Source organism: Ursus maritimus, unplaced genomic scaffold (genome assembly GCF_017311325.1).
Source record: "Ursus maritimus isolate PB19 unplaced genomic scaffold, ASM1731132v1 scaffold_3, whole genome shotgun sequence".
NCBI lineage: Eukaryota > Metazoa > Chordata > Mammalia > Carnivora > Ursidae > Ursus > Ursus maritimus.
In genome coordinates this window covers 72,103,588-72,175,676 of record NW_024425563.1, presented here as the reverse complement: position 1 = coordinate 72,175,676, position 72,089 = coordinate 72,103,588, and the positions used below count along the sequence as shown (strand labels likewise).

Genomic DNA, 72,089 nt, shown 5'->3' with positions numbered 1-72,089 from the left:
CGCATGAAAGTTTATTTGAATATGTAGTAAATGCCCATGCACACAGTCACCGTGTCTTCTAATGAATCAGATCCTTTCCATTGTCCATGTTTAAAAAAAAAAAAAAAAAAAAAAGGCACGTCTCCCTTTTCACTACCTCCATCTTCCCCAAGTCATGGTCAGAATATTTTGTGAAGAATGGGCTGATGTCTCAATGAGGAAGAAAACTCAAAGCTTACAGCATCAAAAGGTATCTCACAATCATGCAGTGTGAATATTTTGGGTCACAATCAAAAGAAATGAATACATTTTCTTTCCAGCAAGGTCTGACTGGTGTTGGTATAGCCAATTAGGAGTATGTTAAAAATCTTCTCTTAATATACCATCTCACTTATTTTTCTCATATCTTTTTAATTGTGGAAATATGTTGTTAAACAATGGGCACAAACTGGAAAAAGGATTGAATGCTAATATTTAAGGTACATTTGTCAATAATTCATACACAGTTAACACTTCAAATGAAAGAGAAAATGGTGCTAGTGACTAAAATTAATGAAAACTGACCAGAATAATTTGTTCCCTTTGTTCCTCTTACTGAAGCTTATTGGTACCTACTGTCTCCTAGAGATTGGGATGATTGTTGATGACTGTCTTCAGATGTAATCTGATAAGCATTTGATTCCTCTATCCAAACTGTACGGCCAACATGGAAAGCAGCATTTTAACAGAGACATTGGGTGAACAAGTTGTCTTGGTTTGGTTTGATTTGGTTTGAATCACGTATTAGGAAATCTTAAGGACTTACAGGTATTGGCACAATTTAAGAAGTCAGAGTTTTCTGTAAAATCGTAATTCATTTGCATTTATGTTTTCTTAAAGCAATAGGACTGCCTGCTTACGTAAACACGAATCGTGTAAATAAAGGAAGGTACCCAACAGAGAGAGGTCTGAAATGACTCTGTGCATTTTATGAGGTTTAGTGATTTGATCTGGAAATCTTTTACTTGCTGAATATACTGAGGAATAATTCAAGAAAGAGAAAGAGTGGGAAAGAAAAAATCAAGAATCAAACCCTTTTCCTCAGATATAAAATTTGCCTTTCTCCAAATTTTAAATTCTGTCCTTAAACAATTTTCCAAAATCAATTAATTCATGACCAGATGGTAAGTTGTTCACAGGTAGTTGGATGCAGTGTAAATATGTTTTTGAGGAATAATATTTGTTTATATTGTCATTTATTATAATTGTACTTTTTTAGGAATATTGTCTTCAAGAATGTCTGAATGTAACCCAAAACATCATTTTATAGACAACTAAACCATATGATGCTCCCATTTTTTAAACATGTTCTCAGTCAGAAATGACATTTTCAAATGGTTCAATCCAGTTTCTGTTTAACAAAAAAGACTTCTAAATACAACCCGTGAAATTAAATTACATTAAGTAGTGGCAGATTGGATTTAAGATGTCTAAAGAAATCCTCTAGTTTTCATAAAGTTTATATCAAATACATGTTTAAAAGTAGCGGCAGAGACCGAGTACATTAGCGTGGGAGTTTGGTCTGGAGTCTACACTACAATATTATTGTGAAATCTATTTAGTACAAGTCAGGCATGTGCTAAAAATGTAATTTTTAAGAAAAAATTAGACAATACATGTATGAAATATAAGCATTTCATACTCACCCCCAAATGTCACAATCCTCTCCAATTAGAGAGTCCTTCATTTTTAACTATACCTTAATATATAGTGTCTATATAAGGAATAATAGAATAAGGCAATGTTACACCTGACCTTTAATAGGCACAGCTTTGGTTTTTTGGCCCAAATGCTTTCCCCACAAAGTGGTTTTATAAAGATTTATTTATTTGAGAGAGAGAGAGCGCGCACGAGCGGGAGGTGCAAAGAGAGCATCTCAAACAGAATCCACGCTGAGCACCCAGAGCCCAATGTGGGGCCGGATCTCACGACCCTGAGATCATGACCTGCACCTAAATGAAGAGTCAGATGCTTAACAGACTACGCCAGCCAGACACCAACACAAAGTGGTTTTAAACCAAAGATATAATCAAATCTATGAGAGGAAAATATTTGTTCATTGTGCTTCAAAGATCCTGGGCAATAATAAATTAATTTTTTCCCTTTTACAATCCATAATGTCCCTTCTATGCACCACTCCTTTTATGATGAAAAAAAAAAGAAGAAAGAAAGAAAGAAAGAAAGAAAGAAAGAAAGAAAGAAAGAAAAGAAAAGAAAAAAAAACCCCTAAATTTCAGTAAGTGAAAGAGAAACATGCAAAATGAGAGCAGGGGCATGAGGTTCTAGTCTGGAGGTCTGACCCGGCATCATTATGCTGGAATTGATGTGGTCACACCCAGAGGTCATTAAAAAACATTTCACCAGGGGAACTCCTTGAGCTAAAGAGCAAATGAAATCTTAGAGTGTTTAACAGGAGTAACAGATAAGAAGAATTAATGACACCCTGAAGTCACAGCCTCAGGGAAACAGTTGACAAGACTAATTTACCTAACACTTTGGAACCTCTGGAGTCTATCTAATAATTATCTCTCTGCCTTCCCTTCCCCTCATTTATCCACCCTCTCTCCATTCATTCTCTTTAATTCTGGGAATGTGCCTCCACAGTTTTGTTCCCTGACTTCTTAATTTGTCTGAGTCTGTCTCTGCAATTTGAGTCCCTCTCTCACATTAATGCCAAATTTGTATTTTCTTTCTTACTAAATCCATAACCTCCTTAAGGAACTTTAAATATTTATTGTACTTTTCAGAATAACACTTCACTTTCTTTTTATTATAAAATTCAGATCAATAAAATGTCACCTCTGGTTTCTTTGTAGGAATTCTAATTAAATTAATTTGCCTTTCCCTTTCATTACAATACCACAATATAGTGAGTGACCTACGATAGAAAAAAGTTTCCCCACTTTAATGTACACGTAGCAAAATATACTTTTGGCATAATTAAATCTTATGGCAAGAATGAGGACTTGGACTTTTGTCAGTTTTAAACATTTTCTGTGTAATTTGTGGAATTTTTATCTAATATTTGGAGTCAGAAATAAACTAAGTAGAAAAAATAACTCTAACTGTATTGTGTTAAATCTCTCAAGTCTATTTTTCTTTTTTCACTAATGGGACTTTCCCCTCCTTTGCTCTTAATACAAACACTTCAAACAGGATGCACTAAAAAGTCATTCAAGCATTTTGCACATTTATACTATCAGCAAACCAACACCTAAAGTTAGGGCAATATTCTATACAGTCAGAATTTAACTGCACATTCCCTCCTTTGGCACAATCAGAAGCTCTTTTTAGGGGGCGCCTGGGTGGCACAGCGGTTGAGCATCTGCCTTCGGCTCAGGGCGTGATCTCGGCGTTGTGGGATCGAGCCCCACATCAGGCTCCTCCGCTATGAGCCTGCTTCTTCCTCTCCCACTCCCCCTGCTTGTGTTCCCTCTCTCGCTGGCTGACTCTGTCTCTGTCAAATAAATAAATAATCTTAAAAAAAAAAAAAAAAAGAAGCAGCTCTTTTTAGAGGTAAATTACAAAGTTCCCCTTGCACAACTGACATCGCGTGATTGGATTACCACATTAAGCTACAAAATAACCTTATGAATTGAAAGACATTGCAAGCAGCAGCAGCAGGGATTTACCACGGCAAAGACTGGACTCTTAATGAATCAAAAGGCTCAATGAATCCAGGAAAAATGCCCCTGAGAGTTGCATAATGGTGATGTGTGATGACTAATGATACAGTATTTCTGTCCTGTTCTCATAGGCATACGTATCTGAAGGGTGAACCGGGATCAGTTATTGAGTGTTGAAAATTAGTTAAGATTCCAAGTATAAATTCTTCTAGAAAACTGGATTCTCCCTCCATCTCAAGACACCTCAGAAAGTCAACTTTGTCATTATGATCTGAGCAAAGAGTGCCCAAAGAAAAGCATATTCAGCTTTTCTATCTGACCAAACTGCCCCTGGCACATAGAGTAAGTGTGCATGTGTGCAAGCATGTCTGCGTGTAGAATCCTGCACTTTGGTTCTGTCCCTCAACCATTTGTGTCCGGACCTGGGAGCTCCTTCCTTTGCGTTCATGAAGAGCTGTTTCGTTCTTTGTAATGGCCCTGTAGTAATCCAAGGCATGGACTTTACATAATTTATTCTGCTATTGTGGGCATCATTATGTCCCTCATTATGAGATTATAGACACCACCACAACAAATAGTCCTGTGTGTAAATCAACTCAGACATATGGGAGTTCATTGGCAACAACAGTCCCAGATGTACAATGTCTAACTCAAAGATTCTGGCTCTTTTGATCAAATTTGTCAAAATGCCATCCAATGAAAAATATATAAAAAAATATTTCCCTAAATTTTACCGACAGTATAATCAAATGTCTTGATGTCCAATAATTATGTAGGTAAACAGGTTTCCTCCTTGTCATTTACATTTTCATTAAGGGTGTACTGAACATCTCCTTATATATTATCTTTCTTATGCGTATTTTTTGTCTGTTTTTCTATGGGGTATAAGAATTTAAATTTTTTTTTTTTTTAAAGATTTTATTTATTTATTCGACAGAGATAGAGACAGCCAGCGAGAGAGGGAACACAAGCAGGGGGAGTGGGAGAGGAAGAAGCAGGCTCATAGCAGAAGAGCCTGATGTGGGGCTCGATCCCAGATCGCCGGGATCACGCCCTGAGCCGAAGATAGACGCTTAACCGCTGTGCCACCCAGGCGCCCCAAGAATTTAAATTTTTTATTAATCATCTTTATCCTATAAACAATTCAGCATTTGGCTGAGACACCGTGGTTGCCTTTTGACTCTGTTTACGGTCATTTCAGCTGTACTGCAGCATTATTTACAAAAAATAAATGTACCCATTTTAAGTGTACAATTTAAGTATTGTACCACGTGATATAGAATGTTTCTGTCACCCAGTGTTCTAATTTCCCTTGTAAATCTTTTCTATTTATATTCTCAAACACAGATCTGATTTAACTGTAGATTGGTTTTCTTGTTCTAAAATTCTATAAATGCGTAATATGTACTCTTTTCATCTGTTGTAGAATTTGTCTACACTTAGTACATAGAGCATTCCTTTTTATTCTGAGTAGTTTTATATTGTGTGAATATACAAAAGTGCTTATCAGTTCACCTGTTGACTGACATTTCTTTTGGGTTGTTTCTGGTTTGGAGCTGTTTTTATTTATTATTTTTTTCATATGATTACATTTAACTTTTTAAAACTGTGTTTGTTTTTAATTGACATATAGTTGACATGCAATACTTTATTAGTTTCAGGTCTTCAATGCAATGATCTGACAATACACATGACAAAATGCTCACATGGTAAGTGTAGTTGTCCCCACACAAAGTTATATAAGAAAATACCAAACTCATACTAAAAATAGTTGGAAAACTTTACTCTCCTGCCAGCAATATATGAGAGTTCCAGTTGCCTGCCATTCTGTCAGTCTTTTACTTTAGCCATTCAAGTTGATGGGTGGTGGTATCTTGTTTTACTTTGAAATGCCTGATAATAATGTTGAATATCTTTTAACATGCATATTTGCCAGTAGTATTTTTATGAGGATTTTACTCAAAAATTTTTATTGGGTTGTCTTTATTTTATTGGTTGTCTTTATTTCAGTAAGAATTCTTCATATATTAAAAAATAAATTATTTATGTTATGAATGCAAGCGTTTTGTCAGCACACACACACAATTTTCACCCAGTCTGACTTGTGCTTTTATTTCCCTAATACTTTTTTAAAGGCCAAATATTAAGTTCTCAATATTGATGAAATTGGATTAATCAGCATTTTTCTTTTTCTTTTCATCATCAGGGAAATGCAAATGAAACCCACAATGAGATAACTCCTTACACCTGTTAGAAAGAGTAGACTCAAAAAGAAATGACAAGTGTTGGCAGAGATATGGAGAAAAAGAAACCCTCCTTCACTGGGAATCTAAATTGGTACAGCCACTGTGGAAAAAAATAGGAACACCACACAATTCAGTAATTCCACTACTGGGTATTTACCCAAAGAAAACAAAACCACTAATTCAAAAAGCTATATGCACCCCTATCTTTACTGCAGCATTAAATAAAATAGCCAACATATAGAAGCAACCTAAAATGTCCACCAAAGATCACGCACGTGCGCCTGGACACACACACACACACACACACACACACACACACACACAGAGCATTATTACTCAGCATAAAAAGGAATGAGATCTTGTCATTTGCAACAACATAGATGGACCTAAAGGGTATTAGGCCAAGTGAAATAAATCAGACAGAAAAAGACAAACACCATATGATTTCACTTATATTTGGAATCTAACAAAAGAAACAAACCAAAAGCACACCCATAACTATGGAAAACAAACTGACAGTTGACAGAGGGGAGGACGCTGGGGACATGGGCAAAATGGGTGAAGGGCAGTGGGAGATACAGGCTTCCAGATATGGAATGAATAAGTCATGGAAATAAAAGGCACATGACGGGGAATACATTTAGTGATATTATAACAGTCTTGTCTAGTACGGACGGGCAGCTACACTTGTGAGCGTAGCATAATGTATAGAGATGTTGAATTGCTATTTTAGACACCTGAAACTAATGTAACATTGTATATCAACTACACTCAAGTTAAAAAAAAAAAATCAGGACAAGTTGTTAGTTATTTCAGTGTTAAAATTTGTTTGCTGATGGTCTGAAACTCATGAGCAAAAAAGAGAGAATGTTAGAAACTGAGCAATTTAAGTTACAGCTACCTATCACTCTTATCTGATGATTGGGTGATTGTAGGTAGCACTGGATAAACCAGAGTATCAAAGATTTAGAGGGGGGAAAAGCCTATTTAGATGCTTCTAAGGAGCGATAAATGGGAGTTTGAGAGATTTAAAAACAGTAATTTTTATAAATACCATCACCTGTTAGTCTTTCTAGCTAAGTAAGGGTTTCAAATGCCTTGACTTTTAAGCATATGCATATGTATGCATAATTAACTTTGAACTCATCCTTTCAGACCTGACTTGAAACACAAAATTTTCTTTCTCTTTCACTTTTCCCACACATTTCCCTGCTTTCTTGATGGTTTCCACCAAAGAGAGCAGCAATCTTTGCTGACATTTCTACATTTTATAATAATTTTTTATTATGTTATGTTAGTCACCATACTCTACATTTTAAAGCCACTAACATTAGGGGCGCCTGGGTGGCTCAGCCATTAAGCGTCTGGCTTCAGCTCAGGTCATATCACAGGGCCCTGGGATCAAGCCCCGCAGCGGGTTCCCTGTGCAGCAGGAAGCCTGTTTCTCCCTCTCACAGTCCCCTTGCTTGTGTTCTCTGTCAAATAAATAAATAAAATCTTAAAAAAAAAAAATAAAGCCACAAATATTAGATGTGAAGTAATAAATTTATAGTAATGGAAATCCTCAAAATTGGTCCAAATTTTTATTCCTTGGAATAAATCTGGAAAATGAGTATTTGGAGTAAATCACATNNNNTTTCTCTTCATATATATATATATATATATATATAGTTGAATTTCTCTTTATATACATAGATATAGATATATAGATAGTTGAATTTCTCAGGTGAATTGATGGGCACACACACAGGTTTTGTTACCATAACTCTAGACACACAGGTATTTCATCTGGGAATTTCCTTGAAATCAGAATCAGGTTTTATTTATATTTGTACATCTGCATCTTAATAATGTAATACTTGGTACACAGGAATAAAACTTTTGTGACTAAATTCTATGATAAACACAATAAATCAATTTGGTTTTTATACAGTTAACTACCTTAAGTGTATTTCAAGATATGACCATCAAAGGGTAGAGTTTTTGATTTATCATCATTTTCAATTAAGAAAGTATTTTCCAACTGGTCTAACATTTTAAGAGGTTTTAGAGGAATATCACTTTCTCAACATAGGTAGTCTGTCCATTTCAGACTCTGACACGCTTTTCCTTTGCTGACGAATTTTTCAAAGGGGTAGTTTACAGTGACCCCCTCTCCATTTCCCTTCCACTTCTCAATTTATTACAATTTGTATTTGCCTCCATTATCCAGAAACTGATATTCTTATTTAATTCCAAATGACTAAACAAGTCACTTTCAATCCTGATTTGAACTCTGCATAGGATGAGATAATATTTCTTTATCCTACTCACTGAAGTTCCCCTTCTTTGACTTCAGAGGCTCTATTTTCCTAATTTTATTCCATCCCTTATTTTCATTCTTGGGGTTATTCCCTACACATTAGTGTTTCTGAGTGTGCTATCATCATCTTCTCTAACTTTACCCCTCTCACTGAGTGATGCCATCCAATGCTATTAACCCGAACACTATATACGGGAGATTGTATTTTTGTTTAGAATGCTCCCTACTTTTTCCATAGTGTCCTCTGGCTCCTTTGAGGACTGGCTGGGCCCTGTGATTTGTTTTGCTCAGTAGAGGATGAACACAAGGTAATTTGCTAAGTGTACAGTGAGGCTTTAAGACACATCATGGGCTTTCACTAGCTCTTTTCGCATCTTTGCCATCCATCGTGAGAGGAGCATTCCTTGGGAAATGTGTAGTCCCAGGATAGGGAGACACATGAAGTAGTACGGAGATGTTACAGCCCAAAGACGAGTGTTAACTTACTCCAACAGAGACACATCTAATCCACCGGTCCAGGAACAAAAAGTAAGTACTTGTTCTAGATCACTAAGCTTTGGGAGAGTTTTCATTGGGAGGTTTTGATGCCCGTAAGTGGTACTACACCATGTGTTTGTTAATGTCACTCAAACCATCCTCCTAAATTTTCAGCAAAAATATCCAACTGTCATTTTAACATTCTCATCCGGGTGATTCATCCACACCTCAAATTCAATATATACACAAATGAACTTGTTTTCCCCAGGTAAGCCAATTTCCCCATGTTGCCACTTATTTCAGTAAAGAAGATTTGGTTTTGTCTGTTTTCCAAGCAAAAAACCAAGACACTGTCATCCTTTCTTCATCCCTCTTCCTTAGCCAAATTGCTAATTCCTTTTAGTCCCATTTTAGCTATAATCTCATCTGGTGATCCTTTTTAACCACTCCATACCATTTACCCCACAACTAGGCTGAGTTAACTCCCCCTTGGGAACTTATACATAAGCGTATAACGTCTTATAGCATTGACTTATGTCCCTGCCTCTGCTTTAGATATTTCATAGGAAACATGATTAGTATTTTTTTTAATATCTAGTTTCTAGGGGAGTCATTTCATTTATCTATCTCAAGCACCGGAACATAAATAGTAAAAAAAAAAAAAAATTGGGGGCACGAATGAATGGATATAAATTTGGATAAATAGTTAAGGGGTAGGCAATGATTTAACTCTCTATCTAATAAAATTTAAATCTACCAGAAACTCATCAAACTTATTTTCATTTAAGACACAGACATTCAAGAAGAGCCTCACTGGGAAGTCTTTTCAACCTGCCAAGGCAGGAGTTGCACATCCCATACTGGCAGAGTACTTAGTACAAACTTTAATTATCACACCATATTGTTATAATTTGTTTCGAAGCCTGACTTTCCCAGAAGACTGTGAAATCCCTGAGGCCTGAATGACAATATTATTAAGTAGCGAAATCCTAAAACTGAGCAGTTAAATCCCCAAACTGAATGCTGTTACTTTATGTAGTACTGATCAATGTTTGTTGAACTAGATCGTTCATTCCTTTAGTAGTAACAGAGCTTCATTATGCGCCTTCTACAAATCCCAAAGCTGGGAACAGAGCAGAGGTGTAACAGGACGATCACCTACACATATTTACTATGAAAACTTAGAGTATGGAGCTCAAAAGCAGAAAAGATTGTTTTTTTTCTTTCTACAGTTATAGGATGTTTGCAGATTATCTACAGAATTGCATCTTTAACAATGGCTTCAAGAGACCGAGAAGAGTTGTGTTGTCCCCCCCAAATAAGCCAATAGCCCCTGCTATTCTATTACCATTTGGAGTAATGCATAATTGCACTTAAGGTTTATACTGGTCTCAATTCAATATGGTCTATCACATTCAGGTACCAGCAACTCTCATCTTATAAGATCATTACTAATCCAACTGAGTTCTATTATCATATTTTATTAGTTTAGCGGGTCTTTTCCTGAGCTCTGCAGTGTTGTGTTTAATGTGCATGCATATTTTGTCTATCTGTGTTCAAATTCCTCTTATGAAAGCTATTACTCTTGGTAGATGGCCTGATTTTAAGAATTGTATTTTCCTTTTTCCCTACTGTATATCACCATCATATTAAGTCACTTTAATGACTGCTTAAAATGTGTAAGTGCTGCTGGGTGACATTCTCATTACATGCTTTATTTCACAAATTCAGAGTATTTTATTATTAACTTTTGAAGAGCTCTGAAAATCAGTAAACAAGTCATATAAGAATCTCTTTTAATTCTTTATGGATTTATCACCAAAACTGCATTTCAAATACACAAACATTATTACAAATATTTAATAAGAAAACTGTTTTGAGGATATATTATAAATTAATAATATTAATAATATTCTTCTACAACTTAATAGGATACTATGATATGTAACATATATAATGTTATGCATTTTACTTTCTTCTATAATTAAAGTGGCTAAACATTAATAGATACCACTCTGAATGAAAGTAGTGATTTTGTTTCTATCAGTCAGAGAGACAAAGAATTCTTTGAGTTACAGCATGTGGCTATTGATACAATTAGACTATCCATTATATATTCTTGCTTTGTACTTTGTGAATCCAAAATCATTTGGGGAAAATTAAAATTCTAGGTTGGTTTTTATAAATGACCTATTCTCACTTTTGATTTTCCTTTGGGCTAATAGTAAAAAGCACTTAAGGTACTGGCCAAAGTGAATTCTGAGGTCATTTAAAGTCCTCAAAATCAATGATTCTAAAACAGAGTCCTTTCCTTACACTGCCTCCCACGGCATCAGAGCGAGGCCCACTGCAATGACTGAATTACCCTTCTCGTACTGTCGTCTAGGCTAAGTGGCATCCGCGTACTGTACACCGCACAGGCTAAAGCAGCCTACTTAACCGCAGGCTCGGCGACTGCGTATGTCTGGGGTGCGTTTAACTTTAATGAACTTCAATCTGCCCGGTTCCTGATGATCTCTCCAATTTATAAAGATAACTTTGGAATTAGGTCCTACTTCCCTGCCCACTCTGAGATAATCTATAAATTTAATGATCAAAGCCTTTATTCCAGCATTTAGTCACTGATGAAAGATTGCTCTATGCCAAACTCGACTGCTGTATCCTTAATGCTGACACTGGTGCGTTGTTAAATATACTCATCTTGAAGGGAGCGTCAGAGCTCTGTAAAATAGCTAGGTTATGACTATATATAAAGGCTATTATTCATTGAAAAGAGACAAAAGTTAAGAAAGGAACTTGTTCTTTATGAAGACACTGGTTGATATCAAATTCTTGCTTTCACTGAGGAATACTGAACACCGTACTAAAACATTACAATTAGGCAGACTGCTTAAAATATTTTTGATTTCTTAGCTTTTCTTTTAAATTATTCAGCATTTTTTTGTTGACTTAGAATATTACTAATCAGAAAATTGCTTGTTAATTGGTCTAGAAGTCAGGGGTCTTAAAACTGCAGATGGTAATTACTTTCAAGAAATTTCTATTCAAGTCAAAATTATGGCAATAATGCCAAAACTCTGGGTAAGCCTAATAGGTGCTTCCATATCTTATGGCCAGTCTGAGATGTATTAGAAGATTACTGGGATGCACTTTTGAATGAAACAACAATATCATTGAAAAAAAAAAGAAAAGAAAAAAAAATCCTCATACATCCATGGCATTCTGGTTCCTGCTTCCAAATTACAAAGTTACTCCTCAACTTCTGTAGCAATTGTGAACATGTTGTGGACCACCTCACTATCAAAAAGAAAAAAAAAATGTTACAGGTAGCACGGCTGTTATAAATCAACTACTTCAAATTGATTAACATGCAAGGAAACCGAAGTCCCAAATGACAACACACTAATTGCAAATGGGGAAGTTTTGTTCCAACAGAGCAGGAACCAGAATCCAGACCTTCTAATTTTCAGTCCAGTATTCTTTCCAATCATTTGATGAGACATCACATGAGGTAAAGAGAGGATGCAGTTTAAGGTAAGTGGAAAAAAAGAGCCTACGGGAAGATTTTGGCAAGATCCAATACAGACAAGTGCTCTTTTAGGGCTCCCAGCACCGGCCATGGGAAGGGGTGGGGATGAGCGATCTGATGAAAAACTGATTCTTGCATTCGTTGTGTGTGTGGGGAGGTGTGTGCTGTTTTCTCTTCGTATGATTGCATGATTCTCTCTTCATCATGGAAATTAACAGAATTTACCAAAATACATCCAACTGTGGGTCTATTTTTTTTTTTTTTTATCCTTCCTAGCTTTCAGAGTCCCTTGCCTTTTCATAGGTGGTTTTCTCATCACTAAGTTTTTACTGTTGCTCCTCCCTCACTCCCCCATTTTGAAATTGCTTTTAACACTCCTGCAACTGCTAGTTCCCATTTTCAGCAAATCTATGATGCCATACGCAATAAGATTTAACTTAATTTCACGGGTACTATAGCATAAAACAAATCAGACAACAGGAATTATAATAGGGCATGGACTGTTAGACACATCCTATTTCCAGAGTATATGTGGAAAAAAATGCTTCTAGGAATCAATAATATCTTAGTTTTTTTTTAAGTTATTGTTCTAGTGCTCCCTTATAATTTCAAACTCAATCATTCAGAATTTTATGAACCTCTCCAAGCTCATCTCTTTTTTTGAGAGAGAGAGACAGAGAGAGAGACAGAAAGAGCAGAAGCAGTGGGGGGGCAGGGGGAGGGCAGAGGGAGGGGAAGAGGGAGAGAGAATCTTAAGCATGGAGCCCCACACAGGGCTTGATCTCACAACCCTGAGATCATGACCTGAGCTGAAATCAAGAGTCCTAAGCTTAACCAACCGAGCCACCCAGGTGCCCCACTCAAGCTCATCTTCTAATCATCAAATTCATCAATCATCTCCTACCATACATGCTACATTTTACATGGAATGAATCTTTCCAATTACCATTGTTTTAATTTCCAAACTCTTTAGTTTTCTATTTGGAACATGCTAGTATTGTATTATGCTCTGTAAATGTCACTCTCACCATTTAATGAAATATTTAAATATTTAAAGTAATATTTAATTTAAACCTTCTCATTCAAAGTTCTTTCAGTGCTCAGATGCCCACAATGTTGAACTCCAGGGTAGACTGTGACTCATTCTAACTAATTTAATACTGGTAATCATTAGCTCTGTCAGCAATTGTCATCACATCTCAGTTTTCTCAGGCCCAGGTAAAATAAAAACAAACTATAAAAGAAATAAAAAATAAAAATTTTTAAAATTTAAGCTTACTTTATAATTTTTTTTTTTTTGAAAGTTGAAGATCCAGCGTGAATGCCATGGGAAATGGGATAGAGTTTTAGGCAAAGACAACTACAATTTCAGAGAAATTTATTTACGTGAGTCAGATGCCAAGCAAAGTTTATGTGACTTCCTTGGGATTCTTCACTTTGAAGCTTCTGGCACTTAGCTAGAAGCCTGGAATCCTCTCCCCAACTCCCTGCCACAGCTTCAAAGTCCAACTTTTTGTTCACAGTTCACTTTGAATTAAAAGATGTTACTGGGGTTCTAGAGAAGGTGGATGGGGGAAATCAAGGCATCGCTTTACCCACTCCCCTGGGGACTTTCTTCCACCTGAAATATCAACTGTAGCATTTACTGACAATAAGCTTGGAAATACCATGTATGTGAGCGGAGCATCTGTTTTCTAGCTATTAAAGAATGCCTTAACTCTTGATACGTTCATTGACGCATTTAGTAGAAAATAAAGAGAAATATAATACAAAGTATCATGGCTTCCGTATACCATCTTGAGCGGTGGATTCCAATGCCAAGTTTTACTTTCTACAGTGGCAACTTCCTAATTTTTTTTATGTAAACATATTCCACGCCGCTCATGAAAAGGGCCAGACTCATTCGAACTGCAAGCTGCTTGACAGCTCTCTTTTCCAAGTCATTTTCGAGAACACTACAAATACTCGTGGAACTTTACTTTCAGCAGTTAGTCATAGTGTCCTGAACCTACCACGCTCTTCCGTGCCCCCGCATTTTGCCCACTAAGCCTGAAGCACGTTCTTCCGCTTTTGCCTTAGAAGTACACTCCGGCTCACCTTTCTAGACGCAGTTCCAGTATCATCTATTTTATGAAAATTTTTCTGGCCCATCTACCATAGTTGGATTCCCATAATGCTTCTTTATTCGATAGTCTTCTAATGATTTATTTACATGTATTTGTGTCATGTGACTTTTTTCTACTCTATGTAGGAAGTCATAGGCTCATGATACATGAGGGTCAAAAATCCTAATACTTCCTCCATCCTAATCCCTCAATGGCCTATTTTATAGACTGCATAGAACCCAAGTGGTATTCTACGAGTTCTATTTAAGGCACTTCTCTTTGCCATTAGGCAATTAACTAACACAAATATTGAATACTAAAAACAGGATGTGCTCGTTTTAAATAATAAAAAAAGTTTTAAAGACAGTGCTAACCCAAAACAATATTTGCCACGAGGGTTATATCAAAACATTTTTTGACAATCTCATGTCTTCCAGAGTCTCCTTTGCATATCCATGTATATCCTTTTTCCCAAATTTCAGACCAATTACCCAGAGGCCTTAGTTCATTTTGGCTGTTATTGTCATTATTACTAACTGTACTATAGGCCTAACTCTTTCTGAGTATTTTATACACATCAGCTAATCTCATTAAATCCTGAAAACAATCCTAGGATGTGGGTGCTATCATCATTCCCATTTGAAAGATAAGGAAACAGAGGACAAAGGAGAGGATTATTTTTGATTCTGTAAGTCTTCCCAGATTCCCTCAAATCCTATCATTATGTTATCACAGTTATTACATTATTAATCCAGCAAAATATTACTCATATTGTATTGGACTATAATAGACTGATATTAAAATATTTACACTGCTTTCTATTTGTATAGCACCTTATCACCTAGGCAACACTTTCACAAACATGATTTCACTCGCTTTTCACAATGATAGTCATGCAAATCACACCATATTCGGTGAAGGATGACCTTCATCAGGGCCTAAAGAGGCTAAGAAAAAGGAAATTTACATCAAAGTCCTACTTTGTTGCCAAGACACCATCTTACGTTCAAAGTCGGCATTGTCATAGGCTAAATAATGGTTTCGGGTGATACCAGGTCCTACTCTTCTTGAACATGTGAATGTTACCTTATTTGGATAAAGGGACTTTGCAGGTGTGATTAAGTCAAGGATCTCGAGATGGGGAGATTATCACGGACCATACAGGTGGGCTCTAAATGCTACCACACGTATGCTTGAGAGAGAGAGATACAGAGGCAGAGGCAGAGAGAGAAATTTTATGCACACAAAAGAAAAGCAATGTGACAGAGGAGCAAACAGGGATTGGAAGGTGTTGGCATGGAAATTGGAAGTTTTTTTCAGCCACGAGCCAAGGAATGCTGGAAGCCACCAAAACCTGGAAAAGCCAAGAAACAGATTTTCTCTTAGAGCCTTAAGACAGAGTGTGGCCCAGCCAACACCTTGATTTTGGCTCAGGAAAACTGGAGTTTTGGCTTCCAGAACTCTGAGAAAATAAATTTCTGCTCTTTTAGCCATGGCATTTATGACAATTTCTAACTGCAGCCACAGTAAAGTAATGCAAGCCTGAACTGAATGTCTATTACATCTGGGCCCATTAGCCTCATGACGGTGATTAAATGAACATCGGTGTCCCCTAGTGTCTTGCTATCTAATGTCCAGAGTTAAAAGAAATCTAGTACATTACAATTTCTGTGTCCCTTATAGAAGAGCCTCTTATCTTCCCCTTGATTTCACAAGAAAGAACATTAACTACAGGTGACATTGCTATTGTTCCAACTCAGTTTCCTGCTGCATCACTGTTCGTCTTACGATATATGTCAAATGCATGTATGAATGCTGCCTCTTAGTGTCTCCTTGACTATTTTGCTTGCTTCTTCCTTACCCATATGATTTGTGTGCCACTCCCATTCACCTCTCATTGTGCTTCTCTCCTCAAAGCTTTCTAGGACATTAACCTCTTCTCAACTCTCATCTTTTCCATGTTTTTGTATTATTTGATCCTTTAACCACTTTGTAACCCACCTCCTTCTAGTTTCCTTAAATTTTTATGGGGGACCGACATTTTCCAACTAACCTTGTTTGCTGATGATCACTCATGAGGCTGTTTTTGTGTTTAGCTATTGCTTGAGCTCTTCCAAACAGCTTAGCATGACAACAAATCCCTGCATCCTATCTGCAGCAGAGTTGTATCGCATCATTTTTCTAATATAGTTTACATTTCTGAAAATGTGAGAGGTGTGAGCTTTTATTTGTAACAATCGTCACTTTGCTGATGTACCACTTTCTGTGAGTCTGTGCCAGCATACTTTTATCTAAATTGAGCTGACATAGCTTTTGAAGTAATTGTGGAAGGACTTTAATTTCTTACAACGCCCATTTTACATCCTTTGAATGAAATTACTGTCTAAGTTAAAGGAAGAAGACACCAGAGTGGAATCTTTATCAGTAGGTCCAAATCATAATCTTTGTCACGCAATGTCTGGGCCTGCCATTGGGATCCACTGACAACAGCGTAACAACCGAGCTAATGACTTAGCATTCCAGGGCACCCAGTCTGCTTCAGCGCAGGACGACTGAGAGCTGAGCATCGGGAATTCTGCCTACCCGCAAATTTGGAAGTGGCGCCTATAAACTGCTTACCCAAATTTTATTCATATACTTGTTTATTTATACCTTGACTCATTTCAAGAAGAATTTAAGGCGGCTTATAGAGATGAAATACATTAAAGGAGAGTAAAACCAAAAAGGAAAGCACGCTGATCGTGAAGTCATATGCATGTTAGTATCGGCCACAAATTCCGCGCCAAGATTTCTAAGCAAGCCGAGAGGAAAGCTAACTGCATCTCAGTTCAGTGAGCTCAGCTCATTTTCATCTGAGAACTAGTAAGAAATCCCTCCCAAAAGTCCTGAAGAAAAAGATGTTGCATAGGAAATGAACACTTTCCGTACATGTGATACCGCACCTTTCTATAGGGTCATTGGCAGTATTCATAAAAATGTCCTTGGTATGAAAATAAAGCATTAGCCAATCACATGCTCTCGTAAGGCAAGGTGACAATTTGGTTGGTACGGTCCAGGTCTCCTATGCGGAATGCCACAGACCAAACATCGTATCCGACACTTCCCCAACTCTTTACCTTCGTTCTTATTGCTGTTTCTGATTCTTGCTGATAATTTCTGATTATATCTTTGTGGAAAACCTACATATCCTTGAAGGCTAGTTCAAATATTACTATCAGGCATGTCATAGAGTTGATAAGAGCAGAGAATGTGGAGTGAGAAAGAACTAGGTTAGAATCCTGCCTTCTCCGTGTACAAGCTGTGTGGTCTTAAGCAAGTTAATTAAATTCTCCAAGCATCTGCTTCCATATCTTTAAAGTGAGACGGAAATTTTATCTCGTAAGATTGCCAATATCTTTAAATCTGGTCATGGAACATAAGAATTCAATAAATGATAGATTTATCTGGCCAGAGGAGCCTTTTTTTTTTTTTTTTTTTAATATCACTGCATTCTGAATTCACAGAGAAGAATGGCGGAAAGGTAAGTAGGACCTGCAGCCAGGTTTAGTTCATTTCTTATCATCTGTGTACCACTGCTGACATTGTGGTAGGCTCATCGCCTCCAGAGATTCCCGCCTACCGGTGCACACCTCCTAGCCTGTGCCTGAGCTCCTGACCCATAGAAAGTGTGAGAAAATAAATTTGATCCCTCTAGACTGCTCAATTTGTGTTAGTTTGTTACACTGCAACAGAAAACGAATACAGGCATGTGAGTTAACCTCTATGACCACAAGTTGTCTCATTTGTAAAACGGAGACAATGGCGTTCATGGTACAGAAGTGTTCTGAGGGTCGATTATGATTGCAAGGATATACATATTTATAAAAAGAAAATACTGTAAAATCTGAGATGGCATGACTACCCTTACAAATGTATGGCACTCAGGGGTTACTTTTGTACTCTAATTTCTTCGTGGCTCTTATCTCCCCCCATCATACTGTGAGCCAGAAATAGCTTCTATCTTATGTCTCTGCATCTGAATAAAAAGTTCTTGCAAAATTAGTCACAATGATAAAAATCACAACAGTTGTTACCTCAACAGGAGACGGAAGTAGATCATACTGCGAAGGGACACCAGGAAAACTTACAGAGCTGGAAAATATTCTCGATCTTGATCTGGGTAGTATATATATATAGAAACCATCAAGCTGTGCCTTTGGGATTAATGTACTCCATGGATTTTTTGTATTTTAATTATCCACTTTTTAAAGATACTAATGCATTAATCTCTGAGAAACACAGTTTTATTTTTTAGTGGAATATATGATGTTTTATTACAGTTTTTTTTAGATTAAGTCAAGCAAATTTGACAGAAAAGGAAATGGGCACATACGAGGTTTTCCGGAGCGAAAGCCACAGCAACAGTTGCTCTGTTTTCAAAAATGGCAAGAAGATGACTTACAAATGACCAACAGATGGTCATGGAAAAATGCTCAGCATCGCTAACCATTGGGAAAATACAAATCAAAACCACAATGAGAGATCACCTCACACCTGTCAGATTGCCTAATAGCAAAAAGACAAACAGTAATAAATGTTGGCAAGGATGCGGAAAAAAGGAATCATCGTACATTGTTGTGAGATTGTAAATTGGTGCAGCCACTGTGGAGAGCAGTATGGGGGCTCCTCAAAAAATTAAAAATAAATTTATTGTATGATCTAGCAATTCTACTTTCAGGTATTTATCCCGAGAAAATGAAAACACCGATTTGAAGAGGTAAATGCACCCCCTGCTCATTGCAGGGTTATTTATGATACTCTAGATACGGAAGCAAACCAAGTGTCCACTGACAAATGAATGGATAGAGAAGATGTGGTGTAGGTAACTACAATGGAATATCACTCAGCCATAAAAAAGAATGAAATCCTGCCATTTGTGACAACATGGATGGAACTAGAAGTATTGTACTAAGTGAAATAAGTCCGATAAAAACAAATACCGTATGATATGGCTTATATGTGGAATTTAAATAATGAAACAAATGAACAAACATAACAAAACTGAAACAGACACAGGAAACAAACTGCTGGTTACCAGAGGGAGGACGGGTTGGGAGGCAGGTGAAACAGATGAAGGCAATGAAGAGACACAAACTTCCAGTTAGAAAATAAGTCGTGGAAATGTCATGTACAGCATAGGCAATATGGTCAATAATACTGGAATTACTTTGTATAGTGACACATGGTAACTAGACATCATAGGGAACATTTTGTAATGTAGAAAAATATCAAATCACTATGATGTTCACCTGAAATAGGATATTGCAATAAAAAACAAATGACACAATGAACATTATCTAGTCCCTAGGAGAGGGTCTCAGGACAGGATTTTCAGGCAATACTTTTCAGATAAGTGGCTTCAAAACAGGCCTTTCTAAAATCAATAAGTGAATAAAGAAATAATCGAAACCCTAGAAATAGCTCATTGCGTCCTATACGGTGACCTCCATATCCCTGTATCTCAATACAGCTATAGCCCAGCAAGCCAACATTATATAGTCATCAGCATTTTAAAGAATTGAAATATCATGTATTGAAATGGTCTTCATAAATTATTTAGCTTTCATAAGAAAAATAAAAGACATGATATTCATGGACTGCCAGAGTAGATGGTAAAAATAGCAAAGGGCACGTGCCCCTGGGACTCTTTCCTGAAACCACATTGAACTCTCATTGGCAGTGTCAGCAGGTTAATGAAGAAATCTCTTAGGCATGGCACATGTTCAATCCAGATTGACATACTTGAGACATGGTTTTAACAAATGCTTGTTCATCAATACGCACCCAAATGACTGACCTGAGTTAAAATTAGAAAAATGCCACTTGCTTCAAGGACTGAATGCCTGAAAAATCATTTCATGGAAGAGTGAGAGGCAACCATTTGATGAATATCAGAAGATAAATAGCATTCAGTGTCAGACTATTGCCATGGTCTATTCACTTCAGTGAATCTAAGGGACGTTTTAGAAAGCAGCACAGTAGACACTTTTCACGACTTCAATCTCGGGAAACTAGGGAAAATCCTATTATCATCCTTAACTTTCAGACTTAGTCTCAGAGCTTGAAGGGACTCAGAGATCACCAAATCTGAACTACTCTCTTTGCGGGGGTGGTGGTGGTGGGGGGAATAACAGCCTCGAGATTAAGCTGCTGGAAGAATTGAGGATTAGGATTTGTGTTACATTAAAATGAGAGTAATGATTATATAAAGGAAAATATATCAGTGTAGTAATTCTTTTTAAGAATTAACAAGTAACACCTTTTATGGAAAATCTTGTAAATGATTTTGAAAAACTACTTTCAGTTCTTTCTTAAAGTAGTAAGACTCACAACTGCTGATCACTGAGAAATTGCTGGTCAGTGAAATACAGAGGACAAGACTAAATGCATTGTCACTGTACAATGTGTAGCCAAAGGAGTGGGAAAAGCAAAAACACAGAGTGTGACCAGGTTCCAGCATAGACTTAACTGTTCCTATCTCTCCCTCTGGTTCCCTGATAACAGGCATCCTCTTTGGGTCAACACAAAATGACTCTACATAAATGCAGTTAATACTAATTAGGAGGCTCAGAAACTGCAATTAACAAGACCCCTTTGGAAAGGCCTGGAGAGAAATTTAATAAGTGTTGGTGGTGCAGATGAAGGACTACATTACGAAACAAAACAAAACAAAACAAAACAAAACAAAAAAATCAGGCATTCTATAAAAGGCATTAAACCGATCCGAATGATCAGTCACTGCTGACTCCTCCACATAACCTACTGTTGCTTCCAGTTTGGAAACAGTCAATGTCAACCTTCTGAATCCTCACAAATCCACGTGGCCTGGCTGGGACTACTTGTTACCAATAAGAGTTCTGATCTGGGGTGCTACCAATTTCAATGAACTCGTGAACGAGGTAGCCTGGCTGGAAATTAGAGCAGTTTAACCACCCGCTGCTGAGACTGCTCTCCCTGATGTTGGGGTCCGTCTAAGAGTGTCAAGTCTACGGAGAGGGTAGTTGCGTAGAACCAGGCGTCAACATAAGCAGCTCCTAAACCCCCTACGGCATTAGTTAGAAGAGCTGGCGCAAGACCTCCTGATTCCATCCCCAGTGCTCTTTCTACCCCATCAGATATTCACCTGTGAATGTATCTGCCAAGTCACTCCACATCACACAGATGCAGAGTTACAGGCATTAAACAGCATACACAGAAGCTGGAGGCAGGCCAGGGCCAAGTCAGATGAACACCGGTCAGCTTTACAAAAAACTCTCATTCCACTTCCTGCCAACCCTATCGAAGTAACATTCTCCTTTATTTTCCGACATACCACCCACTACCAATTAGAATCACATTTATACAAGAAAATTAATTCCCCTACTTAAAGCATTACCCCAGGTCTCAGAGTCCTCAAAGTCTCCAGTTGCTGCTGTCCAATCTGACACAATCGACTCCATTACCTGCCCCAAATCTTATTTTCCTTGACTTCCCAGCAGCTTGCCTGCCCTGTACCTTGCTCTCACCCAAGAGGCATGCTCTTTGCTAAATAACAGCTAATAAACAATTTGCAAGCAATTATGTTCCCACGTTTTGTCCCATTTAAGGCCAGAAAAAGCAAGAAAATCTAGTTCAAGCTCTTTATTTCACAAATGGGGAAAGTTTAGCCTATGGGATTTTACTCTTTACTTACCATCCTAAAAATACTAGAAGAACACGGGAGGCCAGACACCTAACAGAACGATTCTTCTCTACCTTACTATGATCCTTTAAGTCATACCAATTAATTTATCTCTGTAAAGAACTGGTCTAATATGAACAAAATATTCTCACAGGAGGGGAGCCAACATAATTTTTTAAAATCTTCAAAATAAAAATAAAATTAACCCACAGGGATTTAAATATGCATAAAGGTGTATACTAATATGAAATTTCTGAGATAAAAAGAACTAGAACAATGCATGACGCTCTAAGCACTTTGTTTATTTCTGAAAATAAATAGTCCATTTCACACAAAATTGAAAATCATTTCAATTTTGCACCAAAATCCAACCATAATGTTCAGCAACCTAGTATTTTCCTAGAACACATTATATATAACCTGTTGTTCTTTTTCTTTGCAACTCTTCCCCTCAGAAAAAGTATTTTCTATCAAAAAAAACAAAATTATTTTCACATATTGTAGCAAATACATAGATAAAATTTCTTCCATCCCCTTCATCTTTAAAAATCATTCAGAATAATCTATGGCATAATGTTCATTTTCATCATTAAAAGTGTTTATCCAAAAAAAAAATCAGTAGATAGCAAAGGAAAGTAAAGAATGGAACTGTTTAAAAGTAACGAAGATGGGGGACCGGGGTGGGACCAAGTGTTGGACTCTTGGTTTCAGTTCAGATCCTGATCTCAGGTCATGACATCAAGCCCCATGTCCAGCTTGGGGCTCAGCGGGAGTCTGCTCAAGACCCTTCCTCTTCATCTATGCCTCCCCCCACCCCCCCCAAGCACTTGCGCTCTCTCTAAAATAAATAAACCTTAAAAAAAAAAAAGAGCAATGAAGAACATTTCTGGATGAATACAGAAACTATGGGATTAAAACAACTGCATGGCAAACCCATGATCTTTTTTCACATAATCTGATAAACTGCTATTCTTATTTCCTGGTCATTGGTAATGGCGTTAATCTTATCCCAGTTAATCACTCAAAATCCAATCGTGTTCAAGTTTTCTACTTCTTTGACAAACTCCTATTCAAAAATAGTTCCTACTTAGTCTGTCAATGTTTTATCAACACACTTTCTCCTCTCCCTTCCCACTATTATATTACAGTCTCAGTGCAAGTCTACCTGGTGTTTGCTTTCCTCCATTTACCCTCCTAGGAAGCGTCAGGAACCTGATTGCAAGAGTGATGTTCTGTAAACAAAGTCCAGGCTTCTTAGCAAGTGAGCAACAGAGTATAAGCAGGGGGGAGTGACAGAGGAAAAGGGACAGGGAGAAGCCCCCCCAAAGGGGGGGACTCGATCCCAGGACCCTGGGATCATGACCTGAGCTGAAGGCAGCCACTTAACCAACTGATCCACCGAGGTGCCCCTGGCTTCTTAAGTCCTTTTCTCAAAAAAATAAAAATTCATCATTCTCTCCTGATAGCAGGATAGGGCTCAAACTTCTTACCGACCGGTACATTTAAAAATCTCTACAATCTGAGCTAAATCTACTTTCTTCCATTTCTCAATAATCTCCCATGAGGTCTCCATGTTCTAGAGCAGTGCTGTTCAATAAAACTTTCCACGACCATGGAAATATTCTATATCTGTTCTGCCCAATATGGTGGCTGCTGGACCCATATGCTTACCGAGCACTTGAAATGAGGCTAATACAACTGAAGAATTGAAATCCGGATTTTATTTAATTTAAATTTAAATTATGTAGCAACATGTGGCTAGTGGCTACCATATTGCACAACTTTGCTCTACAACTTTGGTTCTCAAATTTTATCATGCCTCAGAGTCACCCAGAAGGCTTGTGAAAACAGTCAGTCAGACTCTATTCCTGACTTTTTGAGTTTGTAGTCTGGAATGAGTCCCAAGAATTTGCATTTCTAAAAAGTTTTCAAGTGATGCCAACACTGCTGGTTGGTCCAGTGTGCAAGTTTGAGAATCACTGTCCTAGACAACTTAAGCCCTTTTGTCTCCTGAATGGACCTAGTACATATGTTTACGCCTGCATAGGTTTCTGTTTGTGACCACATTCTACACTGCTTTATACTCACCTGCATGACTATCGTCTCCTCCATAAATCATCAATCACCCGAAAACAAAGACTAAGTCTTTTTCATATTTGCAAGAACTAAAATACCTTACTTAGTCATATAAACATAACAAACATGCAGTAGGGGGTGTTGGATTGGATTAGAAGCCAGCTGTTTTTAAAAAATACTAAACATTTCAAACTGATTTTATTCATTCTAAATTTAAATTTTGGGTAGGTGGAAGAATCAGTTATAAAACCATACAGAACGCCTTAAACTTAATTTTAGAATTTGGATTACATAAATTTGAGATTCTCATGGTTCTCCATCAATACAGTTATACAATAATACTCCAATGGCACTGGTAATTATATTTCTGAGATAAAAAAGGAAAATATCACAGAGCTATTAAAGATAGTGGCTGTCACGAAGTATTATTAACTGTTAAAAAATTAACAAGACAAATCTACCTCTCTGAGCAGAATTTTTAGAACAAATGAAAAACTCCAGCCAATTCAAACTTTTTTATATACAACTTTTCTTTAAAATAAAAGTCAAAGTAGTTCACATTTTCTGTTGAAACGAAGTTCAATACAAAAAGAGTAAGGCATCATTAAAATGGAGCTCAAGGTGATACAAACACCAGGAGAAGAAATGTTTCCAAGATCTTTTACAGCAGTGAGCCTAGTTAAGACCAGACAATTAGTTCCTTACTGTGATCAGACACCTTTAAACCTGCAATTCGAAAGAAACCACCTATAGAGAAATCACTTCCACTTCTTTTTAAATTATAGTAAGTCACCACCAAATTATTTTTCTTCAAATTATCAAAGAAGTTTACTCAGCACATTCTTTAAACAAACTCACTCCATATTATTCAAATAATGTGCGGCTGTTCCATTAGCCAAATCACTCTTTTCCCATTTTTCCACTAATATGGGTCTTTATGTGAACATCAAAGAAATATGGTTAATGAATGAACACTCAAAACTGTAGCACAGGGAAGAGCCTAGATGGCATCATCTGGCCTTAGCGCAACCTTATCTGTTACTAGGCAACGAAAGGTAATAAAAGGAGGTCTGAAGCAAGCCAGCAAAAGCAAACCAGCCACTGCCCATCTTTACGATCAGCCATATTGCCACAATCAACTTAGTAGGAGCCCACACATCAAAATGCAGCACCCAGGGGCGCCTGGGTGGCTCAGAAGGTTAAGTGTCTGTGTTCAGCTCAGGTCATGATCCCAGGGTCCTGAGATCGAGCCCCGCATCAGGCTCCCTGCTCGCAAGGAGCCTGCTTCTCCTTCTCCTTCCCACTTATGCTTTCTATCTCTCTCTCTCAAATAAATAAAATCTTTAACAACAAAAAAGCAGCACCCAACTTGGGGGAGTTAAGGTTGCTTTTACCCTGTGACGTAAACCCACTTTTCTACATCAATAAAAGGTTTAACTGACAAGAACTCTAAGGAAAGAACAATATTGCATTTCAGGTATATTCAATACCCCTTTGAACTTGAGAATCATTTCTAATATTCTAAGACAGCCATTCAAATATTCAGTCAGTAAATGTCTGAAACTCAAAATACATTCTGGAAGTATCTTGCAGGGGAGGGTTATTTTGGTTGCTAGTATTTTTGTTTTGTTTGTTGTTTTTTGTTAGCGTAATTTATGGTCTAAGAATTTAAAACCTCTTCAGGAAAAGAATATCTATAAGGCCAAATCAACAAACAATCGAGGGCTATGACTCCAATTAAGGACCGAAGAGTATATGCATGTTCAGAAACTTGTGTATTCTGCATTGGTGGGACAAAGCCTCATGGAATAGGTGGGGTTTGGGGTTGGTCTCAAGCAAGGGGTTCTAATATAAATAGAAAGAAGGAGTAACCATGCACAAGAAAGTGGGGATCAAGAGAGCATGATACCCTCAGGACTAAGTGAGGAGATGTTTGCCTAAAGAGGAAAGTTCAGCATTATTTTATTATTAACAGCTGGTATTCATTGAAAGTCTATTCTGGCCAAGACAAAACAAGCAAACAAAACCAAAAAAATAAAGCCACTTTTTGTGCCTGATCTCATAAATCATGATGGCAACCCTCCAAAGTAGGTACTACTATATCAATTTTATAAATAAGGATAGCTAGGTAAATGGATGGATAGATATAGAAAAAGAAAGACAAAAGAAAGTAAGGAAGGGGGGTGGGAGGGAGGGAGGGAGGGAAACAAATCAGGTTAAAGGCATTATTTAAAATTTGCCTAAATTCATAGAACCAAAATCCAGGTTTGTCTAATTTCAAAGTTCAAGTTCCTAACTACATTTTAGATTACTTCCAGACACAGGAGAGCAATATTGGGTAGGTGAAAATTAAGATAGATTATCAAAATTCAAATTTGATTTGATGATTCTATTCAATATAGATACTAAAAAAATAGTTTTTTAAGTAGGAAAGTGAAAGAAATATTAAAACCATCAAAAGAAGATTTCTCAACCTAACCAGGCTGCCCATTTCAATGTTGTAAACTCTGGAGTCTCAAATAGGTGTGACAGGTAAGCTCCGTGAACCATTTAGTCCAGATGTTTACCCCTTCTGTAAAAATACCCAAGTCAGCGGATTTTTAAATGTAAAAATATAAAACTATGGAATATTTGAATAACATAAGAATGACTTTATGGTATTATGAATAACTGTGTTTAATTGAAACTGGCTTAAGGACATTATTCCCCTATTGAGATCGTCACTAAAAGAGTAGCTTTTAGAGAAGCCTAAATTGATTACCCAAACAGCTTCTAAAATCATTTAATTAACAGAAACTTGGAAATCTGGGGTTTTGCTTGTTTGACAGCCAGAAGATCAATTCAATACAAGTGAATTGTGTTGGCTGGGCTTTCCTCATAGGCAGATAAAAAGAATATTGGCATAAAGTTTTCTGAAACATGTAGAACAAAGAATGCAGTTCCTATGTGGTGGTTTATTCTCATCAACTGGTATTTCCGGAGAGGTATACTGGAATTCAACTGGTAGAACATTTTAAGCACCTTGGTTTACTGTCTCAGTAAAGTCATCTGTGGCCCCTCTGAGCGAAAAGTAGGAGGTCTTGCTACCCTCAGTTCTACTCCCTTTCTATTTATACTCTACTACTCTGTCCCCTCAGCATTCAGCCCCCACAGAACGGCTGATGAAAAGACATACACGTTATTCCTACTGGCAGTTCGGTCTGCTCAGGCAGAGTCCTACCGCTCAGAAACATGAGGTTTTACACTGGAAAATCGACTCTTCCTTGGCGGGAGGCCATTCAGTATCTCTGGCAGTGGGATGCAAACATTTTTCAAGTTCATCAAAGGGATAATGGGTGAAAAACAACTGAGAAACACTTCTATCAATAATGAAAACTTATCTGTCCATTTTGGCTGATTTGGAATTACTATTCCTTCACTTGGAATTGCTTTCTCCATTTTCTCATGGTCAATGTCTAGACATCCTTTAAAACCAAGCTTAGGGGCAACTGGGTGGCTCAGTCAGACAAGCCTCTGATTCTCGATCTTGGCTCAGGTCGTGATCTCAGGGTTATGGGATCAAGGCCCACCTCAGGCTCCATGCTCGTTGGGGAGTCTGCTGGAGATTCTCTCTCCCTCTCCCTCTGCCCCTCCCCTGCTGCTCGAGCACCCCCTCTTCCTCTCTTCCCGCTTCTCCCTCTCAAACAAATCTTAAAAAACAAAACAAGTATAGGTGTTATCTTCTCTGAGAGCCCCTACGAACATTACACTGGGTTTATGTGACCCTCCTCCCCTTAGATTGTAGTGTCCTTCACAGCAGGGACTGTGCATTGTTCTCTTTCAAACACAGGTACCTACTAGGATTCTTGCCACCTAAGAGAGTCCCAGATAATGTGAGGTGAGCTGAAATGAACTGGACTTTCCATCTTAATAAGTGTTCCTACCTCTGATCCTACTCAGATGCATGAACAAGAAAAATGTCTTTCCTTTCAATGTAACACATCCCTTTTACATCACACTCGGCTCTCCCGCAAAGCCTTGTTCTTCACTCTACACCTGTATTGCCTTCCTCTTCTCCCATAGAGGAAGAAGCCTGTCCTATTTCTAAGAATAATTTCTATGCTCCCTGGGAACTCGTCCCGTAATTACACTCTTTTTTCTTGCAAAGCCTCACTCTTCTCCTGATTCATTTCTTTTGCCTACAAACACACTCAGTTTACTTAATCTAAAAATCTTCCTGAGAGACCTTATTATCCCCTTGAATTATAATTCTTGTTCTCTCTTCACTCAGATATTTTCCCAAATCTTCAGGTCAGTAAACAATCAAAATTATTTGTTAATAAATGAAGATCAGAAAGAGAAGATACTGAGAAGAAGCTCTGCAAGTATGAGAGAAGGAATGTGCTGGTAGAAGACGGTAAAATGTCTTTGCTAGACTAGCAAGGTACTTAATGAGCTCTACTTCCTCAACAAACCCCAAACATTAATAAGGAGTTGTCACTCAACAGTTACCATATGTGAGCATTTACCTAAAATTTCCAAATTCTGGAATTTGTTTGGTATGGATCTTAATTTCATGTTAGAAATCTTAATTTTGAGGGGCGCCTGGGTAAGCATCTGTCTTCGGCTCAGGGTGTGATCCCAGGGTCCTGGGCTCGAGCCCCACATCAGGCTCCTCTGCTGGGAGCCTGCTTCTTCCTCTCCCACTCCCCCTGCTTATGTTCCCTCTCTTGCTGGCTGTCTCTCTCAGTCAAATAAATAAATAAAATCTTTTTAAAAACAATCTTAATTTTGAGAACCTCCATACCTAGTAGTAAACTGCTGGTTCATACAAATATAGTGATTTAAAGGATACAAATTTAGTGATTCGAAGGGGCACATGGCCCCCAATGTTTATAACAGCCAAACATCCACAACAACCAAAGTATGGAAAGAACCCAGATGTCCATCAACAGATGAATGGATAAAGAAAATGTGGTTCATATATACAAATGGAATATTACTCAGCCATCAAAAAGAATGAAATCTTGCCATTTGCGGCAATGTGGATGAAATTAGAGAGTATCATGCTAGGCTAAACAAGTCAGTCAGAGACAGACAAATATCATATGATTTCACTCATATGTGGAATTTAAGAAACAAAATAAATGAACATAGGGGAAGGGAGGGGAAAAATAAAATAAGATGGAATCAGAGAGGGAGACAAACCATAAGAGACTCTTAACTACAGGAAACAAATTGAGGGTTGCTGGAGAGGAGGTAGTAGGAGGATGGGGTAACTGGGTGATAGGCATTAAGGAGGACACTTGAATTAATGAGCACTGGGTGTTACATGCAACTGATCGATCACTAAACTCGACCTCTGAAACTAATTAAAAAAAAAAAAACCATAATTTTGAAATGTGGGTATGCAAAATGTGCGTTAAATGTAAATGTTCTCTGGAAATACATTTACCCAACTTTTTGTAAAAGTTTGAGGGCTTTTATTTTTTTGTTTAGTGTATTGTATGAAATTCATTTTACCTCGGAAGAAACACATTAGACATATTTAATTTTTTGAGGGGTCAGTAAAGAGGGATGGCAGGGAGGGAAGGGGGTAAGGAAGACGATTCGAGTTTCCTACATACAGTGTGGAGATACATGCGTCATTAGGAAATGCTTATCTCTACAGGGGTAAGTTACCAAACAACCACATATTTGTGGCATCAAGCAAATTCAAGTTGAAATGAAATTCAAGTTGAAAAAGGAATGTTTCTATTTTGTGTTTTAACTATTCTATTGTGAAGAGATTATTTGCAGTAAATGACTCAGACCTCATTATAGTACGTTATTACAGTTACAGTCCCAAACTGACTCACGCTGTCCTGTGTACTCACGTTGATTGATGCCTTATCACAGTGACTGTCATGCCTGGTCATATGACTTGCTTTGGCCAATGGGGTGGAATAGGATATAATGGAATATAACATGATATGTACGCAGATTTGAAACATACTGGTCTCTCGCTGCTCTTCAAATGTGTCTCTATGTAAACAAATGTGGATTAGCCTAAGGGAGTCGGCCATGGAATTAAGGATCTCTTAGACCACCATCTCCCAAACACTTGTAGATGCATAAGGGAGCCTCACTAATCCCACAACTGTTCAGCTAAGCCCAGCTCAAATTACCAACTGAGAACTGAGTAACTTAGTCTGGTATTTTTATCTCCTGATAACTGTCATTTTTGAATAATCACAGGATTCTTTCAGATTGATTATACTAAAGCACTTGCCGTAAACATGAACTTTAACAGTATTGTGTGAACTGTTAATACTTAAGCAAAGTGGTGAAGGGCTACACTCATTCAGTAAGGTGCAAGTCCTTACAACACATTCCTTTTATCCTGGAAGTTCTTCAGTAAGGTTCAACTTGTAAATAGGGTAAATTCTTAAAAATAAAATATCTCTATTATGATGCTCTCTGATAAATATTTCTTACTTAAAATATAGATACATATTTCATTTACTACAGTCTCATATGAGTATTTGATGTATCGAAATAAACCACTGATACTTACTCACCATACTTTTTCATTCTCTGATTTTAAATGCATACTACATTTAAAGGCTTAATATACTTGATATTTGAGGCTCTCCTTGTGGTAAGAATAAACAAACTAAAATAAATTGCAATTTCTCAATCCAGGTCATTTTTGGATATGCATGAAATCTACAAAAACCTAGAATGGTTTATGGGCTTATCTAACCAGTTTTTGTAGCACTTTGTAAATTCTCTTTTTCTTAAAGAAAACCTATTTAATATTCAGGTTCCTTAATTTGGTACGTTACTGAATATGTTACACAATTATTCATTTATAAAATACAATATTTATCTAAAGCAGAGTTCAAGTCCACAAAACCATAATTTCAGGTTACAATGATTACACAGCTACATAAACTAGAACATTTATCTATATTAAATCCAAGGTTCCCATACTGGCAAGTTTTACCTGGCTGAGTCATTATCACTCTTCTCTAACAGAAAAATATTGAGATAAAACAGCATAAATAGAAAGACATCAGAACATATTCAGTTAGTATCATTTTATGATCAGCAAAACAGTCTTCCCCCCAAAAAAAGTACAGACACTTTTATGAAGCTAGCATAAGGCTTGTTAAAATATTATTTATACGTAGAGAAAACAGATTTCATCAGGTATTCAAGTGAATAAAAGATATCTCTCTAAAGAAAAGTCAGATCTCTTTTGTGTTATTATGTTTGTGTTAGTGTGTATTTTTTCCTTCATTCTTGAGAGGACTGTGTGAGATGAAGTTGTAAGAAATGGATAGCTATGAAGCTGAACGCCCAAAGCCAAACACTACCACCACCAAAAAGAGCTAAGACAAGCAGTGCAGATGAATTCTAGAAGTTAGAATATGGTCAAAAATAAAACATAAATGTTAAAATTAGGATTTATAGAAGCAGGAATATCATAGGTGAACAATGAGCCAGAGCCAAATAAATATTCCAGAATCAGTTATGGAAGAACAAAAAAAGGGGGGGGGTTATTTACTGAATGCCTGCTAGGTGCTGGATACTCTGTTTCTGCTTCACCCAGATTACCTCATTTAATCCTCACCACAACTCTGAAGGAGGTATTACTGTTTCCATTTTATCAATGAGGCAACTGAGAAACAGGTAAATTACATGACTTGTCTATGGATCCTTAAATTAAGCAGTGTAAATAGAACAGAAGCCCGGGCATGTGAGAGTCTCAAGCCTGTGCTGTAAATGTGGCATTGGCAGCAAGACAAGAGAAGACTGATCACAGAATTCAATTTCCACCTCAGCTTCAGGATTGTTTTACAAGCATCTGCAGTCTTACACTCTGTTTACAAATGGTCCACTCTCAGAAATGGTCACTGTTGCTCCATATCCCTGGCCCCGCTTTGTAAGTTACCCACGTAGGGGTGGTTTCTCCGTGGAGTGTAACTCTCCAGCAGGCTTGGAGAATCTTATACAACCCATCTGTATGTCAGGCTAAAATTAATAAGTCATAAAATAAATGTTTATTGAGTCATCCTCGTGTATGGGATTTTTATTCTTTTAAGAAAATGTAACAATATGATACAACCACTGCCTTGTAGGATGTAAAAGCTGTTAGATATATATAAATGGCTTAAATATACGTGGTTCCCCCAGGGCAAGTCAAAAGATTCCAAACTCCCTATTTTGTCACACAGAAACCAAAAATAAGTTTCATTTTAGTAAAGTCTAGTTAATCACCAGTTTACCCATGTTAGAGGCAGAGCAAAATCATGACTAAGGATAAATAGTGAGATACAATTAGTATGTTAAGCACAAAGCCTCAATGTAGCAATGGCTCCGTAAACATTCACTGTTCATTTAGGGTCACAACGAGTGCCAAAATAGTAAAAATTGCAGGGGAAGAAGCATTTACCATTCAAGGGGAGCTTTCCACCTCTTATGTGAAAAGAAAATTGTATATGAGCCTTTTGATTTCAGGAGAGACCAAGAAGAGAAAAGACTAAGCTGTGGCATGAATTTATTGCAGAAGAATGATGAATATAATGCAATGAGGAAAATAAAGTATAAAGAAGTTCCTATGAGAGTTTAGAAGAGAGGAGGGTATTTCAGGATATAAAATAATATTTCATTTTTTCTTAGCTATACCTAGGGCTGTCAGATTCACGGTTCGTTCCCGAGTCTATTTCAAGACCGGCTTGTTCTTTTAGAATACAGGTGCAAAAGTAAGGATATAATGTTGAGAAAAATATCTGCATAGCTCAAGGCCAGAAGTATATTGTTGAACAAAAATCAAGACTTAGAGAGAAAATGTATGGAGATTACAGATACCATTTCAGGATAAGTGACATTTTTTTTTTTTAATAGAGGGCAGCCAAAATGCTACCCCTAAGGGGACCAAAACATATCACAAAAGAAAGATTGACCCAATTAATTAGTAGGTCGGGAAGTTACACGGACAGCAGTACGATTGGTTTCAGACCTCAATGAGAGTTACGGTCAGCATAAGCCAGTACAGAACTACCAAACCAGATTATTTATCCTATTTTGAGACACACCGAATCTCGGAAGTGGGCAAGAACTTTTAAGAAAAACTCTTATCCAAAAGGTCTTTCACCTTATCCCCTGAAATTATTTGAGTGGCTCTAATGTTGCAGAATAATTTATATTACAGGAGGACAAGTTCGTCTTTCACTATTCTAAGAATTAGGCTTCTTCCTGATTTTTGAGCCAAAATCTTTCTTCTACTAATTTCCACCTTTTGGTTCTAGTTCTCGCTACACATCATAAGCTCTCACTCCTTTTTTCAATGATGATTCTTTGAATCCTCAATCAGACCACCTGTTGCTACCTTTCCATATCCTACCACTTATCAAGCCATGTCATTTCCAGGTTCTGCATTATCCTAATTTCTCCTTTCTGAAAGTACCAGGACTCCAGGTATGAGTAAGTAGCAAAGACACGTATAACCAGTACCACCCAGTAGCTCCCAGGTCAGTAAATCTCATGCTATCTCTAGTGAAACACCACTAGTCTTTTATCCCTCTCTTTATTTGAGGACCAAGGTTTCGTTTAAAAATTTTTGGTAGAGGAGAGAAAAAAGATGCAGAATATAAGCTGTTTCTTATTACACTGATCTCATATAAAATTACTCAGTCAATTGCTTTCTCTTAATTTCTTTCCTTATCTCATCATAAATCAGTAACGAACTTTTGTGGACTGAAAGTACTTTTCTAGGTAACAGATGCTGTATTTAAGCTGACGTAACCATGCTTGTGTGACTGTTGAAAGTAAATGCTTTCCCTGAACTCTGTCAACCAAATTTACATTAATACAATGTTATTCCATCCAGATCTGTACTGCTGAATTTCTTTTGAGAATATGAATTCAGTAATCTTCATACATTAATGACTGTAAAATGTCAATTTGCTATTATCAACAAATCTGTATTTTTATTATTAAAATAATATACTTTCAAGGTAGATAATATAAAAGATGCAAAAATATATATGGTATATAGAGAATAAAAGTAAAGTCTGCCAAAGTTCCACTTTTTAAGTCTAGCAAATAGACCATTGCCTTTATAGTCAGAACAAAAACTAAATTTAAATCCAGATCCATATATGGACTATGAGCAAGTCATTTATTTGCCTAAGCTTTCTCATTTTGAGAAATGAAGATAAAAGCCTCTGTATAAGTTAGTTGTGAGCATTAAATAACTTTATAAATTGCTTAAAAAGGGAAGGCAAATAGTAAATTCTGTTATTACCAGATATATTATTGTACTGTTCATAATTTGGTGTTTTTTCCTCATACCTTTTGTACACAATTGAGATTTTACTGTATTTTTATCCTATTGTTTTCACTTAATGTTATATTATGCAATATCCCACCATGTTAAATTGTTTTTAAGAGATCATTCTAATGGCTTCATTGTGGTGAATTATTGTTCTCCTCTCCAGAATATTACGTATCTTTACTATTTTTGTGTCTTTTGCCATTTTGAAAGATGTTTTTTTTTAAACTTCATCCAAATTACTGAGACAAATTGCTGAAAAAAAAAGTTCACCTTATAGTTCACCAGTAGAGATCTTCCTTTAGGTCAGTATTTCTCAAATTTGATCATTTTTTTCTTTTAAAGAGGAAAGTATGCTTTTCCTAATAACACAAAACCATAACATAAGCATTTTCAAAATTATGTGGATCACAATCTTTTTTTTTTTTTTTTGATAAGGGCATGTCATTTCAGGGCTAAAATTTCCTCCTTTTTTCCCACCCCATGAGCACATCTTTTATTATCCCAGACAGGGCTCAGCAAACTACAGCCTGTCCGCAAGCCAAATCTAGCCCACTTTCTATTTTTGTAAATACTGTATTAGAACGAGCCCTGCTCATTAGGTTACATATTGTCGGCAGTGGTTTTCACATGAAAATGATAGAGTAGTTACAACAGATACCACGTAGCCTACAAAGCTGAAAATATTTACTCTCTGGGCACTTTACAGAAAAAGTTTGCCAGTTCCTGCCCTAGATAAATGAGAAGAAAAGAAATGGAATTAATTGGGAAGTACTATTTTTTCTTGCATTTTCACTTTGGGGGGGGGGAGTATAGTTGACGCACGATGTTACGTTAATTTCAGGATACAAGCCAGTGACTCAACGCTATGCCTGATGCTACCCTCGCCACAGGCGTAACCACCACCTGACACCATGCAGGACTATTACAATGTTATTGCACAAATTCCTTGCGCTGTACCTTTCATCCTCGTGACTTATTCATTCCATAACTGACGTCCTGCACCTCCCATGCCCCTTCACTCATTGGGACAAGTAACAATTCTACTGCAAGTGAAAACCCAAACTACCATCATGGTCTGAGGTTTAAATAAAAGAAAGTAATTTTAAAAATTGTGGCACATTGAGGCTGGATGACACAAGTCAAACTCAGGAGATCTTGTTTCACAGCATCTATAAAGTATTTATGGAGCAAGGAATGAGTTCATGTCCAGAAGATATTACAATGTTGTGTTAGCATTTGTTGTCCCTGGGGTTCGTTTAACATCTTATAATTTAATGATTTTTATTCAATTTGGGACCTTTGGGGCCATTATTTCTTCGTTTCTGGTCCTTTCACTTTCTCCTCTTCGGGAATTCTCATTAACATAAGATGAAGACTAGGTTTTCGCCACATGTCATCTGAACATCTAAGTTTCTGTTAATTTTCCTTTTGGCTTTTTCTCTCTATTCTTCAGTTTAGATCATGTCTACTGATCTATCTTCAAGGTCATACATTCTTTCTTCTGCCAACCCATATTTGCTGTTAATTTCATCTAGTGAAATTTCCAGTTCAATTACTATGATTTCATCTCTAGATTTTCCATTTGGAAATTGAGTAAAGGACAGATTCCCTTCTAGAGTCTTCTGGGAGACCACCACTCTACACAAACTTTGATTTTAGACCTCAGGCATCCAGAACTATGAGAGAATAACTTTCAGCTGTTTTAAATGACCATATTTTATTACGTAATAACTGGTTACAGCAGCCTTAGGTAACAAATACAGACTCCATCCAAATTCTTGATACAGACTCCATGAGCATAATAAAATGACAGCTGTTTTATGCCATTACGTTTGAAGTGATTTGTCACACAGCAGATTACCAGATCAATTCATGTGCAGATATTTGGAAATTCTGAAATGCTCAAAATGAACACTGTTGACTAGGCATTATCGCTCTTGTCCCAAGTTATCATCTGAATTTTCATTTGCTATCATTCTTCCTTTCTGATTTTAAAGCAGTATTAATTTTGCACCATTATTATTAGATTATCGGGTGGGATTGTTTGCTATCTCTACAATATGTAGTACAATCTTTTGCATATTTTAGTTCATGATTTTTCAGTTAGATAAGATATGTATACATCACGGTTTACTTGTGAGTCATGTATTTTCTTACTGCTGAAGCTGGTGTGTGTGTGTGTGTGTGTGTACACACATATGTATACATTTATACCAAATTAACTTCCAGAATGGCACTTAATTTGTGGTATGCTGCTTGTGAATTCTCACATTTAAATAAACTGTAATATACTATTAAAATAAATTACTGAGTGATTACTAATTTCATAAAACATTATTTTATAATATTAAATCATGTATATATAGTCATGTTCTCTTACAAACAAAATAAAGATTATTTTTCCACTGAATGTGGAATTTTTTCCTAAGTAAGCTTAAGAAAAAAAGAAAGAAAAACCACAACTTTAGTTAGCTTTGCAACAGTGGCTTCCACATCCACTTATAAATTGACCAGAATTCCACTTAAGGGTGATATTATACAGCATATGATTCTTTCCTGTGTATAAGCAATCTTTGTGAGATGCCTGGCTTACATTAAGATGTATAAAGACTCCGTCAATTTCCTCAACTGTCAGCCTAATTACCCTTTAAAAAAGAAGAGCAGGTTAATTTGGCAAGACTTGAACTTACTAAAGATGTTAGCTAATGGTTAGTATTTTCTTTTCTAAGAACACTCAAGCCATTTGCTTAATAATTCATTCTAAAGTGTTAGCATAAATCAACCCCAAACTCTCTAGTTCTCAGCTTCTGAAATCTAATTTACTCCCATCTGGAAAATCTTTCTACTTGTCCACCTTTACCCTTCTGGTGCATTTTCAGACATTTCCAGTAATGGATACAGTGCCCATCTATCTAAGAATCAGAACAATAATAAAGAAAGTCCTGGATATTTTTTGTTGTTTATAAATCCCACTGTTCTTTATTTTTTATCAATTACTACTTTACAAAATCCAAAACTCCAAAATTCAATTTTCAGGGTTTTTCTCCCTCAATATGACCTATTACTCATTTATTTTGCCACTTAATTTTTAACCTTCTGACTCACACCATCTTTGACACTAAAATTAAAAAAATTTTTTTAAACCTGATTATTTCATTTTTATTAATATGTTGAAACTCACCTATACCTGCTTGCCACTGAGTTCAAATCACATTGATTACAAGTATTGCATTTCTTCAGTTATTTTCAACTGAGTTTTGCACAATTGGAAAATATAGAAAATTACTTGTCTCATTTTCTGCTCATTGTGTCCTCGTTCTCTTCCTTTAGATGTTCAGTTAAATTTTAAAAGAACTAAAAAAATGAAAGTAAAACTTAAAAAGTAAATTCATGAATTTGTCTGGCTCTCTTTAAGCTTTCATTCTGAGGGAACGAGTTAAGCAAGGTTGCTTCCTACTTACATATATATTTAAAAAAAAGAAAAGAGATTTTGAGAGCAACCAACCCTATTTTTATATTCAATTCTAAACCACGAAATAGCTCTTTTCTTTCCAACGCATTGACACTTCCGCTTTCCTTTGCCATTTAGGGAGGGAAGTATAACAGTTATGGTAACTCCAGCTGTTGCTATGCACAAAATGTCCTAAAACAAAGTTTACCGTGGGTATTTCTATTCAGCAGGTGGCTCTCCTTCCAGTGGAGAACCAACCCTCATGCTCCTTCCAGATTTTGATTTTACTATATCCAACATGGCTTCCAAGGTTACTGGGCCCATCTGCATCATGCCGGCATGGAGGGAGAGAGCAAGGAAGATCTCTCATGGAAGACTGGCATGCGCCATGGCTCGAACTGGTACACAGCACGTTTGCCAACATTCCACTTGCTCACTTACTCATTCACACGGCCAAACCTAACTGCAAGGGAGGCAGAGAAATGCAGTCCAGGAATATTGAAAAAAGAGTGAAACTGACTTGAGAAACAGCCAGCCATTCTCTGAAATAGGAAGAGAAGACTAAAGGTTTTGAGAAATAACAGACAATAAAGATATGACTTATGATAACAATTGTCCTTTCTCTGAATTATTCAGATTTACTACTGATAGCTCAAATGAAGCAAAATGTTGAATGATTCTTAGGTTACACATTTGTATTTAACTCGATTTTTTGCATTTGTCAAGGGAATTATTTTCTAAGAAAATGCCAACTCCATATCCTTAGCATATGTCAATAATCATAATTATACTTATTAAAAGAATGGAAAATGTAAACATGTTACATAGTCTCTGAGCGAGACCATGTTTGTCTCTTAAACACCGATGAACTTCAACTGCCTACAAAAGTATGTGGCACAGAGTTGACAAATAATGTTTGGATGGTTTAAATGAGTAAGAATTGTATAGGTACTTTCTCATACACATATACACAGTGCTCTCACTCTTGTAGTTGATTCATAGCCCGAATACACTAACTGTGGGGACAAGCTTCCGTTTTTTTCAACTGACTTTTTATCTGACAAATGTATTTTTTTTTCTTTTTAAATTTAAATTGAAGTAGCCGACAAGTAGTACATTATTAGTTTCAGATGCAGAGTTCAGTAGTTCATCAATTGCACGTAACACCCAGTGCTCATCACATCCCGTGCCCTCCTTAATGCCCATCACCCAGTTACCCCACCCCACCCACCCACCTCCCCTCCAGCAACCCTTAGTTTGCTTCCTATAGTTAAGAGTCTCTTATGGTTTGTCTCCCTCTCTGATTTCTTCCCATTTACTTTTCCCTCCCTTCCCCTACGATCCTCTGCACTGTTTCTTATATTCCACACACGAGAGGAGCCATATAATCATTGTCTTTCTCTGACTGACTTATTTCACTCAGCATAATACCCTCCAGTTCCACCTACAATGATGTAAATGGTAAGATTTTTATACAATGTTATAACCTTGGACCCATTTTTTTTGGAAGAATAAAAAGAAAAAGGTGTATCTATCAAAAAAAAAATTGGTATTCATTCAATTCAGTACATGAAAATTGAAAAATTCATGAAATGGAATTCAATGGCTCTGTTATCTAAACAAATAGGTAACAGTTGTATTTCTTTGAATGCTTGTTGTAAAGACATTTTTTTCTACAACAGATTTCAATTAAGTTCCAGATGATATACTCTGAAATACAGGCTTACAAAAAGAACAGTATTTTCCCCTACTATAATCATGATAAAAACTACATAGCACTTGTGGCCAAAATTGAGGAACTTTTATTTTAAAGTAAACATAGAATGTTATCAAAAGACATTTAGTATTTATCAAGTTGATAAAGCACATTGCACAATCATGTGTATGAAATAAGCCACTCTTATTTATCAAAAAATTAAGCATAGAAGTATCATATGATCCAACAATTCTACTTCTAGTTATATGCCCCAAAGAATTGAAAGCAGGTGCTTAACAAAGATGTGTATGTACATATATTCATAATAGCACCATTCACAATAACGAAAAATAAGCAACAGCAAAATGTCCATCAATCAACTAATGGATGAACAAATTGTGGTATATACATGAAATGGAATATTATTCAGCCTTGAAAAAGGAGTGAAATACCAATACATGCTATAGAGTGGAAGAACTTTGAAAACATTATGCAAAAGGAACCCTCTTACACTGTTGGTAGAAATGCAAGTTGGTACAGTCACTTTGGAAAACAGTGTGGAAGTTTCTCAAAAAGTTAAAAATAGAGCTACCCTATGACCCAGCAATTACACTACTGGGTGTTTACCCCAAAGATACAGATGTAGTGGAAAGAAGGGCCACATGCACCCCAATGTTCATAGAAGCAATGTCCACAACAGCCAAAATGTGGAAGTAGCTGAGATGGCCTTCGACAGACAAATGGATAAAGAAGATGTGGTCCATATATACAATGGACTATTACTCAGCCATCAGAAAGGATGATTACCCAACATTTGCATCAACATGGATGAAACTGGAGATTATGCTAAGTGAAATAAGTCAAGCAGAGAAAGATAATTATCATATGGTTTCCTTTATTTGTAGAACATAAGGAATAGCATGGAGGACATTAGGAGAAGGAAGGGGAAAACGAAGGGGGGAAGATCAGAGGGGGAGATGAACCATGAGAGACTATGGACTCTGGGAAACAAACTGAGGGGGTGGGGGGGGGATGGGTTAGCCCAGTGATGGGTATTAAGGAGGGCATGTATTGCATGGAGCACTGGGTGTTATACACAAACAATGAATCATGGAACACTACATCAAAAACTAATGATATACTGTACGGTGACTAACGTAATAAAAAAATTAAAAAAGAAAACATTATGCTCAGTGAAAGAAAACCGACACACAAGTTAGGTATTGTGTTATTCTTTTGATATGAATTGTCTAAAATACACAAACTCACAGAGACAGAATGCATATTATTGATAGCTAGGAGGTGGGGGTGGGGAGAGGGAATTGGGGAGAATGTGTTAACGCATATAGGGTTTTATTTTGGAGTGATGGAAATGCCAGGGTTTTGGAACTAGATAGAAATGGATTTTGTACAACATTGTGAATGTACTAAATGCCAATGACATTGCTCACCTTCAATGCTTAATTTTATATATGAATTTCACCTCAATAAATAAAAAATGTCACTCTTGTTTAAAAATATGTAACTATATTTATATGTAAATATGTATGTAAACAGATGCATAGGAAAAAGAAAACCAGAAAAATTCATGCACAATTTTAATAATGGTTATCACTGGATTTAGAATTTGAGGGGTTTTTTTTCTCTTTCTAAATTATTATTTCTGTAATTTTATAAAGAGGTTATATTACTTTTGCCATCCCTCCAAAAATTCATATATAATGATGATACACACATACCATATGCTAGGTAGACAAGTTGTTACCGTTTCTTACATGTGCATTTTATTCTATGTGAGGCTGTTGATAGTAATATACTTGGTCTTATACTGAGTTTATAAGAAGAGTGAACTGGGAAGGGGAGCTGGAAATGAGTATGAAAGTTATGACTCCATCTAGGACACTTCTATATCAAATAGAGTTGGTATAAAATTTCCTTCCAATTATACACTGAAATTATATATACAGTAAATTTTTATAGTAAAATGTATATAGTAAATCATGTGTATTCATGAAAACAATAATAGTATAACCTTAACATTCTTGAAAGACCCAGATTTACAAACATAACAATATCAACTATTTCCTTTGGGAAGCATGTTTTTCATAAAGATATATAGAGATTTTATAAATTCAATAAAGTAACTTCATACTTAATTCAAGGGTAGTTATTTTAGATGCAGATGCAAGGCTGTAGATCAGGATTACTCTAGCGGACAGATGGTCTTCCAAAGATGTCCAGCCCGCATCTATGAAATCTGTAAACATGAAAGGGTACCTATACATTGGATCTCCATCCTCTGTGACAACAGCAAAGCATGACCAAATGTCATGGTAACTACCTCAAGATGATATTAGGAATAACAATTCGTGAATGAGATCTATGGAAGAAACCCATGGACACATGGCTAGCGTGCTTCCTGACCCATAGTCAGTGAGTAAATTAGAATATCTGTCTAAAACACTTAAATAACTTCACCATTGAATATCATCAAAAGGGCCTGAAAGCATGGGATATAAAAGCATAGAATTTGACAATGCGTGTATGTCAAGCACAGACCAAGTGATTTGGAGAAACAATACTGGCCTCTGATCCCTGGAGAGTTGCCCTTTATTGAAGATCAGAGAGGGCTCAGCAGTCCTCACAATGCCATGAGTAACATATCCTTCAAAATAGTGTACCTCTTTTTCCTCTAGCTCCTTGCACATTTATAACCTCCTATTCTGATGTGTGCAAGGGGTACATATAGCAAAAGGCCCAAGAATTTTGAGCCCTAGAAAAAAGTATCTTCAATTTTAAATTAATGCTCTGAACTTGAGTAATATGAATCAGTCACATACATTCCACTAATTCTGGATGCCTTAGAAAATGGAATTTCTCAACCTATGGGCTGTACCCCGGACTGAGCTGATCATCTTTGATTATTATCACACTACGAGATACTCCTGGGCAGCTAGCCAATCTCATACATTTTCTTTATCACATCACTTGTTTTATAAATGTAACAGCTCATTTTAAAAACTTTTTAATTTGCAAAATACCAAAAGCAGACCAAATAGTGTAATAAAGCCTTACAAACACATTCTGCAGTATTGCCAATTAGAAACTCACGGCCAGTCTTGTTTTTGTATATCCCCATTCCTTTCACCTCCCAACTCACATGCACACACATTCACACATCCACATAAAGGCTTGTTTTCAGACAAATCGTAGACATTCTATAGTTTCATTAGTCAATTTTTCAGTATGAACCTCTAAAAGATAAGGACATTTTGAAAACATAACTATGATATCACTAATCATACCTAAAATTATGACTATAATTTCTTAAAATGATCAAATATTCATTAGCTGCTTATATTTGCCTACCAGATTTTTTTCTTTAAGTTCATGCGTTTGACTCAGAATCCAACAAGATATATACACTGCACATAGAACTTCTAAGCATCTCAGCTAAGAACACGGTAAGGTCTTTGTTATCCCCTAAAGGAAGATCGTGCATACGATGGCATATCCCCAATAATCCTTTTATTCTACTTTGAAACAGATACATATAGGAAATTTGCATTGCAAAGGAAGAAAAGCACGAGTGGAAAGTATTCGCAGCTTCTTGTTTTCAGTGCTTTCATGAAGAAATTAACTTTCATACTCAAAATGGGTGTGGTAGCATCATCCTTTGACATGTTAACACGAAGTATGACAACGCTTCTCCTGCTAGGTATGTTGTTTCAGTAAACCGCAGAGTGACATTTTTAACCCGTGCTTTCTGGAAGAGTGCAAGGAATTATGGTTACCAAACTGTTTATTTCTGAAGCAAATGGCTTACAAAGATTTTCTAGAAATTTACCCCTGCTTTCCACCTCCAGGACCAACATCTCAGTATAAGCTACCGTCATCTGTTTCCACGAATTTCTGCATTTTCCTCCTCATCTGTGCCCCTCAATCTGATGTTGTTCATCTGTAATTTCATTTCAACACAGACTAACTCTATTAAAACATTACGAGATCATGCCTATTTTCTGTATGAAAACTTGCCATGGCTCCCCATCTTACTCCTACGGAAATTCTAAGTCTTTATTTTGACTTATAAAGTCTGACACAGTGTGGGTCCCTGTTATCTCTCTGACCTCATCTTCTGCTACTCACCTATGCTTTATTTCCTCCAGCCATAATAGCCTTAGGGCTTTGGGGAGCCTGTAAGAATTTGGCAGTACGTTTTAACTTCAGCCCACAGGGCATCTTCCTTTCCATACCCCGGAGCTGCCTCCTCAAGTCATTAGCCGCCACCTGCCGTTTGACTGGTGTGGAGGAGAGCGTGATTCATCGTTCTATGGCTTTGCCTGTCATTAAAGATAGCTCCACCGAAGGAGCCACACTGAGCAATTTATCCATATCCCCTACAACTCATTTATCACCAATATTCTTACACGTCAAGACACACCTGAAAGCTTTCTAATCCTCTCTACCTCCTCTAACCAACCCGGATTATCTTGCAACCGAATTGTTGGGTTGGTACCTTACCGATCTCTGTGGAATCCTTCCGACCTTCCTCACACTATTCTCTATCCAAATAGCCCTTAAGGAATAAGCCAAATTGTGTCGCCTCTCAGATGACAGCTATTCATGTGGTGAGCAAAGCGTAACGGAGCTGTCCAATGACGGGGCTGTGCACCTGAAACTAACATAACATCGCGTGTCTTCACTTTAGTAGAACTTATACTTCAATAAAAAAATTTTTTTTAATTAGAACACCTCTCCCTTCAGATCATTTAATAATTTTACTTTATGCTGAGAATAGAATTCAGACTGTTCAACCGACCTGCAGGACCAGACCATCGCCTGCCTCACTAAGCTTTTGCCCTGTTTCTGTCTTTACTGGCTATACTAGTGAAACTGCCCTGCCTTCTATTCTTCAGTGATAAACTTCCTTTCCAGATGCTGTCTCCTGTCCCAAACACTTTACTTCTCCCTCTTTACCAGTTCGGTTCCTCATTCTTCACACATCACTCTCATCACTTATCTTTCACTGCACTTATCACAATATGCTACTGTATGTGTACTATGATATGCATTTTTAATATGTCTTCTTACCCTGCCCTAAAATCCATTAAGCTCTGAGAGAGTGGGGATCATACCTTTATTCACAATGTACTTAACTTAGCAAAAAACTACTCAATAAACATTTGTTAAAGGAATAAATGTATGTATTGGTGCATTCATGCAAGAAGGAAGAACTAAATGGATTACTTAATCAACTAAATCAGGTACTTTGCATAATCCTAGCCATCAGCTTTCAGGTTGAAAGAGGAGATGATAAGCGTATGTCTGAGGGTATGTTTACTTTTATAATTGGAAAAAAAGAACTGAACGTTGAGAAGAGATCTGGCTCCAACTCAAAACAAGGAGGTGAATCAGAAACACTGTGGCCCCACTGAAAAGTTGCTTCTGAGGTTTGAGTGATGAAGGCTGAAGGAATCCACATTCTGTTAGTGGTTTACAGAACGGAATGAAAGCCATGTTTCTCTCCCAGTTGGGAAAGTGGTTTGTAGAAACCCTCTGACCCAAATGAAACTTCAGTTCCACAGTTCAACCACACAATATATACACCTAAAATCTTGTCCCCCCAGAAATAATACTGTCACAACTCATGCATGGCCCAGACGGCTGCAACTTCTATCCCATTTGTTCTTCTGTAATGGGACCTAATCAGTCCCCCATTAAGGGAGGGAGTCTAATGTCCTTGAATCTCAGCTGGCTCCACCAACAGACACACTTGTAGCCAGGAGAACGGAACTGAGGCAACTTCAATGACTTCTAATGTTAGGTCTGAAGGAGCCTGTCCCCGACAAAGCCCTACATGACTGAGTTCTGCTTTGTACACTTGCAACACCATGCCAGTTGTTCCCTTGCAGGACATTCTCTTTCTGAACCCAGATACCATACTGTGAGAAGTCCGAGTCATGTGGAGAGTCCGTGGGTAAGCATTCTGGTGGCCAGTCCTAGTGGAACCCAGCTTTTAAGTCATCCCAGGCCAGTAGACAGGTATGGCAGTAAAGAAACCTCTAGATGATTCCAGTCTCCAGTCATTCAAGTTACCCCCCACCCCCCACCATTTCAGTCTTCCCAGCAGAGGCCCTAAACAACATTCTATCTCCAGAGTGTCCTGTCAAAATTTCTGACCACCAGTTCCATATGCATAATAAAACTGTTGTGGCCTTAAGCCACTAAATGGAGAGTGATTTATAACACAGAAATAGCCAGCCAGAACCCCAGAGAAGACCAAACGACATGTAGAGTAACAGGATGTGATCCTGTTACTGTATAAAACTAAGATACTGCAAGTACCCTATGCAAGCATATATCTTCATCGTGGCATCACCTATAACAGGACACTAGATTCAGCCTGAAGGTTCTATCAGCCAGAAATGATTTATGTACATATGAATACAATGGTCAATTATGCTGCCATAAAAATAGTATGAAATGCAGATAGCAGTCAAGACAATGTGTCTGATGTAAGATGAAGCTGAAAATAAAAAACAAAACATCAAATTGTATAAAAGTAAGTATGTGTTCCTTAAAAATTATATATGCTTGTAGACAGTCCTGAAAAGCGGCATGCGAAAAGGAAAACTTCTGCTGGCATTAGGCATCCAGAATGTAAACCATGCACCAGATTTTCTTGAATATTTTGTACAGTTATACAGAAGTCTATATAATGTATAGGTAGTCCCATATAACATGGGCAGTTAGGTAATTGATTCTTTCAAATTGGGTGGGGCAGGAGGAGAACGAACGAAGAGAATTTCTCTCTTGTACTCGGAAAGTGTTACTGCTTCTGCTCTACTGGCTATGAAAGACTTATTTCTGCTTAGTTCTTCATTCAATGGCTGCATTTGGGTCATAAACACAGACTCTTTTTTTTTTTTTTAAGATTTATTTATTTGACAGAGAGAGATACAGTGAGAGAGGGAACACAAGCAGGGGTAGTGGGAGAGGGAGAAGCAGGCTTCCCGCTGAGCAGGGAGCCCAATGCGGGGCTTGATCCCAGGACTCTGGGATCATGACCTGAGCTGAAGGCAGACGCTTAACGACTGAGCCACCCAGGCGCCCCCACAGACTCTTTCTTGAGCTAAGTTCAGAAACTGACTTTTAGGTCAGCCTTAGGTTATGTTTTCTTTTGCTTTACTTGAGTCATTAGGAAGGCAAAAGCAGGTTTTGGTTTTGTTGGTGGTGGCGTTTTCCTGTCCCCAAAAATGAAGGTAAAAAAAAAAAAATTAAGGATGCTATCTAAGAAGCTAGCAATACCTAATTCTAAGGAAAGATCTCAGGGGTGTGCTACCAAAGATGATTTAGAAACACAGAAAATCTGAAGTTTATGTTGGCAGTTCTATGGACTCTGATGTTCCTCCCATTCGGAGCTAGGTAGAACTGTTGAGATGTCATCAATGGGACTGGTGGGACTGATGGGACTGTGGGACTAATGAATCCCTAATGGGACTGTGTTCTCATGCTCAGAATGGAAAACAACAAATGGCAAGCACTAATGCACATGTGCCACAGATGTGCAGGAGAAACCAGGCTAGGACTCAAACGTGATCACTGATAAGTGAGAAATAACAAAACCCCATTTCCATAAATATGATTTTGTTCCGTGCACAAAAATATATTCCAAGTGTTGAGTTTAAGAATGGGTCATTTAGAACTCTCTTTAACATTGTATCTGTACTTACCGGCACTTAACATGCAAGTAGAAGTGGGCTTTGGATAGCAAGGAGACTCAGAGTCTAACAAATTTACATACAAGTCTGTATTATTCTATTTGCTTCCTTTACCAGATGGTCATGTCACACAAACACAAGAGCATTCATGCAATCTTCCATTTTAAACTTTCCCTGTGCCTCGATGCATTTCCTATAATAGCCAATACATCCTCTATTGAAGGAAGTCTATACTCTGCAGACAAATTTCTGAATTCTGTGATTTAATGGGCTTGTCTTTTTTAGTAGTGTTTACAAAGCCAAAGCCGCTGCCTTGTTGTCCTGCGCTGGGGGAAACTACTTTGTATTTTTCAGCACTGTCTGCAAGTCCTGCTTTATATGTGTTAGTTTAGGCATGTCTGATAATCACTTGCAGAGTTTATATCGAACTAAATTGGAATATCAGAGTTTATGAGGCGGAGTTTATCAGCGTCCCCTTCTTAATAGATTAGAAGCTGCTGGCACCAAGAGAGGTTTCCAAGTAAATACCAACAGTCTGACTCAAACTCAGATTGGCCAGGAAAACATTTCTGATAGAGAATCCTCTGCTAGTCCTTTGAATACCATCATCTCGCAAGACTTACAAGTGAACTCTTGAGGCAAAATAAATGGAGTAAGGTGTTCTCTGTAGTAAGTCTGGGCTATTTCTTTTTGTATTTTTATTTTTTATTTTTTAAGATTTTATGTATTTATTTGAGAGAGAGAGAGAGCGAGAGAGCACAAGCAGGGGGAGCAGCAGGCAGAGGCAGAGGGAGAAGCAGGATCCCCGCTGAGCCAAGAACCAGATGCGGGACTCGATCCCAGGACCCTGGGATCATGACCCCAGCTGGAGGCAGACGCTTAACCGACTGAGCCACCCAGGCATCCTGGTCTGGGCTATTTCTTACCCTGAACTGTGCCCTGAGGGTCTGACCTAAAGATGTCAGACAGAGAGATGCAAGTCTTGAGAACAGGGAGCAGATTCAAACACGAGCATCGTATAGTGTGTAGCAGAATGACCACGAGAGACTGCACAGGACTTACTGCTCCCACCACAGCCCCTTCCCGCAGTGCCCTAAAAGAGGCGATGAGCTGAAGGCAGCACTTAGAACTGAATTATTAGTTAAAAAATTCTATTTAGGATTTTGTAGTAGAATATGCCATATTCAACCTTATAACTAGAGAGTCTATTCTCATGACCATCTTCACTCTTAACCTTCAGAAGTTAATCCTCTCATTTGATGATCGCCCCAAAGGCTTGAAGGTCATAAAAGAGCAATTGGGTTCAAAGGAAAAAAGCAAGTAAAATGGTTTAGAAATGTAGAGGGAAAGTACCATTATAAGCAACAACAGCAACAACAACAACAACAAAAAACCCTATGATTTTATGTCCATAATTTTGCTAAACAGATAACATATCTCCAGGGTAACATCAGATGTTCTCCTTTTGTTCCACATTTCATATGTGCAGTCCATAGGATTAGTGGTGTCTCATCAAAATACTTAATGCATAAATCTGAATAGTGAAATCCCATATATGTAGGGGCAGTGTAGGTGGCTGTGCTTAAATTTGACAATTTCACTTGCATATCTTTAAGTGCTGTGGTATTCACACGTTTGTTTCAATTCCAGAATTTCTATGTGAAATTCAGAGACTTGAATGATAAAAAGGGAATACATGGGACTTTTCCTTATTTCCCCTTTTCCATCAGAAAATGTTTTATCTTTAATCAAAATATTAAAATTGTCTCTATATAACCTCAATTATTCCAAAATTCATTAGTTATAAAAACAAGTAATGTAAAGGATTTGTTGTATCCAAGGCTCACCCTTGTATAAGCTATTTTTTTCCCTGGGGGCCCCAAAGACATTCAGCAAACGGTGTGTACCACTCCCACTTTCCTGGGAAACCTGAGATGAAGTTTTTCACGAGGAGCTTGGGAACACCCTAGGACGACCCTGACCTTGCTCCACTGAGGTATGTCAAAGAAATGAAAACATGGACCAAAGTCACAGGAAAGCTGACAGCCTCTGACTTCAGTTTTAATCAGCTTATAAAGCTCCTTTCTATAAATTATTCTATTTCCCCTTACATTCTTTGAGTGATAGGTTTCCTTATTGTCTTTATTCCTTTATTGTCTTCTCTTTATTGTCTACATTTTCTACATGGACAAACAGAAGCTCGGGAGAGTTACTCTCTCATAGTCCTGTGGCTCACAGCTGCTAGAGCTGGTGAAACAGATCTGATATTCAACTGTCTACTCCATCTGATACAACAGAGTTACCTACTGACCTCCGCCTCCCACACTGAACAGGGATCCTGAAAAGTATTTTCTAATTTGGCACCTGCCACGGTAACTCTCATCTGGCCCTAACAACTGGCACCTAAGTTAAAGAGAGTAACAATGTATTTAAAGGGGCTTAAAATTAATGCCTGCCAAGAAACCTAATGTTATAACACAAATTTCAGCAAAGAAAAAAAAAACAGCTAAAGCTCAGACTTGGAGTTAATAGATTTCCATGGATAGAAAAAAATCCATAAGAAATTATGATAAAATGCTGACTTTGGCATAGATTTGTAGAAATCAATAAAAACATTTAATTTTAAAGAGTCGGGGATATTTTGATGATATCAGCTTCATTATTTCCACAGATTTAAATGTGCGAGACTTTTAGGAAGAAATGACATTTCATTATGACAGAGTTTCCCTATGCTCCAACAATCTGAATGCCATAATATAGAAGCACTAAGCGAGTATGGAGAGGCACAAGCAAGGGAAGGGAGAGGAAGGGAAATCTCGTTTCAAGAAAATAGGATATTTCTTAAATATAGGCTTTTCACATGAGGCTTGTTAGTCTGTTTTAATCTGCACTATTCAGTTTAAAATATCCAATTTGCTCTTTTTTTGTATGATCATCGTCATTTCTACAGTGTCATTAGCCCTGGTAATAGCAATTAGGGACAACACTTGAAAACTTACAGCAATTCCAGTTGTAACCATGTAGGTTTCATACTTAGTGACTCTAAACATACAAGGCAGGCATACAATGTAAAATACGAAAGTGAATAGAAACAGTAACAATAGTATGAAGACATCTGACTGCTCATACATATGCACGTACAAACAAATACATGAAATATCAGGAATTGTTGGAAAGGTTAATTTGGAATTTTCTAGTAACTTATTTCAAAGATCTGATGCAGATTATTATGGCATGCTCCTTATTCAAATATTAATTAGTTGTTTATAATTATTTATCAATGCTCTGATAAGCCTAAGTATTTTCCTTATTTTCATTTCCTTATTTTATTTTATTGATATCATAACATCAAGAACATGCAAAAAGAGGAAAAGAAGGTATTGCTTGTATTATCAAACAATCCAAGTGAAAAGTAGTGGATCAGTCCTGGAGCGTGGAGATTTGTTCCAGATCAGCAGAAAGCTGCAAGTTGCACTGAAAGTTTCCGTTCATCCGGCACCTCTCCCTCAGTATCTGTGGTAGTCGGAGAGGCGCACCCGTTACCAAACCGTCAGTCTGGCTGACTCACCTGAGCAGCTACGACGCCCCAAGGCCCTAAGCTTTGTGTCTGTCTCTTACTCTCATTCTACCTAGAGCTGGCCATTCAAGGAAGTTACTCCTTAGCTCCATAAACCATGACTTAACACACTTTCCCGTCCTGGACTCAGATTCAGCATGGCCCAGGCAGGGGGTACGAACACCCACCTGAGGAGGCACTGGACCACAGAATCATTGACGGAGCTAGGCTCAAACATCCTATCGGGGCTTCGGCTTGCGAAAGCATCCACAGGGAGTTTCTGTGATAACAGCAAGAGCCAAAGAGCTCCTTGAAGAGGCGTGTAGTTAGGGTTATCTCCTGCCCCAGGTGGTTTCTGCGCCAGAGGCAGAGAAACCGGTTTGATATTTAGACTCAGTGTCTTCCTCCAGCCCCGTCCCTCAGTGGTGCCGCGATGGGCCAGGAGGAAGTTAAGCAGCAGCATTAATTACTGAAAGATGGGCTGCAGACAGTGGAGCTCATATGACTACGCCACTGCTTCGCATGAGCTCTGCAGCTGTTACTGAGGAAGTTGGCTGGGCTCTAAGAAGGATGACGCATCTGGAAGATGCTGAAGCCACAGTTAAAGGGCTTCGATGAATCTCAAGTCCACTGCTGATGCTCATTGCCAACTGAACAACAAATTCTGCATAGCTACCTGTGCCCTATTTAACATAACCAAGTGCTGTATGGAGAACGAACCTTCTTCTCTTGTCGCAGCCACTGCTGGTTTCCTCAACCGGAAGCTATCTGCATGTGTCACTCTCACATGTTGTGTCATGTGCTCATTCCATAGCTAAGAATTAGTATTTGGATTAGGTCTCTGCAGATGACAACTAGCAAAGAGCCACTACATGAGATTGTGCTAAAAGGAAAAGTGATTTTAGAACACAGAAATTTCTTTTAAAAAAAGAAAGAGAGAAAATACAAAAATTTCTTATAGAAACCGAAGATGTAGATTCAGTGAGGCCTCAGAAATAAACTCTAGCCAGGGCCACAAATGCCAACACAACACCCCCCATCTCTCATTTCCGCCAGATGACACCATTCTGGCTCACAGAATGCCACTTTTCCTTATGACAAGTCCACATGGTAGGACAGGGCTGACCGTATCTCTAGGGTTTATAGATCCTCTGCTGAAAAGAGCAGCTATCCCTTAATCCTGGTTTTATATCCCTGCAAGGAAATCCTGAACAGGCCAACTTGGTTTAGTTGGCCAACCCTGAACCTACAGTATATGACTATTTGGAGGGAGTGGTTCCTAGTTGGGTAGGAGAGCCGTTGTACAGACAAAATAATGATAAAACAACAACAACAAAAGTTCCGTGACATTGTTCTGGCTGGGCCTTCCCAAGAAAAGCGAGGCACCATGATTCCTACTCCAACAACGAACTCATCAATGAAGTCATAGAGCACAGACCTTCAGACACGAGAGCGGCGGTGGACGCTCTGTGCTATGTGACCCTTAAAACCTCTTTAGAAAAGGTTCTGACAGGACCTCAGTCTTCAAAACCACACAGTTAGAGAAAGAGCATGTGAGTCATAAGGAGGCCGTTCTGCTGTTTATTCAAGCATCGATACTTGCTAGGGGCTACGGAAGAACTCATTATCAGCACAAAGAATAGGAGAGACAGATGTTAAGCGGGGTTGGGCTGTGGCGTGGTCAGGAAAGGCTTTTTGAGGAAAGGACCTTCAAGCGAAGATCTCACAACAAGAAAGAATTCACTGGATGAAGGGTGGAGGAAAGAGGCGCAAGCAGGGGGCATATTAAATGTAAAATTCAACGGACTGGAACAAACAGTAGAAGCTATTAACACCAAGTCCAAGTTAAAACAATCAACCACAGAGCATATTGAAGCACACAACTGATGGAGGAAATAGGATATATTACTCGGTACCAAATGGTTGTTTAATTTTTTATTACATGAAATTACCACAAATATTTAATTAGACACAGGTGGTAATGTAGCATCCTTTTTGGTTCCCATCTCCAAAATATTATGTGTGCATTTTTTTGTCTGCGGTCTATATGTATATATACATATTCATAGAATGCTAGTGAGCATAGATTTAACAGCCTGAGAGAAAGCTTTCCAAGAATAAAAACATTCTGATATTGATAAACAACTGCCTGATTCACAGTTTCCAGTCCTGTTTGCAGACCAGCTGTGCTGTTATAACTTCTGGCATGTGTATAAATCTTAGATTTACTCCGTCCCCAGAGATTCTCTACTTGTCCAGACAAGTTCAAAAATACATGTTTTGAATTCTGGGAAGATGGCAATGGTGGTAGAGTCTTTGAATCTCCCTGGGTCCCCCATAAATAAGAGGAAAAGACCAGAATAGATAACAGATAACAGATAACATCAACAAGAAAAAGAGGTGAAAATGGGTCTGTAACCCCCAAACCCCAAATATGAGCAGGTACGGACAAACCAAGACACCTAAAAGACCTGCGTGGCATCGGCAGTAATGCAGGAGGAAGCAAAGGGAAGTGTGGTGGGAGCAAGAGGATCTCGAACAGCCAACAGAAACTCCAAGGAGAGGACAAGTTGGTGTGAGGACCAAACTCCTATTAAGGAGTCATTGCATGGGGTCCAATGGACTGTCTAAAGGGGTTGAAGCCATCAGGATGCTGTGAGCTTTTAAAACTGACAGTCCGAAAATCCCTTCCAGACTAAATTCCTACATTAAAGAAAGTAAGCTTGAAATAGAATTCCAACGGAGCATGATCTCAAAAGTATGGAAGAGAGGAGAGAATCCAAAAGAAGTAGTGGAGGGAAACAGAGTCTACAGATGTCAGAAACTAAGAGGCCAGATATTTGAACATTACACAAAACTAACACATTGAGGACCGTATCTTTTCTGTTCATCCTTGTGGCTCTAATACCTAGCATAATTCCTAGCAGATAGGGAAATTGGAAAAAAAGGAAAGACTAAAATGGTTTATAATAATGACAATTATGATTATGATGCCCTGTTATAATCTTTAATGTACCCTGGATCCCTTAACCGCTGCCCTGAAAGGAAATGATCCAGCCCAGTATCTGAGTAACATTTTTAAACCATATCTTTTTCATAAGATAGAAAGTATGATGCTGGATTTAAGCGTGTAGCACAGAAAAAGCAGCTTTCCTATTTTTTTTGTATTCAGAACTGAATACGGAACCGTGTTTGTGGGACATTTCAACTAAATAACTAATCAGTTGAACATAATGGAAATTTCACTCTAGAACTGACACAGGGACACAGTCAACAAAAGGGATGCATCAAACGTCCCACACCTTTGCTATAGACCTAAAGAATATTCCAGACCAAATATTCCAAAAACTATTCCACACCAACATTCTTCCTGGAAAGCACTCAATTCATTCATTCTGCAAGTAGCCTGATGGGGGTGGGGGTGGGGCCCTGTATCTTTCAGCTCCTCTATCAGGTTTCAACAAACCCTTGTTACGTGGGTTGAATCTAACAAGCCTCAAGTTTCAGACACCTTTCTGTTATACAATTATTTTACCCGGCAGTTATTACTTAAAGAAGTAGCGGCTGTACTGGGAGCAGAGAATTTAATTTCTCAAGTTTTTTTCTTGAGCTGTGGTTTTTATTGGATGAAAGGCAGCCGTGATTGTACTAAATAGGTTTTTTTTAAAAGCTGTTTTCTGAGTACCCTTCTCATAGTAGCTATGCTATTACTTTCATACAATTTTAGTGCAATGCTTGGATTATAATAGCCTTTGGACACCTGTGCATTCTAAAGTGTAGCACATTATTATTTGTGACACCCCTCAAATGGCAATTTACTAGACTGCAGATTGTTCCCTGGGCTCAATAAATCTTTACAAGTCCATCTCAAGTGGCTGGGCTATACTCTTTTCCCCTCCCCCATTCATTTTGTGCAGTAGATTCTATGAAGTGGTTATTATATTATGGTTTCTATTAATCTGAAATTATTAATATTTTATGATACTTGAATTAGTATACACTGTACACTCATGTATCCTGTTGTCACAATAATTACACTAATTATCATGTTCTATTTGGGCAGCACTTTATAAATTTTACATGCACAGATGTGTGTTTGTATTTGTTTAAGCGCCTCGAAATCTCTTGGGGTCAAGAGAGCAAATGACATACATATTTCATAAAAGAGCGAGCAATGGCTACAAATGTCCCTGGTGTACCCAGAGTCAGAATGTAGATAGTGGAATGTGAATCTGAACCCACTTTTGCTGTCACTTCCTCAAGAAAAAGGACTTAAGCTGTACTGATTATAAGATGACCCCCTTTAGCGTGGATGTTCTAATTTAGTTGGGGTTTAGTTTGCCTGTGTGGAAGGTTTAAGAAGAAAGACAAGTAAGAGATTATTAGGATAATCCAGGAAAGAAACAATGACGATTTGAATGAGGGTGATAGTGATGGATGGGTTTTTACAAGCAGTTAAAGGCAATGGAGGATATCATCATAATGTTGGGTCTAAGCAACCGAAAAATGTGGTTGCCATTTGTTCAGATGGAGGGGGCTACAAGAGGAATAGGTTTTGGGTGTCAAAATTCAAGAGCCTAGGTTTGAGCTGTTACATTTAGACGTCTATTAGACATCCAATGAAGTGTATCGAACGGATGGATGGGTGAGTTTCAAGTTTGGACGAGGTATCTGGGCTGGAAATATGCTCTGAAATTCACAAATGCATAGATGTTATTTAAAGGATATGAAACTGGCTGGATGCAGGTTATAAAGATAACATGGTTTCCTAAAATCCAGACGAAGTGTTTCAACAAGGTAGGAGTGATCATCTGTGTTAAGGATTGCTGATACACTGAGTAAACTGAAGCCCTAGAATTGAACATCGTCTTTCCCAACAGAGAAGTCCTTCCTGTGTCTGAGAAGAAGCGATTTTGAGAAAGCGGTATGTACCAAAGTACCAAAGACTGCAATGATTTCTGGAGAGAAAGAGAAGAAAAGTGAAATGAGTGATTACAGACATTTCTTTAAGAAGTGTTTTGCTAAAAGAAAAAATAGAGTAGAAACTGGAGGAGAAAAAGGGGTCAAGGGAGACCCCTCCTCCCCCCTACTTTTTTTTTAAACCAAGAAAAATAACAGCACTATTGTATACTGGTAGATAATCCAGTGGAGCAGGGAAAAATGGATGTTGCAAGAGAAGAGATCATTGTCAAAGCAAAGTATGACAGGCAAAAGGAGCCAGGATGTGCTATAAAATGCAGAGGTTGGTATTGGAAACAAACATGAACTGTTTGTTCATGGTGTCAGGAGAAGAGACAAAGCATCTAGATTCAGACACAGATAGGCTGACAAATGTAACAGAAAGAGCATATGGACATTCTTTTCTAATTGCTTCTACTTCTCCTCAATGGAATAGAAAGCAACAATGCTATATGAGTGAAGATGCCAGGACCACACGATTTCAATTACAATAGCTTCACAGTTTATTTTTCCAATGTTTTTATCTTTTTCATAAATTTCTTGTTCTATTTTCTAACCACAGTCCGTGGCCATTTTCAGTCATTTTCCTCTCAGATGAGCTGCAGTATCAGCTTTTCAGGTTCTAGCAACAGCAACAAGAATGTAGAGTGCTGGTTGAAATTCAATGTATGGGTTTGGACATAATTGGCATCTGAACAATATCATGTCTTTCCAGAAAACTGGCAGGCCTGTCTATGCTCTCCAGTCTTCTTTTACATCCTCCAACAAAGCCTGTTATTAGTGTTGTTCCTTTGTTGTCAAGTTTAATCCTGGGTATTTTATGTTTTTGCTTTTTTTAATGCAAATTACCCTCCTTTTATCCCATATCATTTAAGATTAAAATATTTATTACTTATATAAAAGAAAGCTAATTCAATTTCTGCCTCCTAGTAATTTTTGCAACTTTGAGCAAGTCCTTTAATCCCACAAGTATCTGTCGCTGTAGCTGGAAAAGGAGTGAACTAAATGACCTAAGTTTAAAATATATATATAAACGGAAGAATACTAACATTATTCCTATTTTTTTATTAGCCAACTGATTCTCAGAGAATGTCATTTACCCAACATGATTCTGTGACAAGAAGTTACCCAGTTTGGTGTAAATCACAAATGCACTTTCTAGCAGACACTGGTTATTGAGAGCTGAGAAACAAACCACTCCATAACTTACTGGATTAAAACAAGAACCATTTATCTGTTTACAGTTGTTTGAACTGGCAATTTAGGCAGAACCCCATCGGAGGAGGTGGTCTTGGCTTTGTGCTAGTTGACTTGACTCATTCATGCAGATGCAATCAGTTGGCAAGTCAGCTGGAGGCTGGTTGACCCCATCTGGCCACATGCTGGCAGCTGACTGGTGCTGTCGATCAGAGCGCCTTGGTTTTGCTCTACCTGGCTTATGAAGCAGGCTATCTTGGGTATCCTGGGCTTCAAGAGAGAAACCACAATGTGCAAACACAAGATCCTACCTGTGTTTATATCTGCTGAGGACACACTGGCCCAATCAAGTCACATGATTGAGCCCACAGTGACTGCGGAAGAGGACTATACAGGGACATGGATAACGGGAGGCAAGATTCACTTGGAATTATTAACATAATAATTTGCCACAGTTCTGAATATGATTCAGCACAGTATCACTTTCTAGAACCAGTACAGTTTCAGTTGGTCATAGGAAGCATGCACAGTTAGTCCAACGAGGTTATTTGTTTGATTTAAAATACCGCCAAGCTCTCATATCCCTAAGTCTTCCCCTCGTCAATCTGCTACAGATGTCTGACATTTCAGCGTTAGATAGTGAATCATTTGTGTTAACAATCTGTTCCTCATAAGACAACATAGATCTCTATGAAATAGGCTCCACATAAATGTATCAGAAAATTCCCAATGGGACCAGTAGCCCTTAACAACCACATTTAAAATAATTAAGGATGTTTACTCTTAAGAGAAAGAATGGGAGACAGGCATTTTCTGCATGAGATTGCTGCTCTGAGGAGGAAGATCTGGGCTTAACACCACTTTAGAAGTCTCTGGAAAGTCAACAGGGTACAAGGAAGGGACCAAACTTTGAAGACTTACGATTCACTGAATCCCAGAGCTGAAGTGTAAATGTAGGGAATCCTTCAGCAAACGTACCTTTAATTTACCCAATTCCTGTAAACTCCTCTCCTATGCACTTGCCATATATACCTTAATACATTTTCTCTGACCAAAAATGGTATTTTTTTTTACCCCATTTGGGCATTCAAATTATGGCGATTTTTAATAATGAGAATTATATTTTAAAGAAGAGCAACTTCTTACAGTGGTATTCAGACTTTGGGAACCCACAGAGTATTTCTATTTTAATTTTCTCATTTCTAGAAAAAGGAAAAAAAAAGTCATCTTACCCATCCTCATCCTACCCACTCAAAGTATGAGGATGAAGTTTTTATTATCCTAAAATTGCCTCTAGCTTCTGGAGAAGAAGGTGATATTATATGACCATACTGCTCTACCTTTATTTCTGCATTTTTATATAAAATCACGACCCAAAAAAGAAACCAAATAGCAACTTCATAAATTAAAGTCAAGCTAACATCTAACATTGAGGCTTGCCATTTATTTTAACTAGGGTGCTACCACTTCTTTGAGCCCCTATTGTCTCCATGCAAATGTTTTAGTCCCTATGATGAGATTTTATTTCTTGATAGCTTTGATGCAGATACGGTCAATACTTCCAGAGCCAATATACACTCGTAATCAACATATTAGGTCTTACAATTATCCATCAATAAAAACTAGAAAACTAAACAAAGTATTATTCATTTAATTATTTCTATTCTCCTTGGTAGGTAACAGTAAATGGCCTTTCACTATATTCTGTAGAGAAGAGATAGAAACATTTGGAACGCTTCACAAATTTGTGTATTGTCCTTGTGCGGGGGCCACGCTAATCTCCGTATCGGTCCAATTTTAGCATATGCGCTGCCGAAGTGAGTACAAGCTAAAAATATTTGGAAAGCAGCTGAGTTTCTGATATCAACTGATTTCCTCTTCCTTTAATCTTCCTTTCTTAACCTTTTTTTTTCGAATTAGAAAGATTTGTTATTATTTTTTTATCCTTCCCTCTTTAAAAAAAAAAAAATCCCACTGGATTAACTGTATCGGGTACAAGAAGCCAGAGGGAAATTAATTCTTTAATAATACAGCAGACAGAAAAGCAGTCACTCTGGTGCCCAAAAGCAATTAGTGGAAGTAGTCAGAATAGGAGAGCAGCTTGCTTGGTCGGACTGATACGGCAGTCGGGGGAGGCAAATGTCAACTACCAGCATAGTCAGGAAAGAAACGAATAAAAATATGTAGACAAGAGAAAGTATCAAGGAAAAGCTTGTTAGACTGAACTGTGCTCAACATGAGAAGTTTCTAGGTAAGTGAGAAATAGGAGACAACTGGAGGGCTAGATGGAAATGAGGTTTCAGCCCTGATTAGATTTCATTGTTTTAATCGATGGCTACAGACCTGCAGATGATCGTCCCAGCCTGAAGGCAGCTGAAGAGCTACAAAAAAACAAAAACAAAAACAAAAAACTGCCATGGCCCATGGGGCCAGGATGACCTGAGACAGCTTCTGGAGAAAGAAGAGAATAAGAAGAAAATATGCTTTTTTTTTTGTTTTCTTTTGTGGTTTTTTTTTAAGATTTTATTTATTTATTTGACAGAGATAGAGACAGCCAGCGAGAGAGGGAACACAAGCAGGGGGAGTGGGAGAGGAAGAAGCAGGCTCATAGCAGAGGAGCCTGATGTGGGGCTCGATCCCACAACGCCGGGATCACGCCCTGAGCCGAAGGCAGACGCTTAACCGCTGTGCCACCCAGGCGCCCCGAAAATATGCTACTTTTAAAACTACCATAACAACAACTCAAAAGCTATTTTTGTAAATGCCAAGAAGAAAATAGTTTAACAGATGTTCCTGCCTGTAAGAATTGACACAAGCCAGCTCTCAGGAGTAATTTTCCAGAAAGAAGAACTGGCCCAACACAACTGGGAGTTTACCAAATAATCAACTTGACTTTTCAAAATATGTTTGAGTGCTAGAAATGGACAAAACAGAACAAAAATCCTACAGTTGTTCTTTACCACATTACTCTATGAGTAACTTGGTCACTTTAAGAGATAACCTTGATTTCTCAGACATAGTATATAAGATTGGGGCAGAAGTCAGAATGAACGAGGAGACATATGAGCTCACATAAAAGAAGAATGCAATGAAGTCTTTAAAAAATCCCAAATTACCTGCTGTAGAAACCACATTTATAGGACATACTCGCATCGGCATTTCTAATGAAGCTCCCTAGAGCAGAGGCTGGATTGCTGATGGGATGACCCTGGTGGTGTTTTTACTCAGGAGGGTTAATCCCCGTGTAGTCCATATAGTTCAGAGTCAATCCCCAGGCTTTCAGGTCCAAAAACCAGGGGGCCTTCGTAAACTGGAGAGTGCAGTCTCTCTGTGACGACGTCCTGCTAACTGACTTTCCACAAGACTGATCTATGTACTTCTGATCGCAATACCTCAAAGACCACTCATTAATTTAAAACATCGGTCACATTATTCCAGTGATTAAGTACCCACGTTCCTTTCCAAGGCTTCTTTTGTTCCAGATTTAACCAGAATGATTAAGAAGTCAGATTTTTAAGCTGTGAGTGCCCCACTATGAATCCCAGCATTGCCACTTACTAGCAATTTTGCACTGAGCACGTTTCTTAGTCTCTATGGAACCAAGTTCCTTCATTTCAACAATGGAGCTAATAACAGCTTCTGCTCCAGAGTGCAGAAAAATTAAATGAGCTAATACATATAAAGCACCCAGAACGGTATCTGACACACAATAGTGATCAAACACTTTGAGTTGTTTATTAGCAAGATTGTTGAGAATCCACATTTTTTCAGCAGGAAGTTGCTTCTAAGTATGAAATGGAAGCTCTCAGGCAGTACAGTGGTGGCGGTGGCAGTCTCTCATACACCGAGTTTCTAATAAAGCTAAATTAACACTTGTGTTTTTATCTCCCCAATCTAGAGTCTTCCTTAATGGAGCAGTACTCACTAAAAAATCAGGCAGACCTTCACTTTCTGAATCTCAATTTTCCAGGCTTTCCACTTTTCTCCATCAGAACCATTCCTGCCTTAGATGAGTTAATATCACTGATTAAATTTCATTCAAGTGTGATCCCCTTGAGGCTTAGAGACATTATATATTGATTGACTCAATCAAACTGCCAGAGTTTCAGAAGCACTGTTAGAGCCTATATCCTACCCTGTTAGATGTCAGGTTTCCAGGCGACAGCAAACCCTGTCCATGCCCAGCTCCACGTCACCTCAGCCCACCCGACTTGATCCCGGACAGGCAAACTCTCAACATGCCTGCATCGTTCTTCTCTACCTGAGGGCTTAAAATAATTACATTTTAAAGTCATTGTTGGGACTTGGGCATTAAATAGGAGAAAGTATGTGATTACCTAGGCATGTATGTCCCTGTATTTAGTCGGAATAATCAAACACAAAAACATTTTTATCTCCTGAACCTTCTAAATATTCCTTTTGGCTGCTCTTCTGAGTACCTGTCCCAAGACACCAACCCATTTTTACAGGGCTCAATCCTCAGGTAAGAAAGGGTTTTAAATATTAATTGTTTAAAATGCTTGTCTCTAAACATGATGTATCCAGTCAGTAAAACACACACACACAACACACACACACACACACACACACACACACAAAAACCCTGAGCATACATCCCCAGTATGTTTTTTTATATTAATTATATACATGTACCATTATAAACAATGTTATTTAAATATAAACAGACATTTAAAAGGATGGGATAGCCAAATATTAATAAAAATGCTAATATTTTGACATCTCAATAAATCATTTTGTACATACCCCAGGGTGACCATACCCTGATATAGAGAGCATTGCTTAAGGTATATGGTACACACCATACTGAAAATCCTAGATTTAAAAAGCCAAAAAATGTTGAAGATGCAACTTTCTAGAAATCATGGCAGGATACATGGGGTACCACTCCATTACTGACCAGTGGAGTAGAAGCCCAGATTTCCCATTTGGCCTCTGTTGACACTCAGGGGGAGAAGTCCTCATTACTACTGGTGGGCATGAGAATTCTAGCTCCCCATAAGGTGTCTGCCAACCTCCCTGGCTGGAACAGGTAGAAATGCCTCATCCCTGCTCCCCACATGGCCTTCACCGACACCACAGGGGTGGATAATGGCCCTGTGACTGCAATGTGGTGGTACAAGTCCTGACTCTCCACTGGGCCTTCTGTCACACCATCCCAATGAGAAGAGGGAAGACTGTCTCATTCCTACCATGTGGGGATGAAAGTCTGTTTCACTACTCAGCGTTCCCTGACACTATTTTGGTGTAGAGGTGAAAGCACCCCGTTACAGCTGGGCAAGGGCTGAAGTCTAGGCTTCTGGACTTGGCCTTTGCTGGTATGGGTGGAGAAGGGGCCATGTTTTCTGTTTGCCTCATTTTGTTTTCCCTGTGGGGTTTGACTGTAGTAAAGTGGCTATTACCTAAAATTTTTCTGATTTGCAGGCTGCCCCCCTCTTGGTCCTCTGACTTGAAAGCACGGGTTTTTATTTGGGCCATTTTTGCCCACGCTTGTTGGCATCTACCAGTTACCTACATCCTGCCTCCTATCTGAGATGCAGCAGCCGACAAAAAACCCAGGACACTCACCAACATGGCGGTCCTTGAATTTCAAAGTTGTGTGTTCTGCCTTCTTCTCTCCACCTTACAGAGTCTTCTTACATGGTTTGATATATAATGTCTAAGATTTCTAGTTATTTTTAGTGGGAAGGGAAAAAAGTACATATTTCCAGGAGTGGAAGTAGGATCTGTTTCATGTGAGATAGTTAACCTCCTTGTGTCTCAATTTGTTCATCAATACAATGATAATGATTACCTTGCAGAGTTGTTGAAATAATTGTCAATATTTTTTTAAGTTAGCCTGGCGTGTCATACACTCTCTAAGGACAACGATGTAAAAGAGGTTTCTGAAAGTGCTGGTTATGTGAACAAATCAGTATAGTGTTATTTCTGCGACACACTGGGGTCACCCCTCCGAGCTCCATGTTATGTACTCTCTAAAGGAGACACCTGCAGACAATGTTTCTGAGAGAGCTCGTCGCGCAAATGAATTAGTGTTGAAAAAACAAGTTATCCTGCAGCGTGGCACATTCTAGTTACCAAAAAAACATTAAAAAAAAAAAGAGAGAAAAAGACAGCTATTATTATGCCAGTAATGACATCTGTGTTTTTGATTTTGATACCAGTAATTATTGACGCAACTGACTAAAGCAGTTGTTGGATAAAGCACAGTCTGAAAAAGGGCACTGGAGAAATGGAGTAATACTAACGAGAGGAGTCTCTGTGAAGACAAAAGTAAGGCACACTAAAGTTGAGCTAAATTTTAGATAAAAACAAAGTTGCTGTGATTAACAGCAGTCATAATAATACTGCAAAAGATTTGTAAACATATTAGTTAGAGCTTGTTTTCATAACTTGAGGGTCAACTGCATCCCAAGAAACCTCAGTCTCTTTCCTAAAAATAATTAAAAGTCAGTTAAATTAGTTAAATCTTTTCTTGAGATTATGCTCAAGAATATACTAAAAATAAGATCACATTAATAATTATTTTTCAAGTAGAAAACTTTAAAAGCCTCCTTCCCTCTCGCCTACCTCAGCTGCATCTGGAGTTTCCTGTCCACTTTCCAACCCTTGTTATATATTTATCGTTTTTTCTTCCGCAAAGCAAGCCCTGGCTTAATTGCTTTCTTTTCCAATTCTCTTTAAGACAGACTCTATAAAGTAAAGGGGAGGCAGCAAATTCTCTTCCGTTGACAATACCCTTTGCATCATCCACCTCATGCAAATCCTGTAATTTTCAATGTAGCAGTTATTAGGTACAAATGTAAACTTCTTTCCACAATGAAGCAAAATCACGTTGCATTTGAGCAGATTTTAAGGTGGGAAAGGGTAGACGTGGGTGTATACTGTACATGAGGACAAACTTTGGAACAAGACAAGCAGAGTTCAACTTTTGGCTTTACTAGGTTTTAGCTTTGGGCCTTGGGCTCTCTATCCAGATAACCTCCTCTATAAAATAGGGACAATAATGAAACAAAGTGGTTAAAAGATTAAATAAGTCAGTACGTATAAATAACTTAATACATACCACAGAGGAAATGCTAATGTATCTACTGTAATATTTACTAAATGTTTGATTCCTTTAAATCACACTGACCTAGGCATGTCTTTTTTCTCCATTTGCACTGACCAAGAAAATCAAACTAATTGGAAATCAGTTTGAAAAACTTGCATGTCAAAAACTGACTTATTTGTTGAAATAGAAGACCGTAGTGAAATCAAACATTTAAGCCCAAGGAAGTGATCTCTTAATAGATGAACAGATAAAATAATGCTAGACTAGTAGGTACACTGACCACTCCTATGAAGCAAAGCCATCCCCACAAACTGTTGAGTGCTCGACTGCATAATACATAGAATCCCTTCCAACTTCAAGAATCCAGAGGCCTATGGCTTATTCTAAAACAATTTACATGGAAAGCTGAGGTTAAAAAAAAGAAAAGGATGCTAGACCACTAAGTTTCACAATTATGTAGACACTGCCCAGCGAAACCAATTGAACAGTATTCCAAGAGCAAGAGAATGGCAGGGCATCAGGCTATTTATGAACAATCAGACTCATCTGGTCCCTTCAATTAATTTAAAGCAATTTTTGACTTCCTTAAGGTAAGTGGATTAGGTTAATCTATAGCCGGGATACCATATAGTTAGAGCTTTCAAAGTAATAAAGACGGAGCACTGGGTGTTACACGCAAATAATGAATCATGGAACATTACATCAAAAACTAAGGATGTACTGTATGGTGACTAACATAATAAAAAATTATTATAAAAAAAGTAATATATTATCATCAATGATAATGATGAGGATTATAATACTAATTATCATGATGACGACAAGAGCAATTGGAGAGATGTCATTAGATTTGGGGTGTGGCTGCTTAGAAAACCAAACGAACAATACAACTTGGTAGGGGTTTTCTCCTTATGAATTTACACACACATGTTATATTTACTGCATTACTTGATGCAGAAAAACCACAGACAAAGAGATTTAAAACAAGGTCACCACAGGATAACCGGCCGAGGAGAAGGTGGACCGAGCACGGAGAGGTGAGTGCTTGGCCCGATGGCAGCTCTGCTCCCCCACATTGGAAAAGAGTAAACACCATTATCACACACAGTCCTGGGGATCAAGGTTGGCAGATACAATTTAAAGCCAGCTCTGTACAGCAAAAAATAAAACTGTATTTTCTTATCAGTGTGATTGTGTGAGATAATGATAATTTAATTTTAGTCTATTTATTTATTAATTGTCTACAGACTCAGAAAGAACCTCCCTCACAAAAAGCCATCCTCAACAAAGTAGGCAGGCGGAGAGATTTCTCCCAGCTGCTCTCAGCGGTGCTCAGATCGTTCAAGTGAATTACTGGAAACAATGGATACGGAGAATAAAAGAAAAATGATTGGAGAGAATAGAAGTTGATAGCATTGAAATAAAAACCTTCCAGTGGGGCAGACCTGTGTGGAACTGCATGTCTTTGCATATTTCCCCAAGGAGAGAAGTAAAGAATGGTTTTGGCTGTGAGATGCATTTTAAAACTGTAAAATAAAAGGATCATGTATCAAACCGAATTGTGTTGGCTTAAGACATACTACATCTTTGCACGATTCTGCATTCCCTACAATATTTTTTTCATATTTATTCATTTACTTTATTCCTCCCCTAGCATTTCTCTTCCTAATATGGATGGATGGATGGATGGACGGACGGACGGACGGATGGATGGACAGATGATTTATTGGTATTGACTCAGTGGCACAAAAATCTAAACTCCTGATCACTTAAAATCCTTAATGAATCCTAAAAATAGCTGTAAAATATTTTCCCTCACCATCATTTCGAAAATGCTTTGTAATTTAGAGCGTGCTGCATTATTCCTGGACCATTCATCCGGTGCACCTCCTGCCCAACCAGCCAGTATTTCCATAAAATCATTTGTTACTGTCAGGGCACAAATAAAAGTCTTATATTGGCATAAGCCCAAGAAATCCATACCAGGAGAAAGTTGGTGCCTCTATTCCCAGCACCTGGTCACTAGATAGCACTATTTCAGACAAACATTGAGATAGCGTGGGTACAGACCACATTGTACGATGAGCTCTATTTATGGGAATAACATATCATTAGAAAGATGAGTGGGGGTTAAACGGGACAAAACTAGTAAATAAGGAAACAAGTAATTTTTGATAATGATTTTAAATACAATCCTTAGCTTACAAGAGAATTTAAGTTGTAGTCACAGAAAAAGGCTGTACTTAAAACACCTTTCCATGTAGACCTTTTGTGCATCCTGACAAGGCCAGCGCAAAGTATTAAAACCTGCCTTTATCAATCACAGTTAACCAATGTAAAAATCTCGCCAAGTTCCAAAATGAGTTTTACTCTTTGGGGCAGATGGACCTTTAGCCTTTAGTTTCCATATCGCTCTCGCTTTCTGAGTTAGCACATCAGGCCCTAGATTTAGAGGCCTTGTGACCAATAGGTGGTTAAGTATAAAACAGAAGCTAGTTTTGGCAATCATAAAAACTCATTAGCCAATATGATTTGACTCAGGATAAACCATGAGTCTTTTTGCTTTTCTAGAGCACGATCTGTTTCGAGGAATTTAAAAAATAGTCTCTGTGGTAAATAGTTGGGACCATTCCAGTAAGACAAAGTCATGCTGCCTAAGATTTTGTTGACTAAGAAAAAGTTGTTCTACCCAATGTCTTGTTATGTAACAACCATATGACTTCTGCGTGGGGCTGCGAGGTGGGAACGGCGGTATGGGATCGCCGGACACTTGAAGAATAAGGGACTGTGTGTCTCAGACCAGCTGCATCGTTTTTAGGAGCGCACCCCCCAAGGAGACTCTGTGGTCCACGCTGATTGCTTCTCAACAGATGACACCAAGCCCACCTCTTCCTGCTTCCAGAGCTGTCTCTCCGAGCACGCCCCGTTTCCGCATTTCTTCACAGCAGTTGTATCCAGGGAGAGATTCAAAGCTCTTCTCTCATTCATTAATAGGAGTAAACATGTATGGAAGATCTATGTTGTGATCGGCACTATTCTAAATGCTTGGAATACGCGAGCTCACTTAATCCTTTGAGTAAAAACTATTATGACTTTCGCATTACAGAGGAAACTGAGGCACAAAGGGCTAACTGTGCTACCGAGAGGCACTCGGCCAGGGAAATATGTAGGCAATATTTCAACTTAGGCAGTCTGTGTTCAGAATGCACTCTTAAGCACTACTCTTTCGCCTTGAGACTAGTGAGACTAGGGTGTCCAGAGAATATACAGGACACCCAGTTCACATTTAATATCAGATAAACAGCCAGGCTTTGTTAGTATAAATACATCCCATATACTGCCTGACACATCGCTATACTTAAAAAATCATTTTTTGAATCTAACATTCAACTATAACTGGGTGCCCTGTATTTTTATTTGATGAATCTGGCAACCCAGCCGGGGACTGTCACTTGGACTGACTTTTCTGAAAAATGCCCGTTTCCCTACACCGTCCCCACGAACTTCAGCAGTGGCTTGGCAATTGCCAAGTTTTTTTCCTAATCCATCACCCTGGGCTGCATTAGCTGTCTGCTTAATGACAAAGCTTTGGAGAAAGTTCTCAATATTATAGATCAGGGTTTAGGAAACTTTTTCTGAAAAGGGCCAGATAATAACTTTCAGGTGTTGTGGGTCATACAGTCTCTGTCTTAATGAGTCAACTCTTCCAATACAGCAGGAAAGCCACAGACAATACATAAACCAACAAATGTGGTTATGTTCCAATAAAACTTTATTTACAATAACAGGCAACAGCTCCTATTTGGCCCATGAACACTCATTTACTGATCTCTGCCATAGACTCTCCTGGCAGATTTGGGGAGGTGAGTTCCCCATCTGAAAGCAATCAACCCAACCAAAAGGTACCACTAGAACATAAGCTCTCTCCGCAAGTTATCTGCTGTTAAGTGAAAGACATCATCAGTGGAGAAATTGCCCCTCAATATCTTCCAAAATAGGGCCAGCCTGTACCTCATCGGATAGTCACACCATCATAGGAAAGAGGTCTAAGCAGATATGACGTGAAGGTAAGGCAGGTCTTGGGTCTTGCAGTAGGTTTTTATGTGCCCCCTGAGATGGAGCAATACCTAATTACCCACTCTTCTGTTTTCATTTCCACACTACCCAAAGAAGCCTGTCTCCTTTTATCTTCTATTTCCTCTCTTCTTCCCTTTCATTTACTTAATGGTATGCATTTATAGCTCTTTGCCTATTGTTCTATTCCTTCTGTTTCTACTGCATTTAAATCCTTAAAGGCAAATTCCTGACCTTCCGTGAACCAAAAATCTCATGGTTCCCCAAATTCTTCCTGACTGCCAAATCCAGAGGCTTGCCTGTGTTCCATACCCTGTTTGGTCATTCTGCAAACTGTGTGCTCCCCATTTAAACAGTAGCCACTATCATGTTCTTAGAACATACACAAATATAAATGCACGTGGATTAACAATCCAAATGTAAAAAGCTGAAATTTTAAGCTTTTAGAAGAAATGGAAGAGAATACATTTTATCATCTCAGTACAGGGAAGAATTTCTAAATAAGTCACAAAGAACACAAGCCATAATGAAAATCATAAATAAAATTAATGACATCAAAATAAAATATTTTAGTATGAGAAAATTGGCCATAAACAAAGTGGAAAAAAAAGTCACACACGTGAGGAAAATATCAGTAACATGTGTAATTGATAAAAACAATACTTGGGTGATGTTAAAAACTCATTCACATAAGTAATAAGATGAAAAATTCAATTGAAAAATGAGCAAAACAAATGGAAAGTTCTCAGCAGTGGAAACTTCAATGTATAATAAAATAAAACTCATCTCCCTAGTAATCTAGTAAATACAAAATTAAAAACCACATGGTACACCATTTCAACAAATTAGATTCACACCTAGTAGAGACAAATACAAGTACTGGTGAGGACGCAGCTTAAGTGGGACGCACATACGTTGTTACAGGGAGACCCATTTGTGAATAAATACAACGGATTCGAAAAGATGCATATTCCATGACCCAGCAACCACACTCCTGGCTTAGAAATGGATTTTCAATGATTAGTATACACTCTAACTGCCTCGGGAGCTTTTTGTTTGTTTTATCTTTGGTACTAGTACCTAATCCCCGACCCAGAAAGAATGAATAAGAATCTCTAAGGGTGAGGCTCAGACAAGGATGAGAAGGATTGCAATCTCCAGCCACTGCTGACACCACTACTCCCGAAAACATTTCACATAGGTGCACATGGAGACACACATAAGAATACTCATTGCAGTAGGATCTGTCATAGCCGACAAGTGGAAACAAAACCAATGTCCTTCCTCAGGAAAATGGATTAATGATTTGTGGCTTAGTCAGACACTGGAATATTCCAGAGCAGTTAAAATTAACAAGCTGGTCTTGGGTAAATCAATATGAATAACCACTAAAACATAGTTTTAACTAAAAATGTATTTGGCATTATATGTGTACTAATACTAGAAACTTAAAAATATATGGTTAGTACTCTTTTTATAGCTACTTAACATATAGAAACTTTTGGGGAATGAGAAATATCAAAGTTGTACAACAGAATAGCGATTAATTCTGAAGAGCAAAGGGGACTGGTTGGAGAGGCATATAAAGGAGGCTTTTAGCTCTACTGTATCTTTAAAATGTAATTTAAAGTCTAGACTATAAGAATACACATGCCGCAAAATGTTGAGAGTTGATTAAACTGGGTAGTGGTGTTGTATTCTATATTTGAAATATTTCAAAAAAACAAAAACAAAAAAACAAAAGCAAAAACAAAAGGAAAGAGGAAGGGGGGAAGGAGGAGGGAGACACGTGGAGGAGGCTAATCTTTGGAAATAAGGCCAAAGGTAAAGGGTATTTATACTACAAAAGTTGCACGGAAGGTCAGTTTAACTTTAAGAAACTCACATTTGATTTGGAGCTCGCCCTCCATGGAGAACCACAGTAAGGTTTTGAACAATATGCCTTGGGAGTATACCTTTTACGGCTCTCTCCACCCTATACTACCAAATCCCCTACAACCAGTGACTATGGAAGTATGAACTACTAGTCTTGCTGACCTCAGAGAGAGCTTGAAATGACCCTTTGTAAGTAACATACGTATTAAGATCAAAATTGTCTCTTCATAGGTACTTGGCCTGAAGCCTTCTGCCTTTAGATCACATTTTGGTAAAAAAGCATCATTGCTCTTTGACGCTGTTACGAACGTCCCCATTAACATTCCTTGGTTATTCTTGTTATTTTCCCTCTCGCGGCCTGTATGTTTCATTTGGCTTCCCACCAGAAATTCTGACTCCGCATTGACACCGACCTTCTTCTTTCAAGCACAGTCGGTTGGTGCCTCTTCCTTAGTGATTAGCAGAGTTGATCGTATGTTTGCTACTGAACGTTAGGAGTGGAGTGTAGCCACTGCTGCCTCACGGCTTCTCCCCCTCCACTGTGAACCCCTTGAGAGCAGGAACCGTGGCTCCTTCTTGGGCAGCGTCTCTGTGTCTCCTCCCCCGACACCCACACAGCCTGAATTTTCCATAAGTGCCTCGTGAATGCCTTTTCTTCAAGTTAGGTTACCACGCCTTCATTCATTTGGGGCGGCTTAGACTTTAACCAGCTCTCTCTGCTCTTTCTTTAGGTGCTTTTTGTGGCCTTTCCTATTTCTTCTTTCGTAATTGTAACTGATTCCTACAATAAGCTTTCCCTCCTCTGAGTATCTATGGGACTGATTCATATCTTGGATTTGATGTTTGTTATAATGGTGATGTCTTCACGCATACAAGTTCGTTCTCTATAAAGGGCAGGATCTTCTCTCCTTTTTCTCTTCGCACCCTCAGTGGTCCAGGGCTCCTTAAAGTGCCGCCCTGACCGCGAGCATGCAAATAACCTGGGGCTACTTTCCGTAAAGTCTATTTTTAGCCTCCCTTCGAGCAACTCTGGGTCCAAGGTAGAAAGAATTGAGGTTCACACTAATGTATGAAGTATCTTTATGACAAGAACTTTATATATTTTAACAAATTCAATGCTATTAATAACTATTTAAAAAGGTCTTACTATCCTTATTTTATAGCTGAGAAACTGAGAATTACAAAGTGTGTAGCATAGTTTTTGAAGTCAGATTGCCAGGGTTCAAGTCTCAATTTGATTACTTAATAGCAGTGTGATTTAGGGGCAAGCCTTTAATATTTCTGTAAGTTTCTTCTTTAAAAGTATGCATTAAAAAATGACAGCTAGCTCATGGAAGTGTTGTGAGGGCTAAATGAAAACAGAAAAGTTCTGTGAAAAATGCTCCGACACCAAATAGTCCTCAATAAAGCTTAGCTTGGGAGATCATTGAATCCCACATTAAGCAATAGAGGAGATTTATCTTAGACCAGGGCTCAGAAGTTTTTCTATCAAGGGTCAAAGAGTAAATATGTTAGGCCGTGCAGATCATGCAGCCGATTTCAACTCCTCAACTCCGCCCCAATAGCAGAAAAGCAGTCAGTAACGTGGTGCCTGGGTAGCTCAGCGTGAGTGTCTGACGCTTGGTTTCAGCTCAGGCCATGATCTCTGGGTCAGGAGACGGTGCCCTGTGCTTTGGGTCTCCTGCTCAGCGGGTAGTGTGCTTCCCCGCTCCTTCTGTTCCTCCCGGCAACCCGCCCCCTCCCCCACTCTCTCTCTCTCTGAAATAAATATATCTTTAAAAAAAAAAAAAAAAAAAAAAAAGAAAGGAAGGAAGGAAGAAAACAGCCACTAAGAAAATGCTTTTAAAAATGGCTATGGATGTATTCAGATAAAACTTTATTCATGGACACCAGAAGTTGAATTTTATGTAACTTGCATATGTCACTAAATATCCTCTGAATTTTTTCAACCATTAAAAAATACAACAACAACAACAACAAAAAAAACCCCACCCTTCTTAGCCCCCAGCTAGTAGAAAAACAAGCAATGGCCAGTTGTGGCCAGGAAACTAGTTTGCGGACCCCCACCTTCAACTACCAGGTTCCAAAGCTTCTGATACAAAACAGC

The 72,089-nt window shown here is 38.0% G+C and overlaps 1 non-coding gene across 1 annotated transcript; it reads right to left on the bottom strand.

Annotated features, from left to right (window-relative positions):
* Positions 1–58,682: 58,682 nt before the first annotated feature.
* LOC121105989 lies at positions 58,683–58,786 on the bottom strand. Its single transcript, XR_005838717.1, has one exon. It is a non-coding gene; the product is annotated as a U6 spliceosomal RNA (small nuclear RNA).
* Between the last annotated feature and the right edge of the window lie 13,303 nt (positions 58,787–72,089).